A 66330-nucleotide genomic window follows, 5' to 3' on the forward strand; every position below is an offset into this window, starting at 1 on the left:
AAACTTGCATGATATAATGTTAGGATAGTGTAATCATGATTTTTAGCCCAATTTTTAAATTTTTTTCTTGTCTCTCATGCATCTTTAACTCATTGTTCTTGCGAAATTAAAGTATTGCATGCTTAGAATTAGGTTATCTAGTTTTTATTTTTGTTGTCACCTCGAAAGGCCTACCTTTGGATTGGGAGTAACCGTACTTGTTTTAGAGCAAAACTAGACAATGTGGATAAAAAAGGGGCCTATAGTGTGTAATAAACAAATTGGTGTGAATAAAAAAAATGCATAAAAAAGATAGGCAATTGCTAGCTTTCTTGCAAAAGAAATATATATATAGAGTGTGTGCATGGATAGAGGTGAAAAGAACTACCTTCACCGTGTCTAGTTAATGCCCCGGAGAAAAGAATGGATAGGTTCCCAACGGTTTAGTGTGAAAGCTAGCCCTCTAGATAAAATAAATTCCTTCTATGTTCTGTGTGTGTGAGTTTACGCACCCTTATCTTAGTGTTGCCTTTTTTTTTGTAAGTTTGGTATGTCCAAGGTCAATAACCTAGCCAGAGTAGGGAAAAAATGGATTTAGGACTTTATAAAACCTTTTTGGGATGTGCAAATTTAACTAGCAAGGCTCTAGGTTCACTCATGCATGAATAGATTTAGAATCATTCTGATAAATATGCTTCATTGATTGATTGTAATCAAGTTTCATTATTGATTACAAATTTCATTCTAATTAATTGTTGAGACTAGAGTAACAATCTTAGCAATTTGAGCAAGCATGTTTTTGTAAGATTGAATATATGGCTTGAATGTGTTTCTACCTTGCTTGGGACGAGCAAGAATTAAGTTAGGGGTGTTTGATAGCTCTAAAAAATGGTTATAATTTCTAGTTTAATTTAGGCTCTAAATGGATTTTTAATGTCAATTATCCTATTTTCTAGGTGAATTCATCCCGAGAAGTAAGGAAACCATTTAGAAGAAAATCGAGCAAAAAAGGAGCTAATTTGGAGATTGGATGCACAAAAGAGGAACAAGGCCCAAAAATTACGAGACGCCATCGATTGAAGTGTTGCAACCCTTACTCAACGCTCTCGTGCAATGTTGAAAGGCAAAATGCATGGATACAACGTAACATTGCAATGTTACCCAAGAGCGTTGCAACGGTATGACATTTGACGAAATGCCTCCAACTCGCACACGAAGGCAGCGTCGTGCCCTTCCTCTCAATGCTACCTTTGTTGGGGATGATGCCCTAAAGTCTAATGTCCTATAGTTTGTAAATAATTTTGTATGAACGCTTGTGATGTATAATATATGATATTTTCTTCACTACTTGTCTTTGAATATTGGATGTTTTATTTGCTTTACCACAAACCAATAAATAAAATCTCTGGTTCTCATTATGTAACTAAGTATGTATGTGGTGACATACAAGTGGATCATGTCTTAAGTGATTACCAAAATGTCTGTAGTATATGGATATAGGAGGGAAACTTTATCCTGGTAACGTTACGGATGCGATCTGCTTTGTGGAATAGTTAGAAGTGTTGTGACTTGCTACATATGGTCTAATCCTGATCATTCATGTAGGGACGTGCGAGCGGGGGCGTCCTATACAAAGAGTTTGTATAAGACCTGACCACGAAGTGTTAACGTCTCGTTATATAATGTCATTCACGATAGAGACTTCACTTCACAAGAATGACCATAGGTAACATGACCTCACTCCTGAGTGAGTTGGGAACTCCTGCCTTTGAGGGCGGTCCTTTGATTTTCATGGGTACGAGTGGCTAGGTCGGCGACTCAAACCTAATACTTTGGGGATTCGTCTTATTTAGGAGCTGGGAACTCAGCTACACAAGATGGAATCCACTCCTTCCCCGAAGCAGGGGTAAATAGATAGATTGTTCTCTTAAGGGCTGATCCCAGGGCTTGAACGATGTGGTGCCACATGTTGGGATTGGTGTCCTAATTCTCTCGGAGTCTCATTGTTTTGTAAAGATACACATTGTTTAATGAATAAAATAAGTGTTATTTAATTCTGGCATTTACTCATATCCAATAAACAAAGCTTCTTGGTTTTCTTATGTGAACTTAAGTATGTATATGTGATATACAAGTGGATCATGCCTTAAGTGATAACCTAAATAGGTCTGTAGTATAAGGATTAAGGTGAGATACCTGATCCTGGTGACACTACGGATGCGGCCCGCTTTGTAGAAATTTGCAATTGTTGTAAACTACTACATATGGTAGATCCTGACCATTCATGTGGAGACATGCGAGCGGAAGTGTCCTATACAAAGAATTTGTATAAGACCTGGACCACGAGATGACTAGATTCTGTATATAACGCTGTTGATACTAGAGACTTGCATCTCACCTAAACAACCATAGGTGACACGACCTCAATCTTGAGTGTTTTGGGAACTCCTGCCTTTGAGGGCGGTCCTTTGATTAGTATGGGTAAGAGTGGTCAGATTGCCAACTCAACATGCCTATCTTTTTGGGAACTTTTCTGATATGGAAGCTGGGAACTCAATCCACAAGATGGAATTCACTCATTTCTCGAAACAAGGATAAGTAGAGAGATTATTCCCTTAAGGGCTGATTCTAGGGCTTGAACATAGTGGCCACAACTTCTCTTTGGAAGAGAAGACTCAGTCATAGTAGGACTATGACTTGTGTTCATTAGAGGGATCAGTGGTACTTAAGGAGACAGATGTAACTGCAGGGGCATAACAGTTATTGGCCCAGCTGTACTTACAAGCGATCTATGAAGGGTTGTCACACTGCTGATTGGTTAAGATGGGCACATAATATATCTGTGGTAAGGAGATTCAGCTGTCGGTCTTTAGAGAAGTGCCTGACAGTTAACGAATGGTGGATTCTGTGACTAAAGAGTTTAGTCAGTCACTCACATATCGTTGGAGCTTCAAGCTATAGGTCCATAAGGTCCCCTTAGTAGCTCAATGGATTCAGTTGAGGATCAGTGTTTGGTGTTGATTTGAAATGTTCAAATTGACAAAAGGTATTTTGATTATATATGATATAATCAGTATGATGTATGAGATACATCTAGTGGAGGATTGATGTAAATGAGATTTACATTAAGTACCATGGAATAGAAAAAGAACTATGGTTTATATGTTTCATGAAATGAAATATTAAAACTATAGGTTATAAATATAGTATGATAAGTTGGTTATCATTTATATTTATAATAATATTAACTATTGGATAATTAATTCTTTTTCTTTAATAACCAATTGAGTGGGTGGTTATTGGATTTTCATGGTAACCGTGAAATGAAAGGAAAATGGTTTTCCTAATTTTAATAACTGTTGAAAAGTTTTCATAAAAGTTTTTGAGATTTATCTCGGCAAAAAGAATCTCACGGAGTTGTCAAGTAAATACAGATTCACTAAACGACAGCTTGGACGAGCTAAATGATTGTGCAGTGGGTGAGCTAAACGATCGTATAGTATTTACTAAACGATCGCATAGCTTTTGCTAGACGATCATTTGCCAAAAGTAAACGATCGTGTAATATATGTAGGCGACAGACTGAGCTAAACAATGAGCTAAATAATCAGATAGCTTTTGCTAGATGATCGCATAGCTTTAGCTAAACGATTGGGCATCGATCTATACGATAGGTCTTCGCCATCTCCCTCTTGCCCAGTCATGTACACAATCAATGTTTCCTTCTTCGCCTGCCTCATTCCAAGTCCAAACAAAGCCCACCCTCTGGATTCTCACACCGAGAATATCAAGGTAGCCTTGTTGGTGGTGTCATACTCAATCGACACTGTTGAGGTATTGTGGAGGCCGTTCGTGCTATTGCGGAGGAGTTCGTGGTCGAGGCGATCGTTGAGGATGAGCGCGAAGTGTTCGTGCTGTGTTGCGGTCGTGTAGATTAAGCGTTTTAGGTTGTTGTTGTTCGAGCGATCGTGCGCAAAGGAGCGTGGAGACACATCTTCAAATGTTCGTAGAGTATTCTCTTTGTTCATTTGAGTTTTCATGCTGTAATTTCTATACTAATTGTATAACCGCTTGTTTCTGTTTCGACTGTAATTTGTATTGTTCATTTATAATTATAATTTGGAATAATCCTTTTTTTTCCACTGCTCATGGAAATCTTGAGTCCGATTTCTTTCACCACACACCTTCTCATGGCCAGAGAGGTGTCCACACATAGTAGGACTATGTTGTATTGTTCATTAGAGGGATCGGTGGTACTTAAGAAGTTAGTATAACTATAGGGGCAAAATGGTAAATTGTCCCAACTGTACTTACAAGCATCCGTGAATGGTTATCGTAATGTTGATTGGTTATATCGATGGACACAAAAATATATCTATGGTAAGAAGAGTTCAACTGTCGGTCTTTAGTGGAATGCCTGTCAGTTAATGGATGGTGGATCTCATGGCTAAAGAGTTTAGTCAGCTATTCACGTACTATTGGAGATTCGAGCCATATGTCCATAAGGTCCTCTTGGTGGCTCAATGGATTCAAGTTGATAATCTATTTTTGGGTTAGTTTAAAATGTTTAAATTGACAAGAGGGAGTTCAGTTATATATGATATAATTGAACTGGTTAATTATATATGATTTGATTGACTTTATGTATGAGATACATTAATTGGAGGACATTGGATATAAATATAATTTATGTCTAATGGAGGAGAAAAGACTATGGTTTATATATATAATATTAAACTATAGGTTAATGAATATGATATGATTATATTTATTTTTTATTTTTGACAATTATGGGTAATTGTGCACGCTGTTTTCTCTGTAACCGTTCATTAGTGGGAAGTTCCAATCAATTTTCATAACTGAAGAATAAAATGAAAATCATATTTATTTTGCAAGAGATCACGTAAGTTGCTCACGAAGTGTATGCTGCCTATCGTTGAGTAAACTAAGAGACTATACGATAGTTCGAATTTACTACACGATAGCATACACGCACGCGCTTCTTTCTAAATGATCGCCTACATTTCTCTAAACGATCGTCTAGTGCCGAACATTTAATAAACGATCGTAAAGACGATCGCTGCATTTTTCCTACATGATCGTGTACTTCATCTAAACGATCAAGCATTTTGTCTATACGATAGACTAAGCTTTCTCCCACTTGCTTGATCGTTGTACACGATCTTCATATCCCCCTCCCCTCTACCAAATCCGAACAGAGCCCACTCATTGGATTCTCACACCGAGAATACCGAGGGTTCCAAGTGGTTGTGTCGTCCCCATCTTTTTTCTATTTGTGTGGAGGCCGTTCGTGGTAGTCGACCGGTGGTGTTGTTGAACGATAGCTTGACGTTCCAGCGAAAGCGAGAGCACCTGTTCCTTTGGAGAGAACGAGTTTTGCGGTGAAGAAAGAGTCTTCAACTAGTATGTATTCGTTCTCTTGTTGGTTATTTGTTCTAAGCATGCCAGTAATTTTACAATATGATGCATATTTGTATGTTTGAATGTAAATGTGGTAATTCTGTCACAATGCCTTTGTAAAGATCCGCTTCTACTCAGAGGTACTCTTGTATAAGAGTTCCTTCAACCTTAACACTCAAGGGTTTGATCAACAAGAGCGTTGCAATGCTCTCACTAGCATTGCATCACTACGCCTGATTTCTATATATACTTCTCTTCAATTTAGGTCAAAGGAGGATGCAAAAAAAAAAAAAAAAAAAAAAATTGATGGAGGTCGAGGAGTGGCTCCTAGTCCTTTCCCTTCCTTTATCCTTTTTTGTATCTTTATGTAGATTTTTCTTTGGGTTATAAATAATGTATTGGTTTGACCTCTTCGTTTTGTCTAAGGATTGTTTGAGGTAACTTTTAATCTAGTTTTTGGAGAGTTAATTTTTTTTTTTTTTGCTAATCTCATGAGAATTTTGTTTTCTCGAATAAATTGCATGTTGAATTTGTGTCTTCTTCGAATTCGTATTAATTTCTATAAGCATGTTTGTGAAGTTGTTTTTCCACACATGATGGTGCAACAAATAGATTTTTAGTCACATCACGTTCTTACCGGAATGTCTAGTTAAAATCAATCAAGTTGGCAATAGATAATTATGCGTTTAATGGCTATTCCTAGGATGCATGAATTGCTAGGTTTAAAGAAAAATTTTGGTTAATGAATTAGGTTATTAGATTTATTAATCGACACAATAGAATCCTATTCATTATGCACATGTTTTTTTGTAATTCTATATGGACGATATTAAACAAACCCAATAGGATTTAGAAACATGTAGATTAGTTGGGGTGTAGCCTTTCCGATCTTAGTTGATGCTTAGGATACTCCCTAGGTTCAATCTTTGCTAATGGTCCGCCTTTTAAATTTTAGTATGATCGCATCGAGCGAGTTATTGTGCATACATGAACAGTTGCATGTTTAAGTTACGGAAATCGATGATAGAAATTTCTTTGAATGGCTCTAAAAACTAGATAAACCAATCCTAGTTTACAATTATCCTTTTCAATTTAATTTCTTGCATGTTTTTATTTTATCCAAAACCAAAACCCAGTTTTTATTGCTTTCCACAGTCAAATTTAGCTTTAGAGAGATTTAGATCTTGGCCTCTCTATTGTTCGACCTCGTGCTTGCCACTTGTGCTACCTAGTAGTATAAGTAGTAGTTCGGTGATTTTATAAGTATTTTTGTTTAGTTAACGTTTATGGACGATGACAAATTCTTGCTAACACATTTTTTTTAGGGCGTAGAGAATCTAATATCGTTTCTTAGACCCCTAGCCTAAACAAAAAATATTTGTAAATTCACCGAACTACTACTTATACTACTAGGTAGCACAAGTGGCAAGTATGGGGTCGAACCATAGAGAGACCAAGAATTAAATCTTTCTAAAGCTAAATTTGATTGTGGAAAGCAGTAAAAACTGGGTTTTAGTTTTGGATAAAAGAAAAACATGAAAGAAATTAAATTGCAAAGTATAAATGTAAACTAGGATTGGTTTATCTAGTTTCTAAAGCCATCCAGTGCAATTTCTATCATCAATTTCTATAACTTACACATGCAACTGGTTCATGTGTGCACAACAACTCGTTTGATACGATCAAACTAGCCTTTACAATGGCAGACCACTAGTGAAGATCGAACCTAGAGAGCGTCCTAAGCATCAGTTAAGGTCGGAAAGGCCACACCTCAACTAATCTACATGCCTCTAAATCCTATTGGGTTCGATAGCATCCATATAGAATTAAAAACATGTGCATTATGAATAAGGATAAATTGTGTTGATTAATAAACTGGATAGCCTAATTCATTAACTAAAGTTTGTCTTTGAATCTAGAAATTCATGCATCCTAGGAATAGCCAATAAATGCACAATTATCTATTGCTAACTTGATTGATTTTAGCTAGACATTCCGGTAAGAACGTGATGTGACTAAAAATCTATTGCTAACTTGATTGATTTTAATTTAAGCATGTATGTGGAGACATACAAGTGGATCGTGCTTTAAGTAATAACCTAAATGGTCTGTAGTATATGGATAAAGGAGGGATACCTTATCCTGGTGACACTACGAGCGTGCCCTGCTTTGTAGGTGTTACAAATGTTATAAAGTGCTACAAATGATCTGATCCTGATCATTCGTGTATTAGACATGCGAACGAGGATACTCTATACAAAGGAGTTTGTATAAGACCAAACCACGAAATGCTTAGTCTCGTTATATAACGTTGTTCATAATTGAGACTTTCATTTCACTAGAATGACCATATGTAACATGATTTTGTATCTGAGTGAGTTGTGAACTCCTGCCTATGAGGGTGGTCCTTTGATTTGCATGGGTAAGAGTGGCCAGATCACTGACTCAAACCTACCACTTTGGGGATTCATCTGATTGGGGAGCTAGGAACTCAGCTACACAAGACAAAATTCACTTCTTCCCCAAAACAGGGGTAAGTAGATAAATTGCTCTCTTAAAGGTTGATTCCGAGGCTTGAACAATGTGCCGCCACACTTTCTCTTGCCCCGAGAAGAGTTTAGTCATAGTGGAACTATGATATATTGTTCATTAGAGGAATCAATGGTACTTAACGAGTTAGATGTAACTATAGGGGCAAAATGGTAAATTGGCCTAGTTGTACTTACGAGCGGCTTGTGAAGGGCCATCGTACTTTTAATTGGTTATATTCAATGGACATAGAAATATATCTGTAGTGCGATAAGTGCAGCTGTCAGTCTTTAGTGGAGTGTCCGACAGTTTAACGAATGGTGGATATCATGATTAAAGAGTTTAGTCAGTTATTCATGTACCGTTGGAGCTTCAAGCTACAGGTCCATAAGGTCCCCTTGGTAGCTCAATAGATTCAAGTTGAGAATAAGTTTTTTGGGTTAATTTGAAATGTTCAAATTAACAAGAGGGAATTTGATTATATATGATATAATTAAGTTAATTAAATTATGTATGATATAATTGATATGATGTATTTGACACATTATTTGATTTGTGGAATTAATATAAATATGATTTATATTAAATGCCATAAAAGAGAAAAAGAACTATGGTTTATATGTTGCATATGATGCAATATTAAAACTATAAGTTATAAATAGAATATGATAAGTTAGTTATTGTATTTATTTATAAATTATTAATTATGAGATAATTAATTTTCTTTTCCTCTAATAACTGACTTAGTAGGTAGTTTTAGGCAGTTTATGGTAATTATGGAATAAGAAGAAAAATCGTTTTTCATTATTGATTCCACACACTACACAAAACAAGTAATCATATTATTTTGAGAGACAAAAACGATAGAGTGTCAAGTTTACTATACGATAATGTTTTTACTACACGATCGAGTATCAAGTCTATACGATAAATTTCTTCCTCTATACGATTGTTCATTGCATACTCGATCGTTTATTCCTCCATTCCTCTATCCAAATTCATACAGAGCCTACAACTCCTAGATTCTCACACCGAGAAAACCAAGGTAACCTTTTGGTGGTGTTGAGTTCTGTACGAGGATCGAGGATCTTCTAGTTGCTCGTGTGTTCATGTTGCTTACTGTGTTACTGAACAATTGAGGGAAATATGTGAAGAAAGGATTCTTCAAAAGTATTGTTTACTCGATCCCTTGTATGTTTATTAAGAAGCATGTTGTGATTTACCTTTAATGTATAATTTGTTTGGAATGACTGTAAATATTTATGTTCTTTTACAATGGAGTTTGGAATGATCCGCTTCTGCTGACTGATTCTCTAGTTTTAGAGTTCCTTTAGCAACCTGGGAACGAGAAGATGAGACGAGAGCCCAGTACCCAGAGTTTTTTTAGGATTAAACTTTCGAGAATGAAAGTTTCTTGAGAAGGAAAGAATGTGACAACCTAAATTTTTAGGTAATTTAAATTATCTTGGAATATTTGGGGATATTTTGAATTGTTGAGGTTAAATTGAATTATTGTGCAAGGATAATTTAATTTTGAATTTTTCTTCGATGAAAGATTTGGGAATTTATATTTAGATTTAATTGAAGGAAAGTTTGGATTTAACTCAACATTTAATTCAATTTGGAAAATTTAATTAAAATTGGGAGATTTAGAAATTGTTGTTAATTTGGAGAAGATAATTAATTTAAATCAATTTTTATAAGATAATTAATTTGAATTTATTTTCATAGGATTTGGTAGTTTATTTAAAAAAAAAAAAAAAAAAAGATTTGAAATTTGAAATTGGAGAAGGAAAAGGAAAGGAGTTTTGAATTATTATATATATACACACATTGGTTTAAGGATAAAAAGAGTTTAAAAAAAAAGAAAGAAAAATGAAGAATTTCTTTCTCATCTTCACGTGTGCATCAGACCCCTCTCTCATTTTCTTCTTCAAGCATGCCACACTCCAACCCTAACTGCCACTTCAAGTTCTTCCGTTCGTCGCTCAAGCTCTACTGTCTGTCGATTGTTCTCAACATTGGTCACGTCCACGCCATTTTCGTCCGCACCAGCTGTCCGTGAGCCATCGGTAGTTGCGCCAATCTCTCCACCTTTTGCGTCTGTTTTGCTTAGCCCAACATCACCATCTGTTTTCCATCCAACCATCACGGTCTTTTCCTGTCGTATCTCCACACTCCATCGTCTTCGGTCACGCCAGATCCGAGCCGAACCATCTAGTGCAATCATGGCTATTTTTGCTTCGTTCTTGTTGGGTTTGGACATTCTCTTTGAAGGATTTTGGCTTAAATCTTGAACATCCATTATGAATTAAGCTTAATTTCATTTTTCTCTTGGCATTGGAAGGTTAAATTGGAGTTTTTAGGAGGTTTTAGGTTGCTATCCTGTGAGTCGGGAACGATTTCGGTAAGTTTTTTGTGGGATACTTGAATTGTTCCATTACCCATTGAATGTTGGTTTCGAATATTTAATGTCGTTATGTTTTGAAAATTGGAACGGAGTTTAAAGCCAGGAACGTACTTTCCAACGTTAGAAGGATCGACTTTTTTATGGATTTTGGTAAGTTCTGGTGAGGTTTAGCACTTTGGGCCCTTTTGGATTAAGGAAAATTGTTGAAAATTAAGTTAATAAATTTTGGATTTTATTTATGTTTAGGTTGGCCAACTGAATAGAGTTTTGGAATTAATTTTGGATCGAGCCACAATTTTGATAAGTTAAATTGGAGACATTTGGATAAATTTGGTTAATTGGAATTAGACCCCAAAGGTTTATTTAATTTTTGGCTTAATTATTTTAGGTCTTGTTTTAAGGTTGTGTTTGGCAAAGGGACGATAAGCTTATTTGAGTTTGCTTTTGGGCCTAAATTCCAAGGTAAGTAATCTTACTACTAGAACCGCCTTTGTGTCAGAAGATAAAATTAAGGATAATTTTGATGGTTCTAAAGACTGTAAGAGTCATGATGCCTCATTAGAGATGATATATGAACATATGATTGTCTTGTTTGAAGTATGTTATAAGTATGAGCATGATCTTGTTTCATAAGATATTTTATAGATTGTATGACCATGATCTAGATTGTAGACCCTCAAGTCTTACTTAAGCAAGTTAGGTCAAACTTGAATAATAAGGTTGGTATAAGAAGTAGCTTGAGGATGATTAAAAGAGGAGGAAGAAACCTAGAGTGTTGACAATGAGACTTTTGAGGGCAAAGAATAAAAAATAAATGTAGCCAAACTTTGTTAAAGAGGAAAAAATTTGGCTAAATATAAGTGTGCCTTAGCGTTGAAGAGTGGTGCCTAGTGTGCGACAACCATGATTCATAGAGGTTAGTGAGTGGTTAAGTGTGGGCCGAATTATTGCCATACACAATGCACCAACCAAAGGCCCCACGAGGATAGGTTGGGGAAGGAGGCGCGCGACACAAGCAAGGCAATGGACACAATGTATGCATCGAGGGTTGTTGTGCATTGTAAGTAAGAAGAGAAGGCCTTGTGTTGAGCCATGCATTACCAAGTCCTAGTTGAGGTTATAAAGAAGCATGACACGTGCGAAAAGAATGGCCTTAGGCAAGGAGACTTGCACATTGATACGTACAAGCTAGGCAAGGTGTGCGTGGAGGAAGGCTATGACACTAGGCATTGGACGTAAGGCATGCGTTGGCCGAATGGGGTATGCGCCAAGGGAGACTATGCGCTGGTTTTGAGGTTAGGTTTGGAGGCAAGTTGAGTTATACGTTCAAGATATAGCTAGGCATCCAAGTGAGGTTAACGTTGTGTGAGCTATGTGACCAAGAGAGGTGTTAGGCGTTCAATTGGGGCTATGCGTTGACAAGGTGGATGCGGCCAAGAAGGGCTATGCGGCCAAGGGGTGATGCGTTAAATTGAGTAAACTTGGGGAACAAGGCTAGGTTGACAACAAATCGGGGCAAGTGGTTGAATCTAGTGAAGTTTGGGCTGAACCAAGGATGAGATGGGTGCACTATAAGGCATGCAAAGGGAGGTTATGTGTTGGCTTAAGAGGATGAGGATACTTCAACCATATACAAGGAAGAGGTGTCACGGGGGAGGTAATGCGATGAAAGGGTGTGTGGATACGATGCAAGTTTTCCTAATAAAGCCCAAGTATAAGCCTTCTTAGGGTCTTGGTAAGTCTAGGGTCGAACGCAAGGATTACTCAGACAGATATGTGACGGACTCTATCTCTGATCTTATCGCTATTTTAAGTTTAAGAAGTTGGATGGTGATTGACTTTGATTTCTTAAGGCGATGGAATTAAATGCAAAGCGATAGAAGAGTGGTGTTGTAACAAATATGCGATAAAGGGTTGAGAAGAGGTTTTGCTACATTGCTTAAGATATCCTACAAGTCATGCGATCATGCTATACACAAATGTTAAGAACTACATTTCTCAATGCATATGGACACATTTCCTATGTCTAGGATGCATGCAATGTGTAGGGAATGTTGCAAAAAGAACTTATTTCTAAGTCTCCTCTACTATTGCTTATGATATCTAAGCTGACTCTTTCAAGCCTAGATTCTATGTCTTTAGGCTACTCTTTCAAGTACTCAAAGTGATGAATGAAGCATACATAAGACAAGATGATCACATGAAGTGCATAACTTAAGTCATGCTAGCTAAGTACTTTTCAACCCATTCACAAATTTAGCTACTCATGTATGGCGTGAAAAGAATGAACATAGATTGAAATGTAATTTCCATTCTTGCAAATAAAATGCTCAAGTACAAAACAATAAATGATGTAAGTGTTAAGCCAGGTAAGCAGTGTCTTGCTTCCTCTAGCGTTTACATGGCTTTTAGCACTCCAATTCTTTTCTAATTTGTAAACTCTTGCTCTCACAAGGGTTAGGTGTGGGTTGGTGTTTCTCTTCCTTGTTGTTTCAGCAGTCTCTCGACCTCCCAGAATTAATTCACGCCTGATTTGGTAACATTAAATGGTATTTATATACTTCAAAAAAAAAAAAAAAAAAAAAAAAAAGAAAAAACAGTTCTTCATCTCACTAATGATTGCGTGGATGGGCAACATTAATTTTCATGCTTTGTCACGCCGTCTGATGGTCACCAGAGGTTCAATGGATTTGCAATGGTATGGTCTTCAACGGCTGCCAACTGAATTTCTGATTTGACCACTATCGGCTTCACGTCCCATCATGTTTTATCACAGTAGATCATCGTCTTTATGTAAGGTCATCACGCGTTCGTCTTTGAAGTACCATTGGATCGCCAACATAGGAGATCGTGCTATTGCCTTGTTCCTGAACAGAAATACAAGATTATTTCAGTTTAATTGCTTTTATGCGATGAGAGTTAGCGATCGCGATTTTATTTTTAGTTTGGTGCGTTCAATCATAATATTGCCTATTTACTATCGCCTTCTCTCATTGTTTTAATAATTTGAGCTTTAATAACTTGTATTTCTACAAGTTATCACACTCAAAATTTAAAACAATGCTTGTTCTCAAGCATAAACTAAATATTTCTCAAATTTTCAATCGCTTTTATCCTGCTTAGACTTTTCACAATGCCTCATTCAAACCGCTGAACTGTTGTCATTATTAATTTCTATCCAAATCTCTTCCTAAAATATTTCTAACCTTTAGGGACTGCGAGCTTAATCTAAAAAAAAAAAAAAAAAATCTTTACCCATTTCCCAGGACATCACATGATTTATTTTAAATCTTATCAAACCAAGGTGTTCAAGTGGTTTGGGCCTTCGCATGATTTAAATCTTAGTTTGGTGATCTTGCACTGATCTAGTGCCCAGCCTTCATTTTGGCATGCCCCCACAGGTGTCATGCGGACATCCAACTACGGCGAGGTGCTCTTTTCAGTCAAAACTCATGCCTATCTTTTTTTTTTTTTTTTGGCAGAGGAGTTATGATCACTTAGTTTCTATGTTGATCATGATTACCACCTTCGTTTTGGCTTGCCCCCACCCCCACGGGTGTCATGCGGACATCCAACTACGAGTAGGATCCGATCTCAACGTCATATATATATATATATATTTTATAGATTGAAACTCTATCAAGGCTGAAAATATCATCCCCAAATTTAAAATGCAGCAATGTCCTCAATGCTAAAAACGAAATAACTCATGCAATGGACTCAGAAAATTTTGTAAAAATAGTTTTGAAGTAAAGCTGGCAGACCAACTAAATTTTAGAAATGTTTTGTGAATCGAATGTCCTGAAATTAATTTGGCGCTAGTTCATGCGACAAGAGAAGAGGCATATATTTCATCATTGAAGTCGTAATAGGGAAAGGATAAATGTGGCGACCAAGTGTTAAAGTAATCAAAAATTTAGAATTGAGTCAAACAAGAGAGAATTCGATAGTAGAATTCAGTAATATTAAATTGAAATTGAAGTACAAGAATTGAAATAAGACATTAAGGCAAGGAAGGACACAAACCCCAAATTTAATTTTCGCCCACATTATGCTGATTACATGTTTTTTTTAAGCCCATCGCATCACTCCGTCACACCAGTCCATTGCGATCAACGCAATCAAAAGGATTGAATGAAGTACGAAGTTTAAAAAGAGTTGATAGTCATTTAAAGTAGTAAATATGCAGAAAGTAAAATAGATTCTGAAAGAAAACAAAAGGATATACTTTGTCTCTGATGAATGTATGCCACTTATCATCGCAAAGACTGAGTGTTTCTTCTCTATTCTGGCTTACCCAAGTCAATGGAGGTTTTCTCATGCTAGAAATCCCCTCCATGATACAATTTTACTCTCTGTCCATTCACTTTAAATGCGTTGATCCCATCTTCGTTGGTCAATTCCACCGCTCCATGTGGGAATACTTCCTTGATTATGAAAGTCCCGGACCAACACGACTTCAGTTTTCCAGGAAAGAGATGCAGCCTGGAGTTGAACAACAATACCCTTTTACCTACCTTGAGGTTTTTCTTACAAAGATGCTTATCATGCCATCGCTTGGTGCGTTCTTTGTAAATTTGGAATTCTCATACGCTTGTAATCTCCACTCGTCCAACTCTAGTAGTTGAAGTTTTCTCTCTTCTCCTGCAGCCTTAAGATCAAAATTGAGTTTCTTAACTGCATACATCGCCTTATATTCCAGTTCCAACGGTAGATGAAAGGCCTTTCCAAACACCAATGCATATGGTGACACCTATGGGTGTCTTATAAGTAGTCCGATATGCCCATAGGGCATCATCTAGTTTCATGGCCTAATCCTTCCGCGATGGGTTCACCACCTTCTCTAATATTGACTTGATTTCTCTGATAGAAACCTCTGTTTGCCCATTTGTTTGGGCTTCTATAAATAGGACTGATGGTTCTCACAATTCACTAATGCAATTTAGGTAATTTGGTGTGTACTTGTTAAGAAGAGAGTGGAGTAGTTGACCTTAGGTTGCCGTTCAATTTGGAGTTGTGAGAAGTGAGGAATTTGTGTTGGAAGGCAGAAGGCTCAGCTAGTCACACAGGGTAGTTGCCATCACATACACCCACGCCTGGCATCCAGGGCAGGCGCGCCCCTAGACGATACGGACACCCATCAATGCGCATGGTCGAGCGACCCAGTGCACGCCTGCATTGTGCATGCTTACATTCTGCATCTGTGTCACACCATGCATGTGCGAGGACTGCTGCCACGCCCACCCGACTGCCTAAATAACCTCAAGAGTTGTGTTTTTACACCAATATTGAAGATTTTGCTTTGCATGCACATGGGGAGAATAAGACACCTACGACTAGAATCATGCATCAAGAAAGTCAAAATAAGTTTATTTAATTTTCAAATTACCATAGACCCATTCTTCAAACTTTCAAAACTTTTTAACCTAATCTTTGGAATAACCCGAAAATTTGGCAGAGAAGAGTAAGGTCCATAGGGAATAAAGGGAGAGAAAGCACATGTCCTTGTTGAGCAAATCGGAGAGAATACATATGGCTTTCACAAAGTCAATAACTTATATATACTTATTGATGGGTCCTTTTTTTACTCATAATTCATTAGACGAGACACATTGATATGGTCATCCACATGACATAATTATTCTGTTTTTTGGTTTCTTTCTATTTTAAAATTGTGAATGTGTTGTGGTTTAGTTGAGCTTTAATCTTGAATGTTGAGTTTTTTTTCTTTTTAAATGTGAAATTGAAGTCCTTTTGTTTTGGTCACGATACCAAAAGTCCTCTAGACTAATACCTTAATAAGAGAGGATGATCAACACACAATTAAAAGTTAAGTTGATAAGTTATGGTTAAATTATGTATCTTCATTTATAGATTTAAAAATTTGATTAAAATGGTCTATTAAAATATTTGTCACCGTTGAACAAAAAATAAGGTGAAGGCAGGAGATTCTGTACATGATCTAAGACCATTATATCGTGTGCTAAAATATTTATGTTAAGATGCTCTATTAAAATATCTTTATAAAAAGGTAGGTTTAAATTTCATCCTATAAATTACTAATTTGCTAATTAAAAATATAAAGAAATAAGGACACCTTCAAATATTATTTCTTAAATATGTTGTATGCTCATGTTCCATGTGTGGTTTGGCTTCTTGATGAAGGTTTAATTCTGACCTTTGTGGCCTTTATTCCATTTTCCCTTAATTAGAGGATCCATTATCCCATATTCTAGATAGTAACATGAGAATATTTAACTTTTAAAGGATTAAAGAATGAAAAGTGAGTATATTTCATTTTCGATATTTTGTTTGTCTTAAAATTTTTATGATATATTAAGTTATATTATATTTAACAACATAACGTTTATATTCTAAAATATTATAATTTTCGTAACTTTTAAATTTGAATTATACTTTTTTTTTTTTTTTTACAAATTATACTTCTGTTAGATCTCTAGCTTATTAACATCATTAATAGAATGATAATGTGACATATTATATTGATATTTATAAAAAATTAAATATTCAAAATATTGATATATATATATATATACTTTATTTTATTTAGTTAAAATTCGTTCCAACACTTTAGAGATTAAAAAATATATAGAATTATGAATTTTTTAATATAAATAGTTAAAGATATATATATATATAAAGGTTAGATCTATGGTGCAATCCCTCTTAGGATCCTCACGTATGTTAGTACTACTAGTAGCAACCATAAAAGGTATCCTAAAACTCGTTTTTGTGTTATTATAAAAAGTTAAAAGTAAAGATTTTCAATGGAGGAAAGAAGAGTATTAAAAAACATAAAAAACTATATGAAGAAAAAAGAAATTCTAAATAATTGTATTATTCAAAGTAAAGTAGTCAAAATGGTATAGCGAGATAAGTTTTTTTTTTTTTTTTTTTTTTTTTTTTAATACAATATTTAGAGTGGGAGAATCGAAATCTAACCTTGAAGTTAATAGTAAAAGTTTTATACTAGAGTTACATTCATTATAGCTAAGATAAGATACCCAAAAAAAAAAAAAAAAAATCAAAGCTAGACATACATGTTGTCAAAGACAACATGTTTAATAGTGTATTTTGATTTAACAGTTCAAGTATTTAATTTTGAAAATAAGTCATTTTGAAAAGAATTAAAATGTTTGACAATCACTCAAATAGTTTTTTAGACATTTTTAAAACATATTTTAAACTCTTTTTTTATCAAAAGAGTTTAAATAAAAATGGTCTTTTTGAAAAACACTTTTTTCTCTGGTCATTCCAAACTGGCCCTAAAATTATTTTGGTTTTGAACTTTTAAATTCATTTTATTTTCTTTAAATATTTCATTGAATATTATATATAATTTAGTCCTTAATTTTTATATTAAAAAATAGGGTAATTATTTAAAATAACAAAACTACTGAAAATATTTTCAAATATAGAAAAATGTCACTATTTATTAATATCAGTGATAGACACTAATAGATGTCTATCACTGATATACAGTTATATTTTATTATAGTTGTAAATAAGTTGTCTCATTTTTTTTTTTTAATTTAACCAGATGCAAAGGAGATCATAGATGCACCAGGATATCTCAATTAGGTTGACATATCTTTAGCATCCTCATCATGTCCCGACAGCCAAGAAATCCATTGATTGAAAGGGATAATTATATGAACAAACTAGAGAGAAGCTTGAAGAGAATCAATGAACAAAAGAAAGAAAAGGGCTATAGAAAAGTCGTCTAGTTTAACACAATGGAAGAATTTGAAGGAACCCCTATGAAGGGGACGTAGCAGAAGTGGATCATCCCAATACCCAATCGTTCTGAAAAGCAATTTTACATGCAGGGAAAAATTAAATTATACAGCATGCCAAAAAAAATTAAAACCAAAAAGGTTTATGAAAACTTACCCTTGAAGATGTTCTTCAATCTAATCCCTCAAACACTACCATGAAGGAGTCTAAGTATTCACTGGTGAGAATCTAGGAGGTGCGGGCTCTAGAGTGTTTTGAAATTGAGGGAGAAGGAAGAATTTTTAGAGAAAAACCTTGGGAAGCAAAAAATAAAATAAAATAAAAAAATAACTTTACAGAGAGCAACCTTCTTTTTGTCTTTTGCAATTTTTTGAAGGAGAAACCTCCACCACTTCCTACGTGAATGGTGGAGAAAAAAAGATGGGGAATCACTAACTCTCTCCCATTTAATTACTTTAAAATTAAATAATTAAAAATTATTTAATAATAAAACAATTAACAAATAATTTTAATTCACAATTAATAACCAATTTATTATATATTATGTAATCATATGTTATATCATATATAATATATAACATATAGTTTTAAATTGTATCATATACAATATATAACCTATAGTTTATTTTCTCTCTTACGGTATTTAATATAAATCATATTTACATTAAATTTTAGTTATATGAATCTAATTCATAAAATTAACATTTGAATCATATTCAAACATTTAATTCATCTCATAAATTCTTTATATTGTAATGTATCAAATACATTATAGTAATTATATCATATATAATTACATAAATTTAATTATATCATATATAATTAATTTCTTCAATTAATTTGAACAATTTAAATTAATCCAAAACTTGATTCTCATAAAATCCAACGAGCTATCGAGGGGACCTCATGAACCTGTAACTTGAAGCTCTAATGATTCGTGAATAATTAATTAAACTCTTTAATTAAATTATTCATCATCCGTTAACTGTCGGACATTCCACTAAAGACCAACAGCTACACTCTTCGCACTACAGATATATTTCTGTGTCCATTGAATATAACCAATCCACAGTACGATGATCCTTCACAAATTGCTCGTAAGTACAACTAGATCGAATTCCCGTTTTACCCTGTAATTACATCTAACTCCTTACGTACCACTGATTCTTCTAATGAACAATAAATTATAGTCTCACTATGACTAACCTCTCTCGAGCTAGGACAGGGTGTGGCGTCACAATGTTCAAGCCCCGGAATCAGCCCTTAAGGGAGCAATTTATCTACTTTCCCCAACATTGGGGAATGAGTGAATTCAATTTTGTGTAGATGTGCTCCAGCTCCCCAGTCAGAAGAATCCTCAAAATGGTAGGCATGTTGAACCGGCAATCTGGCCACTCTCACCCATACAAATCAAAGGACTGCCTTTATAGGTAGAAGTTCACAATTCACTCAAGATTCAGGTCGTGTTACTTATAGTCATACTGATGAAGTGGAAGTCTATATTAAGAACGGTGTTATATAGTGAGACTACTCATTTCGTGGTTCGGTCTTATACAAATTCCTTTGTATAAAATATCATCGCTCATATGTCTCCATATGAATGATTAGGATCAGATCACTTGTAGCAGTTGCAACAATTGTAACATCTACAAAGTGGGCCATCCTCATAGTGTCACCAGGACAAGGTATCCAGCCTTATTCATCTGCTACAGACCATTTAGGTTATCACTTAAAACATGATCCATTCGTATATCTCTACATACGTGTTTAAGTTACGAGATAATCATGAAACTTAGTTTATTGGTTTGTGATTAATGCAACAAAAAATGGAATAAAATATCATATATTTTATTAAATAAACAATGAGTTTATACATAACAGTTATAAATTATAGGACGCTACGAGATTTAGGACATCAAACCCAATAGAAATATCATAATTATAAAAGAGATGGGATTTATTACACCATTGCGCTGCAGTATGAAGAACGTCCTCCCAAAGATGAGTGGTAGGCTTTTCGGCATCCTTGAAAATTCTGTTGTTTCTTTCCATCCATAAGTTGCATGAGGTTTCCCCAATGAGGTTGCATCACATGGTCCTCCTTTTCGAACTTGATTTCAAATGAATGAAAATGGAGAGAATATCCTCCATTGTAAACGGCTGTGATGAGATTTTCAGTTTTCTCCAAATCCACGAGGAGTATGAGCAGGTGACAAACATATGATTTGCAGATTCAGTACCGTTTTTGCATAATATGCACCAGTTCAGCTTTAAAAGCATATTCAAATAACGATTTTGGCATTTGTCCATAGTGTTGAGACTTTTTTGGAGCAGGAACCATATAAAGAACTTGCCTTTTTTGGGTAGAAGAGAAGACAAGAGGGTATCAATTTGGACATATTGTAGAGGGTAATTACCTTCACTGATATAGCTTTTAACAGCTCTAATTGAGAAGGATCCATTAGAAACAAGAGACCAACGAAATTGGTCTTCTCCAGCTGCTTGTAGGGGTAGGGCAAATTACTACTGAAATAAAATCCATAGCTCTCTCTCGTTGTAGCAAATATCTTCAAAAAAGAGGATTCCACATGGCATAAAATCTTGGATACTTTTCCTTAATAATTTCAGCTAAAGTCCTATGGTGTTGCTAAAATAAAGTAGTCTTACTATTTTGGATTTTTCTCTGAATGTTGTTCATCATGTAAGCATCGAATTTCATGATATGAAACCAAGGCGCTCTCGAGCTCATGAAACGACTATTATTAGGCAGCATACCATTAGATGATATTTTGTATTTAGCATCAATAAGTCTTCTTCAAAGGCTATCTGGTTCCACGAGGTATCTCCATATCCATTTACACAAGAATGCATCATTAGAGGTTTTCATTTTAGCAACACTTAGACCGCCCTTATTAGTGGGTAGAGAGATATACTCCCAGCGCACTAAGTGTGAGCCTCCATCAAGGAAGGAACCTTCCTAAAGGAAATCACACATTAAATTTTCAATTTTGTTGCAAATGGAGATAGGTGCTTTAAAGGTTGTGAGATAATGACTTGAGAGTTTACTAAGTACAACCTGTATCATAGTGAGCCTCCCACCTTTCGAGATGCAAGAGAATTTCCAATAGTCAAATTTCCTCTCAATTCAATCAATGATCGGGTTCCAAAATGAATCATATTTCATGATATTACCGAGGGGCATGCCCAAGTAGTCAATAGGGAGGTTTGTCTAAGGGCAACCCTTAATAGCTTTAGCATTAATCAAGAGAAGGGGGACTACATTGATGTCTCAGATTGATGACTTTTGGAGATTTATCTTCAAACTCGATGCACCTTCAAAAGTTGTAATGACATAATTAAGATTTTTCAGAGAATTCAAATCAGCCACCGAGAAAAGGAGGATGTCGTCTGCAAAAAGGAGGTGTGAAATGTGCATGCCATTGTTGGGCATTTTGAAACCTTCAATAAGATTTTTCTGTTGAGCCTCCTCAATCAAGCTTGAGAGGTAGTCCATGGCAAGAACAAATGAAAAATGAGGGAGAAGACCTCCCTGCCAAATACCTCTCGTAGCTTTGATGAATTCCTTAGGTTTTCCATTGATCATGGTAGAGTAGTTAACAGTGGGGATACAGACCTTTATCCCTCTAACCCATTTATCATTGAAACCCTTTATATGCAGCATAGTAAGTAGGATCCCAATCAATCTTATCAAAAGCTTTCTCTATATCAAGTTTTATGACCAACCCCTTCATTTTGCTACATCGCCAATAGTCTACAATCTCATTTGCAATAAGCACATGATCAGTTATTTGCAGTCCATGGACAATAGTTGATTTGTTGAAGGAGATGGTGGTTGAGAGAACAAATTTTAATCTTTCAGCCAACACTTTAGCAAGGATTTTGTAAACATTAGTAGTTAGGCTAATGGGTTTATAGTCAGATACTTTCTGCGGGGTAACTTTCTTGGGATTCAAAGCAATATAGGTTGCATTAATGGATTTGTTAACAATGCTTTTCTAAAAAAATTCGTAGAGAAAATTCATCAGTAAGGGCTTCAAAATGTTCCAGAACTTTTAATTAATGAATTCAATTGAAAAACCATTCGGACCCAGTGTTTTGTTATTACCCAAAGTCTTAATGCAATGAAAAACTTCAGCAACAATAAAAGGAGATGTCAGCCTAGCAGCTTGAGCATTAGATATTTTCCTCCAATTTAACTCATCAACCATCCATCTACTGCCTAGAGCTTTGGCAAAAACATCTTCAAAGTAATCAAGAAAAACAGATTCAATGTTACTATAAAAAAATTGACTTATATTGTCTTTTGTTTTGGATCTCAGATATGAAAATGAATCTCCTTCTGGCCATAAAAACTTTATGGAAAAAGGCAGTGTTTTCGTCCCTACAATTTAACCAATTAATTTTACTAAAATTCCTCCATTTTGTAGCTTCTAAAAGGTGTAACTGCTGCAAATCTGATTTCAAAGAAATTCTTTGAACTAATTCAGCCTTCGAGATACTGCTCTCTTCTTCTTTTTTATTAATAGCGATAATGAAGGCAAATACCTCTTCTAATCTATTTTATTCCTTGTTAAAACTTGTAGTTTCCATGTCTTACAAAAAGTTGCCAACTTCTTCAGATTTTTCATGATAATGTAACCTGGAAGCTCTGTATTGTGAATTAACTCTCATTTGCTTTTTATAAACAGAGCAAATGATATGTGCGCCAGCCATTTATTGTCAAATTTAAAGGTACAAGGGCCCCACCTCAAGTTATTTGACTCCAAGTGTAGGGAGTACTAGTCGAATGTGTTTCGCTCAAGGCTTTTAATATGGTGAGATTGAAATTTTGCTTCCCAGCTAGAAGTATGAGGAATCTATCTAATTTGGATATAGAGGGGTGCTTCTTAAGTTTGTCCATGTACAAGTATGGCTTTGTTGATAAAGTTGTTAAATTTTTCATACAATCTCGAGCAGGGCTGGCAGTAGTAGTCTCATTGGACTGACGATAAGCATTAAAATCCCCTCATATTATCCAACAGGATTTGCATAATTTTGTTACAACAGTCAATTCTTTCCAGAAGTACTTTCGAATTCTTCTACTAGCCGAGCAATACATATCAGTCAACTACCAAAGAAAGTCATCAGGACGTTGAACTTGGATTGACAAAGTGAAAATACCCTCATACACATCAATAACTGTATGGGTTAAAGAGTCCCAAATAATAAGAATTCCCCCAGATGAGCCAACATCAATAGAAGCCCAAACAATACTTATAGAACTCCATAATGACTTCACAATATATTTGTTAACTAAAGGAAGCTTAGTCTCTGTCAAACCTTTGCTTAAGTCCCCTATTTTAACTGATTTGTGAAACATTTGCTTTTGTAGTCGAATGTTGGTAATTGAATGATTCCAAGGTTATTTTCCTTCAGCCAATCATGTAGTTGGTCCTGAAATTCAGTGTTGGTGGTGGTATTCTTTGTTTTGGTTGTGGCTTCATCTATTTTATTTGATGCTTCATAAGTGTCTTCAACAGTTTTAACAAATAAGTTGTTTAGGTTGTTCTCTATAATAGTGTCAGGATTAGAGAGATTTTCATGTACAAAGTTTGTATTAGTGGCTGAAGGGTAATGTTACTTTTTTTTTTCTTTTGTCCTGTCTATAAGGCAGCTTTGATTTTGTGTGTTTCTTCCTCAAGCATAGTTGACTATTCATCTTCCGTTTCTCATTTTTAAGTCTCTCCTCTAGTACCTTATGTGAATTTTCGATGTGGTTGGGGCCTGCTTTGTGTGTAGGGGGTCTAGCATAGCTGCCTTGGAAGGAGAAAGTTTCAGCATTTTGGTAAGATGCATCGAAAGTAGTAGTAGTTGCTTCTTGAAAGAATGCGTCATGGACTTTTGGGTGTTTTTCGGTGAGCCACTTTCCGTGGCTGAGTCAACATGTTGACAAGAAAAGTCTGCCTATCTTCGCCAACAAGTGTAATGCTGGTTGGTATGAAGCCACAATAATTGTTTTTAACTTTGATTTTGGCTTCAATTAGATTTAGAGGTCTCCAAATTGAAATAAGGCAAGTTCTTAAATTCCAGGGCATGTAGTGGAATACCTTTAAAATGCAACTAGCCACCACCATAGCTAAGGATTAATTTTGGGATTGAGTGAAGTGTTGGAGACCAGTGTTCAAATTTGACTGTAAATGGACCAACTGTGACCCATTCTTTGTTTAGACAGAGTAATCGTGCTTATTCCACATCCCTAACACTAATTAAAGCTTTATTGGTGTGAAAAGGATTGAAAGCATCTATATCCTCATTAGATTCTCTAAGGGCCTCCATTTTTCAGGTCCAACCATCATGAAAATAACGTCTATAAAGAATGATCACCTTGTCCCAATTTAAAAACTATACTTTTTCAATTTCATATATTTTGCGCTGCTTTTTATCTGTCTGTTCTTCTACCTTTTTAATTCAAGGGATCAAATTCTACAGCGGAACCGTAGTGAACTCCTTGCATCTCGCAAATTGATTTTTACATAAACAAAAATAGTAAACTAAAACAAAATAAATGTAGAATAAACATGTAAATAGCATGTTATAGGGAAAGATTAGAACTATTCTCACCTTTGTAGACTCCTAGACTCCTAAAACGATCCTCTCAATGTTCCAATGAAAGACTCCTCCAACGATCTTGAACACGAATATTTCCTCGAACAATCTTGAACACAACCACAAGAGTAACCTTATTATTATCAAATATTTCAATAGAAGGATAGGTGGTATCCAACTATTGGAAGAGGGTGAGAAGGAAAAACTTTTGGGAGAGTAGAAAGGATTTCTTTTGTGGCTTAGAGAAAAATTACACAACGAATGCTTGCAATTCTGGTGTGTTCTGTGTGTATTGTGTGTCTCCAAAAGGGCCATAAGGAAGATTTTATATAGAGAAGGGTGAATCCCTTCTCCTAGTCTTTTTCCAATTTTTTCTTGTGCACAATTAATTAAATATTTATTTATTTAATTAGCACAATTAATTAAATAACACTTATTTAATTAATTAGTACATTAATTAAATAACTATTTATACATTAAATCCAATTTAACGTATATATATTTAATTATCATAAATATCATTTGTATATATACAACACCTCTCTATTAATTAATTCTTTATGAATCAAATTCACTTGAATTAATTATTTGAATCTTATTCAAATGTTTCTTTCCAATTTAATTTGAATTATAGATCATATCCATAATCAATTACATATTAATCATATTAATATACAATTTTCTTAAATTGATTTGAACAATTCAAATCATCTCTCTATTCTTTAGTGAGTTAACAAGAGGACCTGGTGGACCTGTAGATCAGAAGCTCCAACGATATGAGATTAATTGACTAAACTCATTAACCAAGTTAATCAATATTCGTTAACTGTGGGTACACTCCACTAAAAACCCACAGTTACACTCTTCTCACTACAAATATATTTGTGTCCATGGATATAGACCAATAATAGCAAGTTAATCCTTCACGAGTGTTCGTAACTCAACTGAGTCAAATTACTGTTTTACCCTTGGATTTCCTCTGACTCTTTAAGTACTAGTGCTTCTCTAAAGAACAACATGTTTATGGTCCAATGAATAAACAGAAACCCCTTTCGGGCCAATAAGAGAGTAGGATCCTTTATTCAAGTCTCAGAGACATAACTTAAGGGAACACTTATCTACTTACCTTAAAGACAGGAAAGAGTGAAATCCATCTTGTATTATTATGTTCCCAGTTTCCCACTCGGTCTTGTCCCTAAAAAGGTAGGCATATTGAGTTGGTGAATTGGCAGCCCTAACCCATACAAATCAAAGGACAGTCCCTCGTGAAAAAGAGTTCATAATATACTCAGGATTAAGACTAAGTTGCCTAGGTCATACCTTTGAAATAGGAACCTAACTAGTTAACGATGTTACATCTAGTGGTTACTACTTTAGGGTTATTAAAACAAAATAGAAAATAATACAATAACATTTATTGAATTAACATCTATGACTTTTTATTGATGACAGTCAGTTAATAACACTTACTATCTATGAGTTTTAGGGCATGAAACCCAACATCAGTAAGGGTTGGGATATCTGATATCTGCTCACTGGAGGATGCAATTCCAGCATGTGAGATTTATTTACTGGATGATGCAATTTTAGCGTAGGATATCATGCAAGTATCCTTTTGAAATAGAAACCTAACAAGTTAACGGTGTTACATCTAGTGGTTACTATTTTAGGGTTATTAAGACAAAATAGAAAAAAATACAATAACATTTATTGAATTAACATCTATGACTTTTTATTAATGACAGTCAATTAATAACACTACTATCTACGAGTTTTAGGGCATAAAACCTAACATCAATAAGGGCTGTGTTGCAAAATCAACAATTAAAGAACACAAAAAGGAACGTAGAGATAGGGAAGATCGACACACAGATATACGTGGTTCACTAACAGTATGTTAGCTACTTCCATGGGCAGAGGGAGAACAATATTATTTGAGAGAATGTTTTCAAAAATTACATAAAAAACGATGCCTCTAGAGTTAGAGAGTTTATATAACCTTGGTTGTTCGAAGCGCCAATAAACAGATTCAAGGCATTTCAACAAATCTCCACCTTGACTTGAATTCTCTCCCAGATAACAGATGTACCAAATTCAACATAAATCAATATCGCCAGACGTACCCAGACTTCTTCTTCATGCCTCAAAGTGTCCCACAAAGGGGCCACTAAAAATTCAAAACATTCAGCAAGTCCAAACAATGTTGGAACTTGCCTTGTGGAACCGGTTTGGTGAACATATCAGCAGGGTTATCAGTAGCACAAATTTTCATCACTTTAACTTTCTACTCACCTCTTAAGAAATGATATCTTACATCTATATGCTTAGTTCTCTCACGATGAACTTGATCCTTGGCTAGGCATATTGCACTCAAACTATCACAATATACAATAGTTTGGTCATGATGCAAACCAAGATCACCAACTAACCTCCTCAGCCATATTCCCTCTTTAGCAGCTTCTGTCAAGGCCATGTACTCTGCTTCAGTAGTAGACAAAGTAACTGTAGGCTGTAAGGTTGCCTTTCAACTAACAACAGAACCACCCAGAGTGAATACATAGCCAGTCATAGACCTCCTACTGTCAACATCTCCAGCATAGTCAAAATCAGAATAACCAGTCACCAAACATTCTGTGAAATTTCCATAAACAAGACCAACATCAGATGTACCTCTAAGGTAACGAAAAATCCTTTTAACGGCTTGCCAATGCTCCTTCCCAGATTGACCCATGAACTTGGTGACAACACTAACAGCATAGGCAAGATCAAGCCTAGTACAGACCATAGCATACATCAAAATTCCCACTCCACTAGCATAAGGAACTCGAGACATGTGCTCCTTCTCAGTTTCAGACTGTGGTGAAAGCACAGATGACAAACGAGCATTTACAGCACTAGAAGTATCTATAGGCTTAGCTGATGATATACCAAACCTGGACAATATTTTCTAAATATATTCTTTCTGCGACAAGAAGAGCTTATTCTTATCTCTGTTCCTATAAATCTCCATACCCAGAATTTTCTGAGCAGCACCCAAATCCTTCATATCAAACTCAGCAATGAGAAGATTCTTCAATTTCAGAATATCAGACTTGAACTTTGCAGCTATGATCATATCATCTATATATAAAAGTAGATAAATCATCGAACCATCATCAACTTTGTTGTTACACAACAATCATACAGACTCCTGTTATAGCCAAGTCCAATCATATAACTGTCAAATCGTTTGTACCACTACCTTGGAGATTGCTTTAACCCATACAAAGATTTCTTCCACTTGTAAACATAATCTTCTTTACCTGGACACTGGAACCCATCTGGTTGGGTCATATAAATCTCTTCCTCCAACTCTCCATGTAAGAAAGCTGTCTTCACATCTAGTTGTTCTAGTTCCAAATTATGATGTGCTATAGCTAGTAACACCCTGATAGAAGTATGTCTGACTACTGTTGAGAAGATCTCATTATAATCAACTCCTTCCCTTTGTGTGAACCCTCTAGCAACAACTCGAGCTTTATATTTAATGCCCTATGAAGGTGATATTCCTTTTTCTTGAAGACCCATTTACAAGTGATAATTTTTCTCTCCTTAAGTTGTTTAACTAATTCCCAAGTCTGATTTTGTCAAGAGATTCCATCTCATCCCCCATAATAGCAAGCCATTTAGCAGACTCACCACATGACACAGCTTCTCTATAGGTGGATGGCTCATGAGGATCCACCTCTTCAGCAACCTGCAATGCAAAAGTAACCATATCTTCAAAATCATACCTCACAAAAGGTCCAACATCAACTCTTCTAACTCTATCACAAGCTATGCTCGATTGATCTACTCGTGATCTAGAATTCTCAGGAAAATCAACTTCTGATGTTCTAGGCACATTAATTTCTGGTTGCACATCAATTTCTGTAGTAACGTGTTGATCTTCTCCACCTTGATGTTGTAATTCATTCACAGTTGAAGTGAATTGCATTTCCACCTGCTTATCAACACTACTACTTTCTCCCACATCAGTAGACGTCACAAAAGGCTTTACAGTTGAGTTAAGCATGGAATTTTCATCAAATATCACAGTCCTACTAAGTATGACTTTATTCTAGAAGGTGACCAGACTCTATATCCTTTAACTCCATCCCCAAAACCTACAAATATACCCTTTTTAGCTCTCGGTTCTAATTTACCCTCATTAACATGATAGTTGACAGTACAACAAAAAAACTTTTAATAAAGAATAATTTGCAGGCTTACCAGACCATACCTCGTAAGGTGTTTTACAATCAATAGTTATGTGAGGTCCATGATTGACTAGATAACATGATGTATTTACTGTTTCTACCTAAAACCTTCTAGCCAACCCTACATTAGAGAGCATGCATCTTGCTCTCTCCAACAACGTCTGATTTATACATTATGCAACCCCATTTTTCTGTGAAGTATTCCGAACAGTGTGATGGCGAACAATCCCCTCAGCTTTACAGAACTCATTAAATTCGGATACATAGAATTCTAGACCACTATCAATTCGCAGCCTTTTGATCTTCTTCCCAGTTTGATTTTCAATCAATATCTTCCACTGCTTGAAATTCTTGAAGGCTTCACTTTTATGTTTCATCATAAAAACCCAAGTCATTCTTGAGTAATCATCAATTATAGATAAAAAAAATACCTACTGCCTCCAATAGATTCAACTTTGGAAGGTCCCCAACAGTCTGAATGAATATAATCAAGTGTCCCTTTTGTACGATGAACACCTCTTAGAAACTTGCTGCGATGAAGCTTCCCAAATACACAATGTTCACAAAATTAAAAATCCTGCACCTTGTGCCCACAAAGAAGATATTTTTTTTTGACAAAATTTGCATCCCTTTTTCACTCATATGACCAAGTCTCATATGCCATAACTTAGTCAGATCATCCTTGTGAATGACCGACGATGCCACAACAGTATAACCTGTTATCGTGGAACCTAATAGAAAATACAGTGTTCCACGCTTTATGCCTTTCAGAACTACCTCAGAACCCTTATTGACATACATTGCTCCACCTTTACCTTCAAAACTGTAACCCTTGCTATCGAGTACACTAAAGGATATCAAACTCTTCTTCATTAGTGGAACATGCCTAACCTCTTTTAAAGTGTAGAAGGCACCATTATGTGTTCGTATCTTGACTGAGCTGATTCTAACTATCTTGCACACAACACCATTAACCATGCTAACATTCCCTCCATCTATTTGCTGATAGGTTGAAAACCACTCTCTATTTGGGCACATATGATGAGATGCCCCAGAATCAAGAACCCACACATCATCAGAATGTGAATGTTCATTCACAACTAAAGCTAGATCTCTTTCAGAATTGATCTCGACTTCTTCAGAATCAATCTCAACTTGTGTAACAGAGGCAAATGCTTCTCTTTTGTCACTCTTTTCCTTCTTTTTCTGATTCCTTTTTATCTTAGGACATTCAGTTTTCCAATGCCCCTTTTCTTTACAGTAGTTATAAATATCATCTGACCTATAACCCTTTGACTTCGAAGACCTTTTATTCTAATTCGACTTCTGCTTACCAAAATTCCTATGTCTCTTGCTCCCTTTAGCAACTAACCCAAATGCCTGATTTTCTATAACTGAACTTCCTACATTCTGACGATCCTCTCTCATAAACAACATGGACTTTGTATCTTTTAAGGTCAGAGTTTATTTCCCTCCAATATACAAGTCAACAAAAGTCTCATACGACGACGGCAAAGATGTCAACAGAATTAGGGCAACATTCTCATCATCAACCTTAACCTCTACATTACGAAGATCTAATAAAATTTTATTTAATTGATCAAGATGGTCTCGTAGAGATGTACCTTCTTGCATACGTAGATGATACAACCGTTTCTTCATAAACAACTTCTTGGTTAAAGATTTCTTCATGTAAAGACTTTCCAACTTCAACCAAAGACCAGCAACAGTTTCTTCATCCGCGACCTTGATGATGAAGTCATCAGCCAAACATAGCATGATCGTCGAATGAGCCTTCTCCTCAAAAGTCTGCCACTCTTCGTCATCCACGACAACCTTCTTTGTCTTACCCGTTAGTGGCACCCACAACCCTTGCTGATTTAGCAGGGATCGCATCTTGATCTGCCATAAACCAAAACTTTCCTCCTGGTAAATTTGTCGATCTTTACGTTCACGCCAGACATCTTCAATTGTCGAACAAATATGGAATTTCAAAGAAACCCTGGCAATGCTCTGATACTAGTTTGTTGCGAAATCGACAATTAAAGAACACAAAAAGGAACGTAGAGATAGGGAAGATCGACACATAGATATACGTGGTTCACTAACAGTGTATTAGCTACGTCTACGGGCAGAGGGAGAACAATATTATTTGAGAGAATGTTTTCAGAAATTACATAAAAAACGGGACCTCTAGGGTTAGAGAGTTTATATAGTCTTCATTGTTCGAAGCGCCAACAAACAGATTCAAGGAATTTCAACAAGTTGGGATATCTAATATCTGCTCACTGGAGGATGCAACTCTAGCATGTGAGATTTGTTAATTGGATTATGCAATTTCAGCGTAAGACATTATGCAGGTATCATTGAGTTTCCTTTGTGTATCAGGTTGATTTTTGGGCTTTTGTTGTACGTGGTTGCTGCCTTCTTTCTTTTTATCCTTTGTACATGAGCATATCAAGAAATTCCATCCATCATGTGTTTTTAGAACCTTCTGGGATCATAACATAACATTTCCTTCCCCTTTCATCTACTTTGTAAATTTTAACAATGCAGCCCTTCTATTAGATGTTTTTTTAAATCCATAGAATGAAAGAGTCATACCTTTTCTCCTGGAAGATTCGATTATTCCAAGAGAGTTTGAGTAGTGTTTAAAGGATTCCGTAGCCATTCTAGAGATTCGGGGTAGATAGTCATGGAGAAAGATTTATGATATCCCAGTTTAATGAGCTAAATGAGACACCCATTTGATCTTTTGTCCCAATCGATCACAAATCTTTTTTTCTCAATGAGGGATAGCACGAGGAAGAAAATCATGGTGGGTCATTAGGTGCAACCTTAGGAATCAAGGTTTTCCTATATTTGAAGAAAAAAACTCTTCAAGATTAGATTTTTTAGTATTTTCATAATTTCTGCAGTCAGTTTTTCATTACTCACTAACAGAAGCCAAAGCAAAAATATTTTTTATTAAGAAATTAAAGGGGGACTAGTGATTAGGGGTGTTCAAAAATCCCAATGACCTAAATAACTCGATCAATCCACCCAATCCGTACGGTTTGGATTGAGTTGGATTCAAATAAATGCAAATTTTATGTGTTAGGTTGGTTCATGGGTTCATCCAAACCAACCCGAATCATCCGAACTTATTATTGATTTTTTTAAGAAAAGATTATCTTTATTTTTTTTTTTACTAATGATACAATTATATATGCATATATTTATTTTAATATATTTTAATTTCATGATTTTTTGGATAATTTATTCTCCAATAATTTCTAAAACTAATTTTTAAGCTCTCTGGAAAGAAAATTTTCATAAAATATATTGAATTGAGTTGTTAATTTTGATGCAATATATGAAAATAATTAACTAAAATTTTTACATATTAACGCTTAGTTATTTTTAAAACAAAAATTTAAATAAATGACCCGAGAAACCCAAACCAACCCAATCCAAATATTTCATGGTTGGGTTAGGTTAGATTGGGTTCATTTTTTTTTTTAATAAGGGTTATTTACATTGAAGAAACTTATCACCCGAACAATTAGGTTGGGTCTAAAAAGTGGTTCAACCTAACCCACTCCAACCCACCCCACCCCACGAACACCTCTACCAACGAATAAAACATGTTGAACGTACCCAATATGTGGGGATAGAATAACCAACAATAGTTTATGATCTCTAAAAGAGAATATTTGAAAATTCAAAAATCAAAAGGAATGTGAGGATTGTATAACGCATTTGAACATCTTCACTATATTTCTCCCCCATTTCATCCTTCATATATATATATATAACCTTTTCTACATTAGTAAAATGGATTAAATCCAAGGGCATGTAATCCTTCTAGGAAGATGGTGAAAGTGCTTTTTTTTAAAGAAAGTGAACAAAAAGAAAAAGGTTCTTCCTTTTTAAGTTTTCCTCCATTTGCATGTCTTTTACAAAGTTATTATTATGTAGAGAGAGAGGAAAAGAAATAATTATCATCTACGGCCTGACCTACGTGAATCCTATTTGTAAAATTGGTCCACAAAATCATTCATAGAGTATTTTTTTTAAAATTTCTAATTATAGTTTTTGAATTAATTATTTTATAATAATACATAGGTTTAACATATACCTGTCTAATTAAGTAATAGTGAAAATGTTTTTTTTTTCTTTGAGAATCGTAAAAATATATGTTCTGATGGTGGATGTATTTCATAATATAAATTATATAACTTTGTTTTAGTTTATTTGTAGGTGAAGTTAGTAACTTTTATTTTGAAAGGCATGAATCATTAAATTTAAAAATTTAAGTAGATATCGCAAAAGTAATATAATATAAGATAAGCGAAGTATAATTTAGTGTAAGAATGAACCTAGTTTAATAGCATTTCACATGCACAATCTATTGTGCAATTATTTTCCGTAAATAATTGTCTGCAACATTTAGTTGGTTGCTTTTTGTAAAATATTGTTGCTTTTAATTTATATTTACTATATAAACAAAAATTCATCAAGTTGATTCCCTTTTATTGTAAGATTTAAAACAATAATAAACTTGTTTAATAATGTGCTTTTATTCAGAAGTCATGTATTAAAAAAAAAATGTGACAGCCGTGTTGCTAATTTTATGAAAAAGAGGGGGGGAAAAATGGATTGAGCATGGTTAGAATCAATCCAACAGAGTGTGTGATTTATTAGCATTAATATAAAAAAGGTACCAAAATATTTAAAATTTCAAACTTTTGAAAATTTATCATTAATAGTAGATTATTGGGAAAATTAAAAGGATATTTGTCCTTTTAAAAACTATTTAGGAAAATAATGTTGTTTTCAAACTATTTGTAAAAATATTGTTGTTGTTTTTTTTTTAAATAAGTCGAGGGTTGAAAATTCAACCTAGCGACCTTCCTTTCATTTGTACGTCGAACTTTAAACCCTCGACCTTGCCCTTTCCTAACATTATTATTGAGCCTGTGTAATTATCTTTCCGGAGACCTTCCTCTATCAAAAGATCGTATTTCTAAATTTTCATAAGGTCCCCCTGGAATTCCTTCCAAAGCTTGTTGAATAATTTTTACGGATTTTGTCATCTCAGCAAGTCTGACTAAATAACGAGCTAATGAATCTCCTTTTTTTGCAACTAAACTTACCAATCAAATTCGAGAACGAGATTATGAGATAGAGCGGGATTTTGAGCAAGAGCGAGAGCAAAATAACGAGATTTTGATAGAGAGCGAGAATATCGTACAAATTTCCTTTTTTTTCCTTTTTAATTATTACACATTCCACCTTCTTCTTTCCAATCCTTTCTTCTTTTTTTTTAATTTTCCATTTTATAAAAACAATTTCTAAAAATATTTTATTATTTTATTTAAACTCTAAAAAGAATAAATTAAAAAAAATAATAACTCATAAAAATAAAAAAAATGTAAATTAAATATCTCATTTATATAAAAAAAATTACAAAAATCAACGTGTCCCACCAGGCGGACGTCGTCGATTTCAAGCTAGTTGTCGTCGTCCACTTCAAACTTGAGGTTGCTCGGGTTCTTCTTGATGTTGCTCTGGTACCTCTGCAAGCGCTTCATAATATAAATATTCATTATGCTCTCCACGATCCTGACCATGTCTATGCACGTATGAAAACGAAGGACCAGCCTCTGAGTCATAATGTCCTAAACCAAATGCTGGCATCATCATCATCGGACTAACATAATCAGTTTGACTCTGCGTTTGCGTCATAGGGGGCAACTCTTCCACATTATGTGCAACCTCATCAAACTCATCCTCTTCCCGAACAGGTCCTCTACGTCTAGGAGCTGGTGGAGGAATAATAGGTATATCGTACATATAATGAATTTCCTCCATATAGCTTTGTTTGTCACTACATATAGCAAGAACCTGGTTCAGATCATTCGCAACCTCACGGAGTCTACTGTTGTTCGATCTCTATGAATTATAAAACAATTAGACAATATTTAAAATAAATTTAGATTAAAAAAATTAGATAATATTCATTTATTTACCAGATGACCACAGCTGCTCCCGGACGAGTGCGTAGCGCCTTGTGATATTATTATACCAATGAATATATTCTGAAGTGACATCTGTGTCAAATTGTTCAAGAGAAACCCCCATTGCAATAAACCTTGCACGATAGTGCCATCGCACTATCAAATGTGTAACTTTTTCGGACCAATCTACAGTCCTTAAGTTAATATCATGTAGTACGGGTTTAGTATTACAAGGCGATGAGATATCCTGTTGAAAATCAAATTGTCTCATCACCTTGTCAAGAAGATGCCTCACCAATGTGAAAACATATGAGAGGACTCATCGTCCACCATATAAGGCAAAGTATGCACAATAATTTTGTACGGCTCCCAAATAACCTGAAACACAAAATATTATATTAGAAAATACTAAATAAAAATACAATAAAAATGTGAATAAAATAATCAATTAGGTTTAGTGTAATGTACCTATTCAGGTTGAAGCAGATCAAACATGTATCTATACTGGTTGACTACATGTGTGGCTGTCCTAGTCACACAAAATTTGTCTCTCCACCTAAATTTTTAAATTGATAATTTATAATTTAAATTAACTAGATCAATGATATAAAAATTAAATTGAATTAAAACAACATACCGAGAACCGTAGGCTCGTCCAATTAACTGAACATCATTAACATGATGTAGCTGTAGAGCCATTGTTGGAAATCGCTCCCAAGCCCATAGTTGCAAAAGTATGAGAGGCTCAACAATCTCTCGAACCTCAGGTCTTGTTGCTTTGCATAGTTGTCTATACAACCATGCCAAGCATGTTCCACCCCACAAATACCACACCACATCATGGAGGTTAGCTAACAGTGGCAGGAACATCAAGTGAACAAAATAACTTGATTTATCTGAAAACAGACTTCCACCCATCATTTGTAGTATATATGCTCACGCATATCTTATGATGGTTTCCTCGTCTGCATCATCTGTGAGCTCACGAAATTGTGTTCCTAACCATATCAAACTTAATCTCGATCCTTTAATCTTGTTGGCAGGTGGGGTTGCACCGAGGTACAGTTGACAAACTTCTAACCAGTCATCGTACATCACTCTGGTGACCGGCTCACCGTCAACAGGTAACCCCAACAACACTTCTATGTCTTGTAGAGTGATAGTGCACTCTCCAACAGTCATATGAAATGTATGCGTCTCGGGCCTCCATCTCTCAACCAAGGCTGTGATCAGATGCCAGTCCAACTGAATAAATCCTAATCTGGCAACCTTATAGAATCCAGATGTGCGCAATAGTGGTAGTATTCGAGGGTGGAGCGGGATAGTGCACTGAAGAACTGCCTCTCGATGTCTGCAAGATATTTCTCCAGTAGTACGATCTCGCCATACAACATATGATCGATGAATGGACTGGTCGTACAAAACATCGAGATCAACAGGTCCTAGGTTTAAAGCCATGATCTGAAAAAAAAAATATATATATATTAAAATTGACTATAATTTAATAGTAGAGAAAAATGTGAGGGTAAAGAATAATGTAAAACTTTATTGATTACAATAAAAAAAATTGAATATACAATAGATTATTATAAAAAAAAATTGAATATACAATAAATTATAATAAAAAAATTGAATATACAATAAATTATAATAAAAAATTGAATATACAATAAATTATAATAAAAAGATTGAATATACACTAAAATGAATATATAATAATAATAACATCAACTTTTTAAACATAACAATAAATTAAACTTTTTATAACTATTTTTAAACATAGCAATAAATTAAACTTTTTATAACTATTTTTAAAAATAACAACAAATTAAAATTAGGTAAACTTTTTAGAACTATTTTTTCAAATTTAATACAAAATAAAAAATTAAATTAAATTAAACTTTTTCAAACTATTTTAAACTATATTTTCAAAGTTAATACTAGAAAATATCAACTTATCACAATAAACATAACAACAATAATTTTTATATGAATAAACTAAAATTTTCAAACTATATTAAACTTTTAAACTATACTAAACTTGTTAACTATCACAATAATTTTGTATTAAACTATAAATATCAACTTCTTAAACATAACAATAAACTAAACATTTTAACACTATAAATATCAAAGTTAATACTAAATAAATCAAATATCATAAGAATAAACTAAACTTTTCAAATATCATAAGTTCAACTCACAGATTCGACGGTAGTTCTCTTTTTTCCTGTTATTTGTTATCTGACAACAATTACAAAAAATTTTAAAAAAAAACTAGAATCTATAAAAAAAAATAATAATATAAGAACAAAAATAAAATTTATAATTATTCTTAAAAAATAAAAATTTAGTAGAGTAACGAACCAATATAGTTGTGTGAGAATAATTTGTATTAAACGAAATACAAGAAGAGAAATGGAAATGGGAGGAGAGGAAGATGATTTCGAAGACTTATTTTCGAAGGCAGTGAAGGGGCAGTGAGCAAATCAAGGGGAGAGGAGTGAGCAAAATCAAGGGCAGTGAGTCTTAAAAAATTATCGAGGGAATGATTGAGGAAAAATGAAGAGGATGGTGGTTTTAAAGGATATAGGTCAAGTGTTGAACACTCGACCCACGGGTTTAGGGTGGTTGAAAAGACATTAAGGCTATGATAGAGGGGCATGAATGCGTCAATGAATGCATGGAATCGGAGCAAGGGAATCGGATAACGTCAATGCATGTAGGGAATCGTGCAGGAGAATCAGAGCAGGGGCAGCTTGGTGATATATATGCACTTTTTCAGACTTATGGAAAGTAAATAAAGTGAGGATGATTTCCATGTGGCAGACCACGTCAGCTGACTGGTTGGCCGTTTAATCCATGTGGCAGACTCAATCTCGCTCTCGCTCACAATCTCGCTCTCTCCTACAATCTCGCTTTCAATCTCGCTCTCTCCTACAATCTCGCTCTCTCCTACGATCTCACTCTCTCCTACAATCTCGCTTTCCATTTTGCTCTCTCCTACAATCTTGCTCTCTCTTACAATCTGCTTCACCCACTTATCTTCCTTGTCGAGGGTTGAAGTTTCAACTTATGTATACCAGAACTTCAACCTTCGACAATATACAAAATTAGCGAGATTCCCTTCGAGAGCGAGATCCTCATCACAAAATTAGCGAGATTTCCTTTTCCTTGTCGAGGGTTGAAGTTTCGACTTATGTATGTCGAAACTTCAACCCTCGACAACACTAATTTACGTATTATTTCCAAGTTTTTGTTTGTTTGTTGAGTTCTCAACGTTGACCTCTACATTAGTTGAATCCTCAACCCTCGACTTCTAGCCTCGAAATCCCAAAACAACAATATTTCTTTAATAAGTTTCAAAACAACAATATTTCTCTAATAAGTTTTAAAAACAACAATATTAATATTAAAGGTCCATAGATTATTTGCTATTTATTTTAAAAACTCTATAGCTCACTGAAAGAAAAATAGACAATTATTTTTTTTTAATGACATTTTGTCTATTAATTGGACGTATAATTTAATGACTAATATATAAATTAATTAATTATATAAAAACTGGCCAGTTTATGATTATGATGCAAAAATATGGTTTTTTAAAGAAATATATTTAAAAAAAATAAAGAACAAACACCGAAATTAAAATATTCATTTTTTTTCTATAAATTGTTGCTTATTATGTTTCCAAAACATAATCATTCACATTTTTATTCTCAAACTGTTGTCGATTTTCCACTCTGTTTTTTTTTTTTTTTTTTTTTTTTAACAAAATACTAAAAGGAGGAAGGAATCAGGGAGTGCATCTAACACTCTCGATCATGGTCCAAACCAGCAGTGCAGCATTCCTATAAAGAGAGTTATACACAAAGAGTTAAAAGAAAAGCTCCAACCAAAAGAGTAAAAGGAAAAGAAAGTAGTGGTAGGGGCTATAGAAACACCTTCCAATTTAAAGCAACAGAGGAAGCGTCGTAATTAGAAAATAGAGAAGACTTAGTACTTCAAATTAGAGATGTCCACGGGGCGGGACGGAGTCGGGATGCCATTTTCCGTCCCCATCCCCACCCTCTATTTCATTCTCCATCCCCATTCCTCACGAAAATTGGGGCGATGATTCCTTGTAGAAAATTCGTAGGGATTCCTCGCGGAGAATTCGCGAAGATCGGGTTTCCTATGGGATTTTTTTAAAAAAAAAAAACCAAAACCAATTATTTAAATCATTAATATGGACAAATTTTAATTAAATAATTAACTCTATCACTAAATTAATTATTGTGATTAGTTTTACATGATAATTTGAATTTAAAGATAAATTACTCAAATTTTGATTAAAAATTTAATATCTTTTTTAGTAGAAAGAAATAAATATAAGATAAATTATTCATTTATATAATATAAATTTAAATATTCAATTTAAACATACAATGAATTGGAAGCTTTGTGTTCAGGTTGCAGTAAAGGTCGACAAGGCTGTAGGTTCCAAATATTATTGTCAGAATCCCAAGTATTATGCAGAGTCAAGAAGGGGTTGTTGACAATGAAAAAATCTCTAGACAGTTTGATAGAGATAGCCATTTTGAGTCCAATGATGGTACTAAAATAATGTATCATTCCCCCAACTATGTGGCTAATGGAGTGATCAAGAATCTGAATTTGGAATTGAACAATGTGATGCCATGGTGCTTTCAAGCTTTTATATTTACACAAATGAGGAAAGGAGCCAAGCTTATGAGATTGTTATTTTAGCATTGATTAAAGATTTCCAAATGTCTTTTTCAGTTAACTATCTCCAAAGCCATTTGCTAAGGAATGCTCAATGTTAGTGATCTTCACCTGATCGACACCAAGACCACCTTTTTCCTTTGGATAAGTGACATAGTCCCATCTCACAAGGTGAGAGCCACCTTCCCATAGAAAGTTCCTGTGTGTATAGAAGCTGGGACAGAAAAGATGGATAAGTAGTATGTGGGAAGATTACTGAGAACCAGTTGAAGCAAAGTTAAACGACCGCCTTTATATATATATATATATATATGAATATTTTCAAGAGTCTAGCTTTTTCTCAACCTTCTCGATAATGGGGAGCCAAAAGGACTGCGATTTAGGATTACCCCCAAATATGTAATAAGTAAGTTTGTTGCCAAACAATGTTATGTGTTCTCAGCTTGATTTATTAAATCAGAATCCACATTGATCCCTGTAAGAGAGGCATTTTAGTAAATTTCTCAAAAGCAGTGATAATGAATCTGAGGTTTTGAAGCTTATTAACACCTGCCTCTGAAGAGATGAGTGAGATCCAATTGGTTATTACTGAAATAGAAGCATGGAAAGGTAATCAGAAAATGAGAGACTCTTTTTCACTTTATTTTTATTTTGCTAATGGCTCTTGCACTACGTGTTGTTCAACATCAATTGGCTAATTAGTCTCTCTATGTGTTATTCGCAAATCAATTTCATTTTTTTAATTGGTCAATGCAATATTTGACCAAAAGAAACATTAAGTTATATATGTTATTTGATGATATTTTTAATTCTTAAGAAAGTTGACCATGTATGAGTGAGCAAAATTTTTTAAAGTAACGATCTCATATGAAAGAAGAAAGAGAGAAAATTTGATGATTTTATTGTTTTGATTGACAAGTGTCTTATGGAAGAAAAAAAAACTATGAACACTAACAATCTCATCCCTCATATCTCAACAAAGAAAAGTTTAAAGAAAGATAGAAAGAAAAAGTTGAGTGTAATTTATACCTAAATCGTAGCTTCTTCATTAACTAAATTTTGAATATTTCTCAATATTATTATATTTATATAAGAAAAATTCTTATAAATAGAAAAATTTTAAAATATTTACAAGGTGCTATAAAGTATAAATATTTTTAAATATTTTTTATATTTAAAAAGATCCCTTTATATAATTCATAATAAATTTATTTAGGCATCAATTTCAATTTTAATAATAATGATTATAAAATTCCATTTCAATTTTAATAATAATGATTATAAAATTGAAACAACAACTATTTAATACGATGATGCTTAATAATTAATTTATATGTTACAAATACATTAAATTATTACGATAACTAATTTTGTTGTTTTACTTAAAACTTTTTGAGATTCCACGATTTTTTTATTTAATTAAATATAACTAACTTTTGAAGTTTAATAATATCATCATGAAACTGAAACTCAAATTTTCTCCGAGTTCTTAAATTAAATAAATATAAACAAATTTTTTAATATCTCAACATATTAAATGTTGTTATGGGAATTAAGTTTCATATCTAATTTAATAATTATGATAATTAATCGTGGGTGGTATATTTGTTAATTTAATATTTGACTAAGGGTATTATAGTGGATCAAAATGCTTTTCAAAGCTGGTGGCCTTTTAATAAATGAATTAGAGATTAATTCAAAAAAAAAAAAAAAGATTATAGATTGCAAATATATCCTTTCCGACTTCAGCACATAGTTAGATAAAAGAAAAAAAAATTACAGAAGATGTACTTTCCAAATTAAAAAATAGGTCCAAGTAATTAAAACATATATTTTTTTTTTAATTAAAAGATTATATGTAGACCCTATTACAAACGTAGTTGAACGAAATTAGAAGGCTTGCTAGAGGACGGGAGCAATCTCATTTGACCATTACTCAAGATCGAGCAGTCCACGCACTTTTTATTAAGCGTCTTCTCATATTGTTTTTGTTAATCAAAATCGCTCCTAAGATGTATTCCATATCTTTTTGGAATTCTGCTTTTCTTTTGTGATTGTTGGATGTTATTATCTCCTATATAGATGGTTGATTTTGGTAGGTTCGGCCCTCTTTTCTTATAATATTTCTTAAAAAAATATATACATTGTTGAATTGAAAAAAAAAATTGATTTTTTCAAACTAGAGAGGTACAAATTACCAATAATACTAAAGCATGCACAGAAATTATATTTACAATAACTCTTGAATAAGAAAAAACAAGCTAACATATACCCAATAAAACTTTTCACCATTGATGGCAATGAAACTTCTATGGTATCTACAATTAGGTTTTTTTTGTAAAAAAAAAAAAATCCTATGTACAATTAGTTAAAGGTTTAGCATTTATCCATAAAAACTAAAGTCAAAATATATAAGTTTTGGTCTCTAAAATTTATACCATTTACAATTTGGTCCTAATTTTTTTAAAAAAGAAAAATGTATTTAAGACGTCAAATATTATAAAAACTTTAAAGATTAAAATGGTATCATCGTGGAAGTAATAATAGTCTATAAATTAAACTTTAGTTTTTAAGGATTTCAAACAATGTTCTGCATTAATGTGTAAAAATTTAAGTTATTTGACTTTCAAATTTATCACAATTTAATTTATGTCATGAAAAATATTGTTGAGATTTTACTTGAATATGTAATTTAATAAACATATTAGGAGAGTAAAATATGTTTATATCACTACAAAGACCAAACTGTTATATAATAAAAAGTGATACTTAATTTCGATGGATTTATCACAATAAAGATAAAATTGTTGTTGTTATTTTTACAATTTGTAGAGATGGAAGAATTGAATCACTGATCTCAATAATCAAATTTAGTATAGAAGTGTTACATGCTAAAGTTGAGGATTGAATTGGTAAAAAAATTAAAAACATAAAAATTAAAGAGAAAATTATTTTTTTAATCTCTGAATTTTGAAGAATATCCATGTTTGATCTCTTAGTTTTCAAAATGTAAATTTTTAGTCATTGATTTTTTTATAAAAAAAATAGGTATATTATTTGGTTCCTGAATTTTCAAAATATATCTTTTTAAATCTTAAAGGTTTTCAAATTTCACCTTTTCAGTTTTTGAATTTTTAAGAATATGTTTAAAAGATCCTTGAATTTAAGGGGTGTAAGTGGTTCGGTTTGGTTCGATTTCGATAGAAAGAAATAATTTTTAAAGAAAGATTTTTTTCTCTAAAATAACTTTTTCTAATTTAAAATATCATATATAATAATAAAATAATTACTTAAACGACTTTTAACATTTATTCTTAAAAAATTGGAACTAAAAAGGTGAATTCTTAAAAGTACAGAAATTAAAAAGTTATATTTGAATCAAATATATTAGTCTTAAAAATTTTATTTTGAAAATTTAGAAACTAAATAAACATATTCATGAAATTTGATGATTAAAAAGAGTGTTTTTTCAAAATTAAACAATGACTAAAATACTTTAAACATTTTTATAGATAAAAATGTATAGTTTATATGTGGGAAAAAAAAAAGTGTAATCCCAATAAAGATGCATGGATGTGTGCAATTTATCTGGGAAGAAGATATTGCTTTGATTTGATGGTGGGACATGCATGTTTCTACAAACACCTTTTTATTATTATTATTGTTTTGAAGAAAATAAATAAACTTTGGGTTTGAAAAGTGGGACCTAAATTAATTAATTAATTAGCCATAATTATTAACTAAATGGCTGTTTGGCTTAGTTTTGGTACAATTTTAAGATCTTCTCTTGGCAATTAATGATTCTTTTAAGGTATAATTAAGATCACATTATGAAAAATAGACCCGTTTGATTTGATAGCATAAACGTCAAAATTACTCTTTTTCACAGAATCTCTCTATCTCTTTATATCATCTTTATTTATGCACACATCCAAATGGGAGTCAAAACCAATTCTAAAATGCCCATCACTTGAAAGAGAAGAAAATTTAGAATCGATTTGAAATGACTTAAACGTTGGTTCGTCCACTTAAGTTGGACCCATATATTTCACGATACAATATTAAATAATTTTTATCTTACCAACTTAAACCATGTTCGCTATTAAAGTTTACATAATTATCGAAAAACTCTTATCTTCCTCTCTCTCCTCTCTTCTAATATATTTCTAGTAATCTCACCCACAAAAGAGATTAATGTTTTTTTAAAAAAAATCAATAAAAAATTATTTTAAACAAACTTACTTGTTTGGAAACCAAATTATGAATGGAAGGATCGCCAAAAATAGAACAACAAAAAAACTATTTACTCAAAATAGTAAAATTTTAATATTTTTATAGAGGTTGATAGAAGTCTATCAAGTCTATCAGTGTCTATAAGTGATTGAAACTGATAGAAGTCTATCAATGATAGATACAGATAGAAATCTATCAATGTTTATCAATGTCTTTTTTCTATTGCTGTTTTTATAAATAGTTTGAAATTTTTTCTATCGATAAAAATTTTCCTTATAAATTTTATTTTAAATGATAATGCACAAATTGGATGAGTTTAAATCCAAAGATAAGTTTAGATAAATTTGAATATTTGAATCAAATTGAAATTGGACATAATTAATATTCATCTCATATTAAATTCCATAGATTTTATCTTAGAATTATATTCCATATCTAAACCAAAATTTAGATAGAACTTAACATGTACCTTGGTATTAAATTTAGACATATTCAAACTTTATCCTAAGATGTACTATTTAAATTCAAGACATCTAGAGTTATTTCAAGCTAAAAGAATTTGTTATATTCACATTCAATCTCATATCAAATTTGAGTGGAAGTGAAAATTTAGAAATTTAATATAAATTTGTTATTACTTAAAACTTTTTATTAAAAATACAACTCTAATTGTATAGTACATAAAAAAGTAGCAGCAAAAAAAAAACATTCATATACTCCAAAACTCTAGGTTGAACAACCATCTCCAATCAGACGATTTCTAAACTCTTAATAATATGTTTTAAGTTGGTTAAAGATCTGCGAGTAGGAAGTTTTAGTAATTTTTTAGTACAATATAAGATAGATAATTCGAACCACACATCCATATGTCAATTGAGTTATACTTGTTTTAGCATAATAATTAGAGTAGTTGAACGATGATGATTTTTAAGTAGTTAATTTTTTCAGAAAGTGATTTAGGAATTTTTTTTTTTTTTTTTTTTGGTGGCACGTGAAAGTAAAAGTAAAGATTTATATATTACCTTTGAGATATACAATATAATTTCATGATATCAAAAAGAGAAATAATTCTAAATATTTTAACAAAAAAGGTTATTCATGAAAAATGAACCATGAGAACATAACTTTAAGAGACAGTAAAGTTCTAAATAAACTTTTTTTTTTCCAAATATAGATGCCTCTTCCAAATAATCTTTTAATGGTTGTAAATAATATTGAGAAGATACTAAACGATAAGGTGTAATACACATCATCAGTAACCAGTGGTTATTATTATACTAATTCCATATCTAAGTTTAATTAATTAATTTGTTGATGTAGTTATAGGCAATTGGGAATTAGATCTATCATTGATTACAATTTAAATATATGAATTACTAAAGTAAATAATGGTATATTAACTATCAATATCAAAATATGATAATTCCTTTTTAATTTGACTAAAAATATTTCTAAGAATTGTATTATATTTATAATTACATATGAACTATATATATTTGAAATGTGTAACTCCATTGAAATCCTAGCATGTTACTTTTGTTTGTCTCAAATAACTATAGGTCTTTTGAGCATGTTTAATGTTATATACACAAAAATTAAGGAGTTCATGAACATAAGATTATTGCTTGAAACTAAAGTACGCTTAATTTTAGAGTCTTCTTGATTAAGTCATTAGAAAAAAAAAATTATTTGTTGGTATAAATGGTAACTATAAATTTTTAAAATATTTCTTAACTATATTTATATATCCTTAATATCGCTCTTATTTAGATGTAATATCAGTTCATTCATGTAGTCCTTATTTACTTGAGAGCATCACATACTCAACAACCTTCATCTTGGGTCGTCTCTATATTAATCATATCATATTAGGAAAGATTCTACTCTGGTTCCATCTCTAACATCTTATGCTCATGCCTAAGATTCAAATCACACATCATTTTGAATCTTAGGTAGAGCGTTACAACATCATGTCTTATACTCTTTATCAAATTTATAATTATTCTTTGAGGAATTGTTTTAAATGACAAAATTGTTAGAAATATTTTAAAAAATAACAAAATGTTACTGTCTATTGTGTATTAGTGATAGACACTGATAAACAAAGACATTTTGCTATATTTATAAATAAATTCGCTTATTTTGTTATATGTGAAAACAACCCATTCTATATATGCTATTTTGGTAATAATTTATTTTAAATAGTTATAAAAATAATATTTTTTCAAATAAAATAATTATAATTTAAAATTTTTAAATTTCTTATTGATTTTGAAATTAGTAATCATGCTTCATTATAAATAATAATTGTTTAATTTTTTTTTCATTTAATATAATGTAGACCTATATTGTTTTTTTTTTAAACCTTCAACCTTTAGACATTACTTGACCACAATAATATATAGTAGTCTCTAATTGATGTATCTTCTACATTTATTATTATTATTATACTCATAAATAAAATTAATGAGGAACAAAGAATAAAATGCAATTCTTGCTATGATAGTTACATAAATGATTATATATATTTGGTTGTGAATTATTTTTGAACATTTATTGAACAATGAATGAAGAAGAAAGAACAGTTTGTTTTATTGGAGAGAGAGAAGTGAATAAAAAATAAAATGGAAGCAAAAGGTAGTGGGGGATGGGGGAGACATAATTGTCCCCTCAATGTAATGGAATATGAATACAAAGATGAAGATAAAGAGATAAATTAATTCATTCATACAGTTTCACAACTCATACATAATATTATTATTCTCTTTTACAGAGATATATATGCTTTGTCTCTTTCACTTCACACCCTCTTACATTTTCAGTCCTTTTTTTAAATTTTTTTTTATTATTATAACCTTAAAAACACTTTTTATAAACAGTAGTTCATCTCCTCAATGGGAAGAGGAACAAGAAGAAGAACCCAAAATCCAACCAACCCTAATTAATTAACCTCTTTGGGATTTTAAATGCCATGCCCTTCACACAACTAATCTCTCTCTTACTAATGTTAATTACTTTTTCTAATAATCCCATTTTATATTCTACATTGTCTCTAATCCCATCATTCATTTGTCCTACATGTGTGCTTTTTTTAGTTCATATGGATCTTTAAGATGGATATATAATATGAGTCTTTCTTTATCCATTAAGCTAGGTTTTAATTGGTGTATAAAATTTTTGTTTGATTTTTTTATGGTGAAAAAAAAAAACATGAAATTACTTCGAAAGACACAAGAAGTGTAAAACCACTTAGAATAATGAGAGAGAAAAGGTAGATGAAACTCTCTCATCCAAGCCTTTCTTGTAAGGGTTGCGAGAACGACAAATATGAAACATGGAAATATCGTCAAAAGAAATATATTTTGTTGATATATATGTGTGTGTATGGTAGGTTACTATCACGTATTAACTCATTTTTTTTAGTATAAGTGAGGCAGGAGGATTCGAGCCATAGAACTTCGTGGTTACTCACGCTAATATATCAATTGGGTTATGTTTGCTTTGATGTTAACTCATTTTATTTGAGTTTAAGATTATGAAATCATATAGTTGACTTGAAATTAGAATATGTTTTAGTTTACATATATAAATGTTGGTTTCTATATAAAAATGATTTTTCTTTATCTATGATCCAATCATATAGTTTATACACACTCAAATTAATTTTCTTCATGCTAAAATTTATAAGTTTAAATTTATTTAAAATAATAAGCCACCCAAACTCGTGGGGCTTCCTATGATTATTATTTAAAGCAATACAAAAGGTAAAGAAAGAAAGATATTAAAGATGTATGCAATATCTCTTTTTTGCTCTTCTTTTATTATAGTATAATTAGGTAAGAAAATATTTTTATTTTAGTTGAATTATGTTCATTAACGCTTTGATTATTATATTACTCGTTAATTATAATCAAAATGCAGGTAATTTAATTGACTTTGTTTTAATTTAGTAACTTCCTTTTACTTCAAGTATAGAGAGAATATTTACTCAAGAAAAGAAAAGTATGGAAAAAAAAAATATATAAGACTAAAATATCACTAAATATTTTTTTAAAAAATGTAGTTTAATGACTTTGATTTGATTTTGTAGCTTATTTTGACTATAAGCATGGAATATATTACAACATATAAGATAGAACAACTAACAAAGAGAAAAAAAAAATGCTAGTACTTTACCCTTATGGGGAAAAAACCTAATTACAAGAATGACAAAAACAACTTTTCATATAAACTTTACCCGCTACGAAAAATACGAAAAACTCATTAATTGGACCACTACAACTATGTTCCTCCACTAATATTGACATTTAGATTTATATTTGAAATACACTATAGTTTTTTTTATCGTAATTTCAACAATGTAAAACTACAATCGTTAATATCGTTGTAACAGCTTTCTCGAACAATTTTTGAAGACATATATATATATATAGTAATGATATAGTAGTTGAAGGTTTGGCTAGAGACTAGAAATAGAGTATGGATGAAGGCACCATGTTTGTGTGTTTTCAATAAAAATAGAGAGGGAGTGGGGAAATCCACCCACCCACCCACCCACCCACCATGTACATGTTTTGAGGGAGAGGAAGAAAATAGGTGAAAGTAGAGATGATGAGAAATAATAATGATGCAAAAAATAGAATGAATAAATAAGAATAAGATTGTCCTTTTAGGTTTGGTGAATGAAGGGGAGGAATAGGTTTTTGATGGGTATTGTGAATGTTTGAGAGTATATATGTAAATATATAATATATAGAGGGGTTTTGAAGAAAGAGACATGTCATGAAGGGCATAAATTATGCACTATCTAAAAAGGAAAGGGTAATATATGCAAACCCACACTCTTCCCTTAAATCTATATAGAGAGAGAGAAAGGGGGGAATGGTCAAATTATGGTAGGGTCTCTTCTTTCCCAAAGGGGTAGGAACCTATTTAATGCCCACTAAATGCTTTTGTTCCATTTTACTATTTTTATTCTTTACCCCCCTTCTCACTATACTATTTCATTCTATCTCATTATTATTATTTTTTTGTATCCACATTTTTTGTCTATAGGAATTTTTTTAAAAAAAATTGTTCGAGTAGATTAAGAGTGAGTTGAAGAATGATTGTTTTCAATAATATGGAGTGTAATTTAAAACAAAAAATGAAGAAAATGTATAATGTAGAAGATTGATACACTGGTTTACATGGTTTACTAACAATGTGTTAGCTACATCCATAGAACAAAAGGAGAACAGTTTTATTAGAGAGAATGTTACAGATTACATAAGGAATGATGCCTTTAGGGTTAGAGAGTTTATATAGTGCATTTCTAAAACCTAGGGTTATAATCGTAAATAACCATAAATAATTAAATATGTTAAATACTAACAGTGTATTAGCTACATCAACCAGGCAAGACCCTCGTACTTGGTTGTTTGAAGTATCAGATTACAGATTCAATTCATTTCAACAGTAGGATTGAACGATTAGTATTTAAAATTCTATTAGATAAAACCCAAAAGATCTCTCCCTAATTTATGGGATGAGAGTGTCATTCTAGCACTCTTTGGTGCACTAAAGCTTCCCATTTTTGTAATTACGATTTTTCTTTCGTAATCCTTAATTGAAAAACTTTCCTCTAGCTTTCCTATTTGTTTAGTGTGTGTGTGTTTTGAGCTCTCATCCTAGCTCTTCATTGTAATTATTCATGTGTACTCTCCAATATTGATGGAATGCATCACTTTTAAGTTTGGGGTATGATGGAGGTACGGTAAATATGTCAACCTATTTGAGATGTTCATATGCATTTACTAATTCCGTCATCCTTTAGTACCTTGTTATAAAAAAAATGAACACTACCTTCACCATGAATTTTTATACTTGAAAAAATGATTTCAATATCAAAGTCAAAATTTGAAAATTTAAATAAATAAAGTTTGTTCTTGAAACTTTGAATTTTGTTCTTTAAAAACTTGAAAAACATTGAAAAAAATTGGGAGGAAACAATCCTAATTTTCAAAAATAAAGAATAAAAAACAAAATTGTTATAAACGGAGTTCTTTCCCCCTTCTTCTAGTATATCACCACAGCAAATGTGACTTATTTTTAAAATGGATAATTGAAAATTTGTGCGAGTAGCTTTCTTTTCTTAAATATATAAAAAAAAATTTCTATTTTTATAAAAGAGACCATTGCTATTTTTAACCAATATAAATTGAACGGTCTTAATATTAAGATATTGAGTATGATCATAGTAACCAATAATCGATGTATAGTTACTTTTTGTGCTTTTGCCATTATTATTATTATTATTAGTTTATAGTTGTTGCTTTTGTAAATGTTTTATGTCACAACTAAGCTAGACAAGCTACGACCATATATTTCATCTCTAAAGTTGGTCTTTTCTTTCTAAAATCATGAATTTCAGATTAATGGTTTTAATGAGCGTATAAAAGTCTCAACATTTAAAAAAAAAAATACTAACATTAAGAAAAATTGTCCAATTATTTTAAAAAGGTTAAATAGTTGAAATAAAGTAGAAGTATTTATAAATAAAGTGTTTTTTTTAAATGACGAAAAAAATACTATAAATTACATTAAAGAATCACTTGCTAATGTCTTTTCCTGCATTGTTTCCTATTTTTAAGTTTTAAGAAACATAAGCCTTACTTAAAAATAAAAATTAAAAAAAAAAAAAAACTAATTTCGTGCTTTTCAAGAGCATAAGATAAAAAGTGTTATTTTATTATTATTTTAACTTACAAAAATGACAACAAATATGAAAGTTTTGTTTTCATGTAAAAAAAAAAAAAAAAAAAAAACTCATACGAGTAAAACTTTCAAACTTTTTTTTACCACGACCGAAACAATAACTTAACAAAACCTTTGAAAAAGGTTGAAAGAAAAAGATTAAGTATTAACGAAAAAGAGATGATGAGAGTGTTGAAAATGTATCCATCTAATAAAGATGTTCGGGTGTACCTCTGACCCACCTCGTATTCTTTTTTTAAGAAGTTAAATATTAATAAAATATTTAATTTACATAACACATCACCTAAAGTGGTTATTTTTTTAGGGAAAAAAAAAGAGAGATACTTTTATATTTTAAAAAACATATATGTGAGAAACAACATTACAAAAAAGCTCTGCCCAATTTAAAGCAAATACAAGAGTTGGAGTAATTAGCCAACAATATTAATTTTGAAGACCAAGCTACAATGCAGCAGACAGTAATATCTTTCTAGGTTCAAGTCATTCTCTTTTTGTTGGTTAATGAAAAAGTAAATATTTCTCTCTAACTAAAAGAATTATTCTTGTATTCAAATCCTTGTAACGTCACTTTCTTCAAGCAGATCTTCTGATCACTTGTAAGAAATTGAAATTTTACATGAACTAGACATAAGTGATCAAGAAGATCAACAGTAAAGTAAATAAAATAATAATAACAATAAATCTACCTTAACCCATCATCTTAAACACTTAAAGTCACCGGGTATCTAGCAATCCATCATAACCAAACAAACCCTAATCAATGATTCTCGACTCGATCGAGCATAACACATATCATATTATTCATTATATAGGGAAAAGGGTTTTTTGAGAACAAACAACATGAATGTTTTGTGAGAAAGAAGAGTGGAAAAAAGATGAATTGGCAAAGGAATTAGAAGAAGAAGAAGGGGAATTTGAAAGAGAAAGAAGAAAAGAGAGAGAGAAGTAATAGTCAAAAGAGTTAGTGAAAAGTCTTATCAATTGTACAGTTGATCCATCAGAAGAGAGATGTGTGTATGCAGTGTAGGAAGCATCTGTACAATTTTGTATGTCCCCACACCCCTCCTCTCTTCACCTAGCTAATTTTTCTCTTAAAGAAATTAAAATTAAAATATAAAAAAAGTAATAAAAATTATAAAATTATAAAATTAAAATCTTTATTATTAGGCTTAGTCTTCTGCCTACCTTTTTTGCCCATCTCTCTCTACAAAAAGCTGCCACCAGTATCTATTCCACTGCAAATCCCCCTTCTTATTTATACCACCCTTCAATCTCCATTAACATATTTCTCATCACATACACTTTCATATATTCTCACCATTTTTTTTTGTTATAATCTTTCTTTCAAACAACCATCGATCTTTTCGTAACGTATAGTATATAAAGAAATTTTTGAATTAATAGTTCAGCCTTTGTTTCTGAGGAAAAAATGGTGTTTCGTGTGTCTATTTTGACCGTCTTAGTGATTGATGACTTATTCCAAATTCTCTAATTTTAGAGGATATTTCTAGAGTAACAATTATAAAACTATATGTGGCATATTTTTTACTATTTATATCTTTTTTTATTTATCTTTATTTGTTGATTTCGTAACCATTGGAGTTAGCAACTATGTTCGGGATAATTTTATATCTCAATTATACTACAAAATTCTAAACCTAAATTGTTTTATTTTCGTAATTTTTATTAAAGAAAAATAATCATAGATCTATAACAATGGTAGGTTTTCAAATTCTTTCCATATAGATCAAAGAATCGGACAAGAGAATTCACCTCCAATCATCATTAAAAAACCTAACAATCGAGATCGATGCTTGTGTTTCGACAATCGGACATTACAACAATAACAAGACATAAGATATTTCAAATTTTGAGTGAGACTAGAAATTTAGGAAAAGACAATAAGAAGAGACACTACTTTACACACATGATCATCAAACCCACATAATTAACAAACAATAATTAATCACAAATTAATTAACCCTAAGAAAAGACCTCTAATTTTTCTTTCCATTTTTTTCCTTCCATCAAGCAAAGCAAAAAGGAGCATATTTGATCGTATTTGAAAAGTTAGAAGTACATATTTTTGCAGAGATGTTGGATTTCAAAAGTCTATAACAATTTTAACCCTACAATATTTCAAAAACATTATAGAGATAGATAATAATAAAAAATCAATTTAAAGAGGCTCTACTTTCTTTTCGTTTCTTCTTCTTTTTTTTTTTTTTTTTTTTTTTTTTTTTTAATTTTCAATCTTAGCCTTTGAAATTTTTACAAATGAGTTGGTGAATTATACTAGTCATCATGAAGATCTTAAAAGGAAAAATAATCATTAAAAGGAAAAAAAAAAAAGAAAAAAAAAAAGATGAGGAGAGAGAGAAAGAAATAGGTGAGGTGGGTTTTCTTGGTTGAACAATGGTTGTCTTGTTTTACGCACATCAATCAACTTTCTTTGACCTTTTATGGAAGTGTAATTAATCACAGCATTTATGGTTTCCATGTATATACGTACGCCTATTATATTTCTCCCTCCATGCACCTCTATTTTCCCTCTCTTCTACTATGATAAGAACAATGTCCGAATCCATTTTGGACTGCATTTATCTTTGAATATCTCATTCAATTACGTGTTAAATCTTTCTTTTTTTTTTTAAAAAAAATATTATTTTATATTTATGAGAAAACTACGTTTTTCGTCCTTGAATTTTAAAAAACAAATGTGTTCGATCCTTAAGTTTAATACATACCATTTTAGTCTTTAAAGTTATGAGTTTTTAAAATGTATCTTTTTAGTCATCAAATTTTTAAGAATATATTTAAAAGGTTATTGAACTATTTTTTTTTATTGTTTTATATAATTATTGATATTTTGAATTAAGGAAGTAATTTTTTCTTTTAAAAAATGTTTTTCTAATTCAAATGATTAAAAAAATTATTAAAAGACCTTTAAACCTATTTTTAAAAACTTAGGATGTTAGGGGATGCCAACCTAATTAGGATGTCCAGGTGTACCTTCTGATCCCTCCTGTCTTGTGAATATTAAAAAAAAAAAAAATGCATCTATTCTAAAAAACCTTAGGGACTAAAAACGATATGTTTTAAAAACTCAGGAGCTAAGAACACACATATTCTTCAAAACTAGAAGATAATGTAGATGCATGAAGATTGGTGCTATCCGGATTACTGCATCTAAGTATTGCTCATCTACAATTTAAAGATAATATATATATATATATATATATATATATTAAAAAAAAATCATGTTCATATAACATAACCTAAGCTAGCTGCTAACTCTCTCTCGACAATAATGTCTCTACAACAAAGAAAGTGATCATTTTTTTTTTTTTTTTGTTGAGTACAATACATAATGTTGGCTTTAAAACATGTTCCATTATGACCCCAATTGATATATAATACCTTCGTTTTTAGTTTTTCTATTTCTTGTTTTTTCTTTAATTTTCTTATTATGGTTTTTCAGTCAAATTCCAAACAAAAACGACATTTTTTTTTAGTTTTTTAAATGTGTCTCGGTTTTTTCAGTCAACTACAAAGAAAGTTGATGAGAGCAAAAGAAAGAAACTTATTGATAGAAGAATTGTTTATAAGCATAAATTTCAAAAAGAAAGAAAGGATTATCATATGGGGGAGTAAATTCACCGTTTAATTAGTAAGCATTTCATATGAAAATAGAATAAAACGTTGCATGCCAAAATTATCTAAACATAACTCACCTAGTCATAATTTCGTATATTATGCTTGAACCTTCTTTGTAGTAACCTATCTGGTTGAACTGCAATATTAAAAACTTTGCAATATAATTAGAGAGAAGAGAAGAATTTGAAGCCATTACCACCAAGAGAGTTGATTAAAAATGGCAAATTCAATATACAAAAAAGCTTTGGCTAAAATAGCTTAAAAAGAAAAGAAAAGAAAAAACTGGATTTTGTAACATATAAGATATATATATATAGATCATAAGAATATTGTTCCCTAGAACCCCCATATATATATATATAAGAACATACTAATGACCCAATAATTCCCATTAGAGAAGAAATAGAACAAAATCAATCATGATCTTGCTCAACTTCAGAATAAGCATGATCATCCTCTTCATCGAACCCATGGAGACGATGATGCCGATGATGATGACGACGATGATCGGGATTATTGTTGTTATTAGCATTATTATTATTAGTATGATTATAAGCAGCATGGCCATTTCCAAAGGCTTTGATGTGGTCTTTGAGAGATCTTTTGTGCTTAAAATCAGAGCCACAAATGCAATACCAAAGCTTTCCACAATTCTTCTCATGAGTTCTCCAATCTCCTCTAACAGCAAAGGCTTTCCCACATTTCCTACACATAAAAGGCTTGATTCCATGCTTGCGTTTGTAGTGAGTTTGAAGAGTTCTGAAATCTTTTAATGGCTTTGCTCTTGGATGGTCAATGTTGTTGCGGCAACCTGGTGAACAGCAATAGCATGGCAGCCTCAACATCCCTGTTGGCTGTGTTCCTCTTAACGATTCTGGTCCTCTCCTGTATTGTGACCCATGCCCCCACATGTGCATCTATATGTATATATATATATCGAAAAAACTCACATAAGTTTAACATGTTGTTGAATTGACTTAAATTTTATTTGATAATCATTTAATTTATTAAGAGTTCAAATGAACGTTTGACAAGGGTGAAATAGTGGTTTTTTTTTGTTTGAACGAGACACTAGAGATTAGACAGACTAAGAGATACACCGGGATATCTCAACTAGTTGACACATCTGAAGTATGATAAGAGTGCTAAGGATGTATCAACCTAGTTAAGATATCCTTATGTAGTTCTTGATCTCTCTAACTTCTAATATCTTGTTAAGAATAATGGTAAATTTCAAAAGCAAAAAACAAAATCGATATCAAATTGGGAAAGAAATGGAGGTGTGTAGATTTGAAATTTTGACCTCCAGAAAAGGGTGATTAGAACTAATTCTGACCTTGAAGAATCAATATATGCCTAAATCACTTTGCTTAGCTATGCTCAGGTTGGTGGTTTTGGTTCGGGAATTTGAAGGGACAATACATCGCTATTGACCTCGGATGATGGTATTAAAAATGTGTTAACCTAGTTGAGATATCTTGTTGTTCTACTGATCCCATATCCTCTAGTACTTTTTTATAAAATAAAAAGAAACAATGTGGGTTGAGAAAAAGAAAAAAGATGGGTTTTTTTTGTTCTCTCTATGGAAAAATTAAGGATTTTTGGAATAGCCATTTGAGAAAAACAGAAAATTTTGCATAAGTCCATTTCATTTTTTGTTTGGGGTGAGAGGGAAGGAAGAAATTTTCAACTATCAAGGAAGGGAATGGAAGTGGTTTTAGTAAGTGAATTAAAGAAAATTAATCATATCATCAATGTAGTAATCTTACAAAGTTAGGTTAAATTTAGTTTAGCTCTCTTAAGTCATAAAGAACAATTTTTTACAACACCCATTTGGGAGAAAAATAAGAGAAATTAAACAAAAACACATTTGATGTGAAAAAAAAAAAAAAAAAAGAATTGATCTTTATGGTTTGTAATCAATTGGGGATTGTTAATCATGAGTGAAAGAGGCTTTGGAATATACAATAGGCAAAAACATGTGTTTGTTTCCCTAGAAAGAAGGAAAGCTATAAGCAGAAAAACAGAAACAGAAATTTTTTTTCTTTTATCTCTCTTCTTTCTTTATATTATATAAAAATAAAAATGGATTTGTGTCTTTATTTCTTCCTTTTTCTCTGAACACACAAAAGCAACTGCCCCCCCCAACAAAATAAATCCTAAAGATCAGTTTTTTATTAAGTAAAAAAAAAAAAAGCCTCCAAAATGTGGAAGAGAGATCAGCAAGCAACAGCAGCACAGAGTTCAAGTACTAAAGAAAGAGAGGGGGGCACAAAGAACATTGTTTGTGTTGTTCAATCACTTAAAAGAAATAAATATTCAAAAAAAAAAAAACAAAAAGAAGCTACTGATCTCAGCAGCAGCTCAGAGTTGGATCAGAAAAGAAAATCAGATATTAATTCATTCATTCAACAAATCCATGCAAAATAATAATAATAATAATAATTAAGAAGTAAAATTACTAAAAGATAGTTATTTTTAAAGAAAAAAAAGGTGGGAAATTGAGAGAGAGAGAGAGAGTAAAATGAATTAAAATTACCTGCATGTTGTTATATCTATTGAAGGTTTTGTAACAAACAGGACAAGAGAATTGAGTAGGTCCAATGAGGATTTGTGAAGGAGTTGGGATCCAATATTGTCCTTTGTTAAGTCTACTATTACTCAAACACAATCCTGAAATTGCTACTTCTTCTTCTTCTTGATCTTCTAATTCTTCTTCTTCTTCTTCTATTTCTTCATCTTCTTCTTCTTCTATTTCTTCTTCTTCTTCAACCCTAGGGCTTGGTAACCCTATATGAAGTGCAACTCTCATTAAAGTTTCTTCCTTTTCTTCCTCTTTGTTGTTTTTTTCTTGTGATGATGATCTTGTGGGGCTAAGGCTAAGGAGAGGGAGAGCTTGGCGGAGCGGCGGAGAGGATGGCGGTGGCGCGTGGTGGTGGAAAGTGGGGAAGAAATTGGGAGGGGGAGGAGAAGGAGGAGGAGGAGGAGGAGGAGGAGGGTTTGAAGAAGAAGAAGGGTAGTGAAGGAAATTGGTAGTGGTGGGAGAGTTGAATTTGAAGAGATTTGTGAAGAAGAAGTTAGTGGAAGGGTCATCCATGGGGAAAAAATGGGATCTATTAGGGGAAGGAAGGGGAGGGGGGGGAATTTTTTTTTTTTTTTTTTTTTGGTTGGTTTTGTGGGGAGATATGGCTTTAATGGAGGAAGTGCTTTTATAGAGAGAGATTTGAGAGAAGTGGTTTTGTAGAGAGAAGAAGATGACTAAAGGAAGTGGATGGTGGAGAGTGGGAGAGAGATTATATGTGTGTGTATATATATACATAACAAGACCACCAAATTGGAGAGAGAGAGAGAGAGAGAGAAGATGGGCATGGGCAAATGGGGGTGGGAAGAATTTCCAATTATACTATATTGCATTTTCTTTTTCTAGGGTTTTGATTTTTTTTTTTTTTTTTTTTTTTTTTTTTTTTAGAGATGATACTTTATTAAGGTGTATCAAAGAGTGATTAAAAAAAAAAAAAGAAAAAGAAAATTAAGTGCAATGGAGGAAGAAGAGTTTAGTTAGTAAAAAGCCTATTAGGTTTGAGATATGATTAGGGTGCTATAGATGTGTCGGAATCTAGTTGAGATGTCCGAATGCATCTCCTAATCTTTCTTTATCCTCTAATAGCTTTCTCAAAAACAAAAAAGTTAGCAAAGAGCTTTGAACGCATAGACCATAGACTAACAAGAAAATATAATGTTGCTCCCAAATTTGAATTTTCTAATGTTTTGGTACTACATATATATATTCTTGTTTGTATTTATTTGTAGTTATTTTTTCTTTCCTATATAATGTAGTATCGTTGACGGATTTCATATTATTATTAAATCATATTGTGAGTGATAATTAATGAATAAGAGTCGTCCTTGATATAGTAAATACTAGGAAATTTTTATGTAACAACATTGTAATAGTAAAATAAACTTTTAAAATTTGTGCGAATTTGATTTTAGAAGTTAGATTTTTTATATAAAAGTTCTTGAATTTTTAATTTGTATAATCTTTTTAGTTTTGAACTTACTTTGATGAGTGAGTCATATTATCAGAGGAGAAAAGCTAATTTTATATCGGTTTAAATTTTTGTGGTCTAACTGACTACTTAAAACCATATAGAAGCGGAGAGATTTAAAACCTCTAATAAATCTCTTAATGGGAAGCATATACCTGAATCTATTAAATTATACCGTCGGAATTATTAATTAATTAATTATAATATAATGTAATATTATTTTGATCTTTTTCTTTCTCTAATAAATAGAATATATTCACTTTTTTCAATCTTCATATGAAACAGAATCTGGTTAGAAAAGGGCCGTTTATAGTTATTGGAGTCAGAGTTACCACTTTTTGTATTTTTTTTTTTTTTTTCATTTTTCAATTTCGAGTATTTTGGATGAAGTGTGAGGATTAAATAACATTCCAAATATATTTATTATATATTTTAATTTTATTTTGGCAACTTTCGTCTTTATTTATCTATTTCAATTTTAAATATTTTATTAATAGACTTTGAAATAAGAAACTATTTGTAATTGTCCTTTCTGTTCCCTTATAGATCTATTAAATAAAAATCTAACGTATGCACGTTTTTTAAGGGTTAAAACCACTACTACAAAAAAAACCACATTATTTACGTTTGGGAATTTTGAGTACTTGACGTTTTTATTAAAAAAACGTCAAATAACATGTAAATTTGATGAAAAGCATAAAAAATAATGAAAAAAAAAGTGGAGATTGACAGAATTTTTCAGATTTTTTTCATTCTGTTTTTACTTGACGCTTTATAAACATCAAGTAATCTGTGGTTTATTTATTATAGAGTTTCATATATTTGAAAAGATGAAAAATTTGGGGAGATGTTCACAAACACCCAAATCACCCCAAACCCTTCACATTGGTGGTTTCTCTTCACATCGTCCATGATTCTTTCACGTCGCTGGTTCCGGTTTATGTCACTGATTCCTTACGTTGTTGTCGCCAGTTCCTTCATGTCGTTGGGTTTCTTCAAATTTGTGCACTTTTACTTCCTTCTACATTTCTTCTTTAACAAAAAAATATGGCTCTCGCCTCACTCAATCCCAACGACGACACTTACTCTCCTCTCAAAACCAACAGTATTGTCGAGACCATTTCAATCAACAATCCACGACTCTCCATTATTGAAATCGAACGTGCTATTGGTGGCGGAAGGTTCAGAGATACTGACCCTAGGCAAGTTTCAAAGTTCCATTTGTCTCTCAGTATTTGTGATTTTGATTTAGTGTTCTTGTTGATTTTCTTGTGTTGAAAATTGGAGATGTTGATTTTGGGGTTTAGGGCATAATGTGTGGTAATTACCAATATTGAAAATATCTCACTAGATGATAACTTTTTTTACTCTTACAGTCCCTATGGACTCTAGAAGAATAAATTTCTTGAAATTAGAAACAATTTGATATGATCTTTAATTTCAACCCTCGTCACTGCTCTCGACGCTCGGCGCAACGGAGCTCTTGTCGATGCTCTCAATCATCATGTACAAAGAAAAAAGGATAAGTAAAAGTAGTAGGTATTTTCTGATAACTCTTAAAGTAATTTTCAAACTCTCTCCTTAGTATTTTCCATTTCTCATGATTTTTTTTTTCTTTACATAAATCCTTTTAATTTTATTTTGGATTTAGAGAGTTGAATAGTAATAGTTATGGAAGAAATGGAAGTGTGAGACAATACGTTAGATCCAAAGTCCCAAGATTAAGGTGGACTCATGAGCTTCATCACTCTTTTGTTCTTTCCATTCAAAGACTTGGTGGCTATCAAATTTCATCCTACTAATGCCAAGGAGGTTCGTAGAGTACTATCCAATTGCAATATTAACAAAGATGAGCTTGAAAGTGAATTTTTTCAACCAGAGATTTATGATATTCTTGAGATATCACTATTATTGTCCAAATTTGTGTCAGTTTGTATGTCAATTATATGACTCAAGGAACACACATTTTAAATTGAAGTTCTGGCTTTTCTTTTTGTATCAATATGCTTAGGAGTTTTTTGCTTTTGTTTTTGAATGGTAAATTACTTGAGTAGTTAAAACCACCTTGTAAATCTACAGGTTTAGATCCTTTAAACTTCGTCAAATGTTTTCCATCTTACACTCAATTCTATCTAGGGAAGTTAGATTCGGTGAGTATCGTAACTTTTTGCCCTTTCAAATTAGTTTGGGTATTTGAAATATATTATAAGTTCTTGGAACTCTTTGGTTGTTATGTTTGGGTCAATTTCAGAGTATTCAATTAAGATTCTATAGGTATTAACATGCATTGAACTATTTCATACTCGATTAAAGTATGTTAGATTAGTCTTTAATTTGTGAAAGCTGCTTGTTTGAAGTGATCGGTTAACTTGTGAAACCAATGTAGTCTTTGCCTTAGTGAAATTTGAACGCAATCGTTGTTTTCTTTTGATGTGCTTTAGTTCAGTAGAATTTAAGCTACCATATTTACTTCACGACTTAACCTTTGATATTTGTATTGTTGTATGTCTTTCAGATATTTAGGTGCTAAAAATAACAAGTTCAAGGTGAGCTTCATTATTCTTGTGGAGGCAGGAGTATAGTGAGTAAGATTTGGCTATGATTATTTCATCTGACATTAATAGTTGTACTTTTTTGGAATTATTCAATATGGGGGGTTGATCGTAGCTTTGGAAATGTGTTCATATGGGAGTTGATAGTTATTTATACTTTTAAAATTGTTCATATGGGGTTCATAGTCTTCTAACTTAGAAATTGTTCATTTAAATTTTGTTATGAACTTTGTTAACATGAGGTCGTTATAAGACAATATACATGTTCAAGATACATGGACTTTCTTAGGTTGGTGCAAATTTTGGGAAATTTTCATATATATATATATGTGTGTGTGTGTGTTTGTTTATTTGGTTAATAAATGATTATCCTCTTAAATTAAATTATATCATTATTGGATCTCAAAACAGGAGCAATTATGGGTAACTTCTAATAATACAATTTCTTTTTAAAAAGCACATACAAACTTGACAAGCAAAACGTAACAAGTATTCATTAAGTTGTCAGCTTTTGGGTGTCAAGAAGAAATTACATTTGACGAGTAAAAACTGTCAAGTTATGAATACCTTGATTCATAATAAATGTCAAGAATTTAAATACTTAACACTTAAATAAGTCAACATATCTTATATACTTGACAGTTATATAACATATCAAGTAAATTACAGTTTGACGCTTTTAGCCAGTAAAAAATTTCTCTTATTCTTGACATGGGCTTACTTAACTACGAATAAACGTCAAGTAATACAGTTTTTGTAGTGGTGAATATGATTTTGATTCATCTACTTTGAAATTTGTTCCATTTTAGTTTTTTTTATATTTTAGAAAATTGTTTTAAATGTCAAACGATTGAAAATATTTTTAAATACGGCAAAATATCACAATCTATCAATAATAGATACTGATAGATCTATCAATATCTATCAGTGATAGATGATAGTAGTCTATGAGTATCTATTATTGTCTATCAGTGTTTATCACTGATGGACAGTGACATCTTGCTATATCTGTAAATATTTTGGATCATTTTTCTATATTTAAAAATAGTTCTTATACTTTTAATCGTTCAATTTTAATCCATATACTTCTAATACATCTTAAATCTAGTCTCTCAATTTAAAATTAATTTTTACCAATAAAATAATTTTTAAGATTTATTGAAAGTATATAGACTAAAATTGGACAATTGAATTTGAGTTATCTTTCGACTCAACTTGTTCATTTTACAACAGCTTACGAATCTTGCTCAAAGCTCCAACAGAAACATTATCAGATGCAATTTGATCGGGGGCATCCTTGTGGAGTTTATGGATTGAGAGAAATAATAGAACTTTCAATGGCACTGAGAGAACACCAACTCATATGTGGGAAGATATTATATATTTGTCGGCCTTTTGGTGTATTAAATCTAAATCGTTTGTAATAATTTTGATGTTGCTACAATCGCTCTTAATTGGAAGGCTTTCCTCTCTCTTTTTTTTTTTTTTTTGGTTCTTCATTGCTCGTTTTTATCGAACTCGCTTGTATTTTTCGTCTCTTGGCAATGATTTTCTCTCTGTTGGGGTCGGGGTATGATGAGGGTACTACGAATGTGTCAACTTAGTTGAGATATTCCGATGCGCCTACTGATCTTTCTTTACCCTTTGACTTCTTCTTTACCCTTTGACTTGTTCAAAAAAAAATGGACAATTAAAATACAACGACTAAAATTGACAACATTCAAAATATAGGGACCAACATGGTATCTTAACTTTTTTATTATTATTTATTTATTTACTTTTTGAGTAAATATTTACATATTTTGAATAAATGATTATTAAAAATTAGAAATAATGAAAATTAATTTTTTATGCACCTGCTAATCCCTCTTATGTCCAAGAGCTTCCAAAAAAGAGTGATGTAAAATCTGATGGACAACAATAGTATATTTGGAAGTTGAAATTTTAAAATAGAATAACCCAATTTTAGGAGAAAAGATATTTAAAGCCACTTATATGCAATATTATATATTTTATATCAAATTTATTTTGATATTTAATCAATATATATTGAGAACTGAATCTCGTAAAAAAGAAGTAATATTTTCTTTTTTTTAACCACATGGATTGGATTCGAATTTGAATCTCTAACTTTTTCGTCAAAACTAGCCTATATCTTAATTATATGAGGCATTTAATTTTCAAGTTGGCAAATAAAATGATTTAATAATGTGCAATAATTGAATAAAAAAGACAACTCTTAAATTTCTTGTATTTTAATTATAACACAATGTATATCTGGTTATATAAAGGGAACAAGATATAAAGATATCCCAAATATTAGATCAATCTTCAAAGCACAAGCAATTATGCAACCTTACTTATGATGATAGTCACAATATATTATTTACCATGAAATATGATTGTTACATTAATTATCAATATAATATTATATAGTTTCTTCTTTGTTCTTTTGTTGAAAAATGACAACAATATGTGTATCTTGCATTTTAAAATAAAAGTTACTTCACCATTTAAATTGAACCTAAAATTTCAATTTAAATAATTAATGCACCATATATTTATTCAAATAGGCTTCATTGAGCCAATATCTAAGGTGGAAAATGATTCTAAAATTATCAATACTTTTATCAGCTTTTATATTTATATTTTTGCTCATGTGATCTATATTGATTCAGTTTTACCATCTTTTTATTACATTTTATCTATTAAAGAAATAATTTAAGAAAAGGTCACAATCATTTTTCATATATCAAAGTGCTCATACATTAATGATGGATTTTCTTTTTGGTCAAATACAGTATATATTGCTTATTTATGTTTAATAATCATTTCATTGTAACTTTAAAATTAAAATCAGGTAATATTGTAATCATTTCCCCCTTTTTTTAATCTTTTTATATTAAAATAATATTTATGGAATCATAGCTCAATTTCAAAAGTTTATGATATAGTTTTTAAATTTTATGATATAATTTTTAAATTTGGATTGATTTAATAGTATTTTAAAAAACAATTAGGGAAAATATAGCTACTTTTCTTTTTTTTAAAAAATTGGTTAATAGTCTTTTTCTCTAAAATGATAGAATTTAGAAAATGAACATGATCAGATTAAATAATGTTGGACTTGTTTGGAAATTAGGTTAAAACAGTTTCTAATTAAAAAAAAAGGAAAAAAACTCAGTTTTTTTATGTAGAAAATTTATTTGGTGGTAGAATAATTTTAGTAACAAGTTTGAAATTAGAGTATATTTTTGTTTTCATGTGCTTTTTAAAATATTTTCCTAATTAATTAACTCTCCAAATAGATTTTTAATTAATCAACTACATTTAAAAAAAAAAAAAGTTAAAAGATCAATCACAAAAATCACAATAAATTGGAAGTTCTTAAAAGAAGATCATATTTTTTAACTGATTAAGGTGTATATGGAACTATTACTCAAAAGGGAAAAAAATGTGTATATATAACTATTTGTATTCTTAATTTAGCTTCTTCGTTATGTTTGAAAAGCAATTTCTTTTGTAGTTACGACATTTTCTCTCTTAACTGGAGAGCTATTCTTTAACATTTTGTTTCACTTTGGACTATCAAACTTTCTTCTAGCTTGCTTTGTATTGCTTTCTGATTAATGGATAATCTTTTTTAATTTTGGGACGTGATGAAAGTGTTAAAGAGGTGTCAACCTAATTGAGATGTCTTGGTGCACCTCCGAGTCCTTCTTACCTTATGATTTTTTTTTTTAAAAAAAAAACTATTTGTAATGTCAAGTATTTGAATTAAACCTCACTTTATTGAACCGACAAGAAAATAAAAACTAAAATTTATATTTAATTTGCACTTGAAATTAGAGTATATTTTCAGCTTAAAATTTTAATTTTAACAATCTAAGTTATATTTTATATAATAATGTGTTAATAGTGTGTTTGAAATAATTTTAAAAAATATATTTTTAAAATAAATGTTTTTTAAGGCATTGAATTGTAACAAAAAGAAGAAGACTTTACAACTTAAAGTCAAGGCACAAACGAAACAAAAACAAGACAAAAAGATTAAGAAAAACAAGAACACCAAAACAAAGAAAAGAAAACCAACTCAAGAAAAGAGGTCCGAAGAGAATCAGTTTGAGTCCTCTCAATAGAAGCTCCATGCCATTGCGAACAACAAAGAAAAATTTTAGATCATACAACTTGACAATTGACCACCTAAAAAAGACACACACTAACACCATGGGGGCAAAGATTTTGCTTCCGCCAGATGTGATAAATAATAGCACATCAAGTGACTCTCCATACCTTACATCTCAACCAATTACTTGCACTAAAGTGACATATCCAAATGAGCTCTATATCCCAATGTACAATCTCATGTGGGAGCATGCAACCCAGAAGAGCACGTCTCCTAATCGACCTGACTAAAAGGGTAGTTAAAGAATAAATAGTCCCTTATTTCAATTCCACTATAACACATAACACAAATCCTAGCAAATAAATGTTTTTTTTTTTTATAAATTCTTTTGAAAAATTAATAATGTAAAGTGTGTTTGGTATAGTTTTTTTTTGTTTTTTTGTTTTTTTTTTAATGTAATCATTTTTAGGATGTTAGAAGTGTTTTTTCTTTTCTTTTCTACAAATTTTAGTAAATAAAAAGAGTGTTAGTAAAGGTTGGATTACTTTGGAAGCTATTTTTGTTAGGAAACTCTTGAGAAATTGTTTACCTTCTATATATATATATATATAATTTGGGATTTGAACTTTAAATCTCTTGGTCAAAGATATTAATTATATTACGTCTAAACTAGTTAGTATATTAGTACTATTCACGTTTGACAATATATATATTAGTCAACAATAAAAAAAGAGATCGAATTATTAACTTTTGAGATAGTATAACAATTAGTACATATTATTCACGCAACTATACATCGATGTTAAAAAATAAAAATAAAAAAAGTTAATAAGCATATGGAGTTTGCAATCTTCATGTGAATAAACCACTAGGGTTAAGTTAAGTTTGGAGAAAAAAAACAAAAATTAGAGGTTAAGGGAGTTTTTAGATTTGATTGAGAAAAAACAAAGATAAGATGACAAATTAAGGAAGTATGAGTTATATATGGAATTACTTTTTACATGCTTTTTCCCAAAACCATAAACATCATTATATTTTGACTGAATCCATGTGCCATACAAACCTCAAATGACTTTCAACACGTGCACATCAGGTGCCTTATCCACCCATCTATTATTATTTACATATTATATTATATGTATTTCTCTTTAAAATCATTTTTTCAAAAGAAAAAAAAAAGCCAACTAAAGGTGATCATCATTATGGCATATCATGGTAAAGAAAAAGTAAAACTAAAGCTGCTCACTGATTATTTGCATTAATTTTAATACAAAAAAAAAAAAAAAAAG

The 66330-nt window shown here is 31.8% G+C and overlaps 1 protein-coding gene, 1 long non-coding RNA gene and 1 pseudogene across 3 annotated transcripts; all 3 read right to left on the reverse strand.

Annotated features, from left to right (window-relative positions):
* Nucleotides 1-12632: 12632 nt before the first annotated feature.
* On the reverse strand, nt 12633-18432 carry LOC120090239 (uncharacterized). Of its 2 annotated transcripts, XR_005485466.2 has the most exons (4): nt 18254-18432; nt 14366-15675; nt 12953-13206; nt 12633-12867 (listed from the first exon to the last, which is right to left on the reverse strand). It is a non-coding gene; the product is annotated as an uncharacterized LOC120090239 (long non-coding RNA). The 2 variants fall into 2 exon arrangements; XR_005485465.2 differs by having other exon boundaries at nt 12633-13206; nt 18254-18431.
* Nucleotides 18433-27227: 8795 nt separating this feature from the next.
* Nucleotides 27228-28036, reverse strand: LOC120090842 (secreted RxLR effector protein 161 pseudogene; annotated as a pseudogene).
* Nucleotides 28037-54506: 26470 nt separating this feature from the next.
* LOC120090242 (zinc finger protein WIP5) lies at nt 54507-57676 on the reverse strand. The gene is made up of 2 exons (XM_039047796.2): nt 56854-57676; nt 54507-55231 (listed from the first exon to the last, which is right to left on the reverse strand). Exons 1-2 carry the CDS (start codon nt 57631-57633, stop codon nt 54728-54730), a joined length of 1284 nt encoding a protein of 427 aa, XP_038903724.2. The 5' UTR covers nt 57634-57676; the 3' UTR covers nt 54507-54727.
* Nucleotides 57677-66330: the final 8654 nt, after the last annotated feature.

The sequence above is a fragment of the Benincasa hispida genome, chromosome 11 (assembly GCF_027475165.1).
Source record: "Benincasa hispida cultivar pf3 chromosome 11, pf3_genome.v1.1, whole genome shotgun sequence".
Lineage (NCBI taxonomy): Eukaryota > Viridiplantae > Streptophyta > Magnoliopsida > Cucurbitales > Cucurbitaceae > Benincasa > Benincasa hispida.

Excerpts from the sequence above, each read along its gene's own strand:
- LOC120090242 (XM_039047796.2), bottom strand. The coding sequence starts at position 57,633 with ATGTATATATATACACACACATATAATCTCTCTCCCACTCTCCACCAT. Across the intron at positions 55,232-56,853 it reads ATAGATATAACAACATGCAG|ATGCACATGTGGGGGCATGG; the intron begins GTAATTTTAATT and ends ATATACATATAG.